At 38.6% G+C, this 59877-nt stretch overlaps 5 protein-coding genes across 8 annotated transcripts; 3 read left to right on the forward strand and 2 right to left on the reverse strand.

The window, feature by feature from the left end:
* Positions 1-2202: 2202 nt before the first annotated feature.
* LOC139133010 (matrix metalloproteinase-19-like) lies at positions 2203-11198 on the forward strand. 2 transcript variants are annotated; one of them, XM_070699382.1, is made up of 8 exons: positions 2203-2387; positions 4056-4169; positions 5193-5448; positions 6700-6921; positions 7090-7335; positions 8629-8721; positions 9170-9340; positions 9942-11198. In XM_070699382.1, exons 2-8 carry the CDS (start codon positions 4068-4070, stop codon positions 10343-10345), a joined length of 1494 nt encoding a protein of 497 aa, XP_070555483.1. In that variant the 5' UTR covers positions 2203-2387; positions 4056-4067; the 3' UTR covers positions 10346-11198. The 2 variants fall into 2 exon arrangements, with proteins under 2 accessions (XP_070555483.1, XP_070555472.1); XM_070699371.1 differs by lacking the exon at positions 2203-2387 and adding an exon at positions 3759-3892.
* A 7915-nt stretch (positions 11199-19113) lies between these two features.
* LOC139133014 (matrix metalloproteinase-19-like) lies at positions 19114-28661 on the forward strand. The gene is made up of 8 exons (XM_070699396.1): positions 19114-19230; positions 21078-21195; positions 21878-22136; positions 23770-23991; positions 24785-25030; positions 25745-25927; positions 26634-26801; positions 27661-28661. Exons 2-8 carry the CDS (start codon positions 21097-21099, stop codon positions 28029-28031), a joined length of 1548 nt encoding a protein of 515 aa, XP_070555497.1. The 5' UTR covers positions 19114-19230; positions 21078-21096; the 3' UTR covers positions 28032-28661.
* Positions 28662-28895: 234 nt separating this feature from the next.
* LOC139133022 (uncharacterized) lies at positions 28896-35795 on the reverse strand. Its single transcript, XM_070699408.1, has 2 exons — positions 35047-35795; positions 28896-29980 (listed from the first exon to the last, which is right to left on the reverse strand). Exons 1-2 carry the CDS (start codon positions 35206-35208, stop codon positions 29519-29521), a joined length of 624 nt encoding a protein of 207 aa, XP_070555509.1. The 5' UTR covers positions 35209-35795; the 3' UTR covers positions 28896-29518.
* A 5213-nt stretch (positions 35796-41008) lies between these two features.
* On the reverse strand, positions 41009-43267 carry LOC139132705 (NEDD8-conjugating enzyme Ubc12-like). The gene is made up of 2 exons (XM_070698975.1): positions 42657-43267; positions 41009-42149 (listed from the first exon to the last, which is right to left on the reverse strand). The coding sequence occupies exons 1-2, from the start codon at positions 42822-42824 to the stop codon at positions 41499-41501; spliced, it is 819 nt and encodes a 272-aa protein (XP_070555076.1). The 5' UTR covers positions 42825-43267; the 3' UTR covers positions 41009-41498.
* On the forward strand, positions 43000-49925 carry LOC139132716 (transcription initiation factor TFIID subunit 11-like). Of its 3 annotated transcripts, none has more exons than XM_070698999.1 (5): positions 43000-43070; positions 44320-44762; positions 47912-47999; positions 48189-48288; positions 49260-49588. In XM_070698999.1, exons 2-5 carry the CDS (start codon positions 44353-44355, stop codon positions 49388-49390), a joined length of 729 nt encoding a protein of 242 aa, XP_070555100.1. In that variant the 5' UTR covers positions 43000-43070; positions 44320-44352; the 3' UTR covers positions 49391-49588. The 3 variants fall into 3 exon arrangements, with proteins under 3 accessions (XP_070555100.1, XP_070555093.1, XP_070555086.1); XM_070698992.1 differs by lacking the exon at positions 43000-43070 and adding an exon at positions 43252-43376; XM_070698985.1 differs by lacking the exon at positions 43000-43070 and having other exon boundaries at positions 44268-44762; positions 49260-49925.
* The last annotated feature ends 9952 nt before the right edge of the window (positions 49926-59877 follow it).

Genomic DNA, 59877 nt, shown 5'->3' on the forward strand with positions numbered 1-59877 from the left:
TTACCCTCCCGCACTCAACCTTCATTATTTTTACCCACTCCCCACATATTTTTGCATGTTTCTCCTCCCCATTGTTAATCTTTGAAGCTCCCCTGCCCTGTGGCGAAACGACCTTGTCGATTTCCCCTGCGCTGGAAAAGATTTCGCCTTAAAATTGTGTCATTCCCCTGCAGATATGAAGCTCCCCTGTCTCGTGATGAAAAAGCGTGTTGATTTCCTCTCTCCTCGTTTTTTTTCCTATCCCGGTCCCCAGGCCAATCAATCGACATCTACCCTGCCCGACAAAAGCTAAAATCGGCTCCCTGCCAGCTAAAAATTTGACCCCAGTCGAAGCAAAATTAAAATTTCCCCTGCCCTCGAAAAATTGCTCCAGGGATAGCTTTTTCGATGAATAGCTCCGTTGGCTGCACGTGCACCTGCTGCGTGGCCCAACACTGCAGAGATCTAGGGAGCGACTGATCTGAATGTTTGCTCGGCCGCACAGTTCCTGGTTATGAACTGACACACTGCCCCTCCTGTCGCAGGGACAGTGTCTATGGACTGTTGCTGGACGGATTGTGACTATGATGATGTAATCGTCATGCCAAATTTTTGAGTAAATATTGCATCCAATGGGCACATGCAAGATGAAATTCAGACGGTGAGAAAATATTCGCATTTTGTTTCATGCTTTCTCCTAAATCACAGTCCCTCTATCCACAGAGGGACTGTGTCTAAATCAAAGCACGATTGAATCCCCGTGCCTTGATTTGGGAGAAAGCATCAAACAAAATGCGAATATCCATATTTTTCAGAATTTACCTCTATCTCTTATCAGCTAATGTAGAAACACTTATTCTATGCTTCGTCTATGCTAAATCATAAAGTAAACCATGTTGGAAATACTTGTAGTTCAGTCCACATCCTCACGGTCCCATGACTAGCTATACGTGTTAATGATTTGCTGTGACCTCCATCTACTTCAAGTTCCCTCTTTCTCTGTACGGTCTAATTTGCTGAGCTATGTTAAAACCGGTGTAGTTCTCAGAACGATACTATCTACAAATTTATCGCCGCGTGGGCCCGGAAATCTTACAGCTGTGTGAGAGCTCAATATTTTTAATAGACTTTCAATGAAGTTACAATCGTAATGCCCATGTGAAGGCAACTTTCAACTTTTCAACTTGTAATTGATATGTACAAAACTAAACAGAGGAGGGGGACTTCCCCGTTCAGAGTCAAACACACTGAACATACAGCTGTCTCCCTGTCAAATTACGAATTACGCGCATTCATCCTTTTTTCGTCCAGTGGTTTACCTGATAAGCGTCATAAGAGAGGCTGGCGGAACACAATCCAGTATTTGGTAAGCCATGAGACAGGCAGTATGAGGATTGTGTAAACGACAGCTACTGAAGACGAATATCCTTCTAAAAAAACGGTTTCAAAAAACACTCGGGCAAAGCCAATAAATTGTGACAGTGTGCAACGCCATGGTTTTGGTATCGTGTCAGCTTGTGAAAGCTCACATTGTGGTTTACTTAAAGACTTTTTATATCGATATATTGTCCCTACGTCAACAATGCAATAAACTTTACCAAGAGCCGGTATAGCTTTGGACCAGTTCATTGTATGTGCACAAGCGACAGCGAGTGCATATATGGAGTGAACTGGTCAGAAACGAGGGTATACCCGTTGCAGAGGTAGTTGATTGCTATTAAAAAGTGAAATTCTTAAACCTCCAGCTGAGAGCTCGTGCCTGCTCCAACTGTGCTACATTGCGAATACAGCACTGTTATTTTCATGTCTTGACCAATCAGATCACAGAATTGCGCGTTAAATATAATGGTATGTTATAATATCAATTATATTCACTAATTTCAATCTTGTAAACGATATAGAACTAAGTGTGTGCTGACTCAGCCTCCGAAAGTAGACTATGGAGGTAAAAACCTCCGTGAGTGGACGTAGCATTAAACGGTATACGCCTGGTTTTGTTTCCGACAAAGCACAGAGACGTGTAAAGTAATGGATTGACAGATTCAGTTGTGCATTGGTAATCCATGGACTCCAATTAAACCCCTACCGAACACAGCACACACTGCGGTCAATAACCGCGTTATCGGAACACATCCTTGTTTGTTTACAAAATTCTTGAAAGGCTTCTTCCGCAGAAATTCGTCGAACCGAGCGTCCTCATTTTCAGGACTCGTTCTATAAATCATTCTTGATACCAGATAAGATGAGTGTACAATGACAAGTGCACTGGTATTAGGATTGGGTATTGTTCTACTTCCGGGATGGACAGCAAATAAAAAGCTACCATTCAACCACTGAATGTCAGTGTATACGCGAACCGTGAACGTAACTTCATCCTTCGTTGTCCAACATTCTGAAGTCCTTCATAGGTGAGTAAAAACTCATGGAGTCGTGTCTTCAATTCTCCACCTTGCACGTACTTTGTTGTACTGAACTTGAGAGAGACAATGTCTCGACCTAGAAAATATCGTTATTGGGGCCAAACGCCTGATGTCCTCTTAGGCGACACGTGAAAATCTTAAATTACTTTCCTACTTGTGCGATGTTATGATAGTACATCTTTGCCCCATTGAACACAAGTAATTCGGCTTAGCCTCAAATTTCTTGAATATTCGCTTTTTGTTTTGACAGTTGTCAGATAATGATGAAGCTTCTCATGCCCTATCTGTTGGAACACAAAATCGAAATATTTGACATGTTTTCCATGGGGAACATCTATTAACAACTATAGTAAGGGATGATCGATGCGTTGCAAATGCATGTCAAGACAGCGTCAGTGAGTCTGTGTATGCACTATTGTGTGTTTGTCCGCTTTGCTCACTGACCCTGGAGCGAGACTCACAGTGGTAATGCAGACGGTGAATCGCCTCCGAGGCAATCGATTCTGGTTGCCAAATCGCCACCTCAGTGCTGGTTCTTTTTTCATCGGCTCCCTCACAGTCGCGCATATATATATATATATTATATATATATATATATATATATATATATATATATATATATATATATATATATATATATATATTATATATATATTCGATTTTATTATACGTTACATTGCTTTCACAATGTCGCCACCAAAACAAATATTATTTATCAAATTTTAACACCACCTACATTGCTCTGCTACTTATGCATTGAGTATAGTTTCTTGCCTGTGAAGACATTTCTCACGATTATATATATATATATATATATATATATATATATATATATATATATATATATATATATATATAATTATGTGTATATGTGTGATGTATGTGTGTGTATGTGTCTGTTTGTCGTGTCCATATATATATATATATATATATATATATATATATATATATAACGTCTATAGAAGATGTTTTCCTTTCCTTTTTAATCGAACTTAAACTAAAAGCGGATATTGCTCAGCTGTGCTAAGTAAGCAGCAAATTTACTGAATTGTCGTGCTCGTATTTAGGGGAATTACGAGTTGAGGTGCCAGTCTGGATCGTAATGCTTTCAGTAACTGAAGCTGACACACCAAGATGTAGATTGTAACACAACCTTGTACTTTATTGCAAGATGGCGACCGTGTCGTTCACCGTCAAAGTTCTGATGTTTAATCATCTACTCTAAGTTCTCTTCAAAGTTAAATACATCTCTAAATCTTACATAATTACAGTGGTTATCACGTGGTAATTTTCCCGCCAGTCTTTGATTGTTTCTTAAGAGTAAATAAGATCACACCATGGAATATCCCGTTCTCGATTGTTCTTATTCAACGTCTATAAATAATTAATTAAAAGTATCACACTATCTCCTATCTACTTATCGTACGGTCTGAGTTAATGACCTTCACATGCCTTGGCCATGTGTCGGACGCTTCGAGATAAAATCTCTACAGGTAGGGGCGTTACAGAAGCTATTTCCAGTAGTCACCGGTAAACTACCCTGGGGAATAACGTTTTTAATTGCCGGAGAATCCAGAGCTGGGACAAAACATATCATATTTCTCTTTACGGTGCAAGATTAAGATCTTCCTCTTTATCTCTCTCTTTTCATTTCAGTGAGATATTGAAATGCTCCTGCAGGCGAACATGATACGACCATGGTACATACTTTTGGTTTTCTCTGTTGTTTGTCTTCTCGAGGTTGGAGCAAGGCCTACGATGAACGCGACGGTAAGTTATCCCACGCAAATAGTAAGTCAAGCAATCCTGACTGTATTGGCTTTGGTTAACCATGCATGATGGTTTATAAGATGATCGCAGTGAGTTCTGGGTATTTGAAGAGATCTAAATATGTTAAAGAAATGGGGTGGCCGGTTTGGAGTTTTTTCAATTTTTGTAAGCGTGATTTTTTCTTGTCTCGACGACGCACAGCAAGGATTTAGACAAATTGCACAGACGTCGAACACCAGTGAGCGATTTAAGAATTGTAAATACGGACGAGGGTGGCTTTTGCTCGTCGTTCAGAAGTAGGCAGGGATGATTGTTAAAACGACACAATTTTCGAGCTTTGGCGAGAAAACAAACAAAAATTAATGCGCAGACTGAAACGCAAACATTTTTCAAACTTGGAGTCGACAACAGACTTAATGATTGACTGACCAAAAAGATTTACGTCAGCAAGACTAGGTTCAATTTATGTTTTCAAGTATACACCAAGTTCTTTATAGTGGATACTATATACTCTATGCTTCATAATGTCATTTGAATGGTGACGCTATTGTTCATCTTTCCATCGTTCACCTATCGAACGATTGTAAGTGTAATAGGCCTTGTGGTGAAAAGAGGAAATTTATCTTCGGCAAAATGATATCCTTGACATATATTTTAGAGACGCTTGAACCGGAGGTTGACACTCGACTCTTAGAAAGAACAAAGTTGTCTTCTTAAGTAATTTGTAACTTTTGAGTATTGATGTTGTTATGGGTTTGAACTCTGAACACAGTGTTATTGTGGAAATCTACAGTCTACTTTGAATGGCTTCGCACTTGTTGATGACATTTTGGATAATTGAATAATACAAATAAACTCTCTAAGTTGCTGTGAATTGTGACAATCGACCAATCAAATATAACCTTCCAAAAACACTGCAAGTCAGCAGCATTTTGTTGAAGGGTGTGTTGTCTTACAATACAAGTCATCTGTAATTTTGTAATAACCTGAGATGCTAATGATATTTCTTTCATCCCCGAACAGAATTACCTTATGTCGTTTGGTTACTTGCAACCAAGCGGCGAAAATGGTGATGGCGAAATGCGCGACGCCGTGATGAACTTCCAGCGAATGGCCAACCTAGAAATGACCGGTGACTTGAACGACGCCACTATGCAAATGATGGAGAAGCCTCGTTGTGGTGTAGAGGATATGATTGGTTCAGTGGTAATGGGAGCGAATACGAACGATACCGACAACACGAAGTTTATGCCCCGACTGAAAAGATACGCCCTAAGCAGTAAGGAATTTTTTCACCAATCATTTTGGGTAGTATGCGCCTCTGGAATAGCTATTCCAATTCTCAGATTTCTATATATTTGCCTTTCTACCTCTTGCATGGGTTTACTTTTAAAGTTCTTGCAGTAAATAAAGTTTTCACCGTTTTATTCTGTGAAGATTGAAATTTATCTGTTTCCATAGAGTTAACACAGGCATGACGGCTATTTTGAACATGAAATCTCCTTAAACCTTTGGTAATTGTTTCTATAGTACCAAAATTTGCGCCCCCCCCCCCCTTCGATTGTTATTCTTAATTGTGATAGAATGGTTGAAAGTTCCCCGTGGAAAGCTTGAGGAATAGTTTAAGTCTTTCAGTTCATTTGACGCACAGACTACTTTAAGGAGAGGATGAAAGTTTTGGCTCTTTTTTCACCATTTTTGTTCTCTTTGTCAACGTTAGTTTAGTGTTCCACACCATATACCCTTTCCAGCATTCAGCTTGTCCACATATCTCTGTGTGTGAATTCAACCAACAATAAAAATTACCATTGTTCAACACATAGACTGTAACGCTTTAAAGAGTCGAACAAACAATATAGTTTGTACGCAGAACCAAAAAAAATCTGAAAAAGCCAAAAAGTCATAATATGGGTATAGAATTTGTAAATGACTATGAAATTATCATAATGATAATGCAAGGTTTTGGGGCCCGGAGCATTCAAAATTTCAAGTCGTATGAGCAAGGCTGTATGATCAATAGTTATGTTGAACAAGACGTGTTTGACACCTGAGGTGCATCACTTTACCGTTCTATGGTGAAAGTTTTACAAATTCTTCATTATTGAGAGTAAGATGTAGAACAGAAAATGACGAAATTGAAATTTGGGACTGCAGATGCACAAGCGATTGTCATCTACTAATCCAATAACACACAAGTATTCCATGTGTAATCTATAGCAACATAGAAGGCGGTGGTTTAATAAGCTGTGTAAATTCGACCCAAACATGAACCTCTTGCAAAACAGACTTATGCCTGTATTTACCAAATCTAACAATTTTGTCGAGAGGTGACCGGTTTATCTCACCGCTATAATCAATATATGTTCTGTGTATAACAAAAGTGTGTCATAATGATAGGGACATTCAACAGTTTTCATTGCAATGTACAGAACGGGGTTAAGATAATGAAGTAATTTGCAGTAATTCTGCCAAAGAAGTTAAAGCTATTTTCTCGTTCTACCAACGTTTGTATGTGCTCCGTCTCTTGCAGGTGTGAAGTGGAGCAAAACAGATCTGACCTACAAATATGTGAGTTTCACGGAAGATCTGTCGATCGCTGATCAGAAAGCAGCCATTGAGAGGGCTTTTAAGCACTGGGCTGACGTCACACCATTGTCCTTTACCGAAGTAAACGGGGGTGAAGCCGACATTTTGATCGAATTCGCCGCAGGTGTACACAGCGATGGGTTCGCGGCAAAGTTTGATGGACCAGGTAAGAATAATTCATGAGTGTCGAACTGTAATTCCTTAAATGTTTCTCCTAATCCCATGATTTATTCCTTAAATGTTTCTCCTAACCCTGTGACAAATAAATCAAATAATCTACAAAGATTCAACAGTTAACCTTACATATCACACACTTTTTTCCTCTTTTTTGTAGGTGGCGTTCTTGCGCATGCGTACTTTCCAGAGTCAGGCGACGCTCACTTCGACGATGACGAAACATTTACCGTGAACTCTCACGAGGGCATCAATTTAGACTTTGTAGCCGCCCATGAGTTTGGCCATAGCCTGGGTCTTGCACACTCTTCCGTCCCTGGCGCCCTGATGGCGCCCTTCTATTCAGGATACGATCCAGATTTTTCTCTGCCGCAAGATGACATTTCAGGAATCCAAGCTCTGTATGGTGAGTTATCGCTGTAGATACTGCTTACCAGCCAAATGGTTTGACCTTCCCCGCGTAACTGTCAAGTTGTCTGATTGTTCCCCTCCTTTCATTATGGTAGTTCACACCTCGACATTGAGAAAATTAAATTTTTGTTCAAACTTTCCTCAAGAAACTTGAAACCATTTCGTCTCGAAATCAAGAATAAAAATCAACGGTCACCGTGCAAAAATTTGGAACGAGAGAAACAAATTACCCTAAGTAATTACCGAAATTCGACATAAGAAATAATTTTTTTATTTTCACAGAAATAAGATGATGAAAAGTTTGTCACTTGGTCTCCGAGAGCTTTAAAAATTGACCCCTAAGAGCGGTAAAACAGAAAATCATTTTGAAATTTTGAGAGAAGTTAATATGTGTCATGTCCCAGTGGCACATTTAACCTTAAGCCGTCTCCACATAGTACATACTTCTTTAGCTTCGAGTACCTGTTGTCATTTCTTTTACTGTTATATTTATTCTTCTATAAACGTATCTCTCCCTCATGTCAGGGTACGGTTTTGCCAGAATTGTTTTATGAAATCTTTTCAATTAACAACTCGATGAATACTCTAGACTTGGTTCAAGTCGGTGAATTTTTTTAAAATAAAATCATTTTATAATAGTTTCTCTTGTGTCTCTCCTACTTCGTACAAACCTATTCGGAATTTGGTAGCCCAGGTCAAGTTTTCCCAGTCATTGAATGCATTACATTTGAGTCTGCGCAGTATAGTGAGTTAGTTTCTGCTGGATTGATTACGGGTGAAACCGTAAGGCTCCCCTGTATAGCGTTCACCCCACTCATAGCGTCCACTCAAGTCACGCGCGCGTTTCACATGAAAGCGAAATACAAATTATTGCGTTTACACCACTCAAACATTCACAAATCGCAGACTTGAACCAAGTCTATGAATACTCCAAAGAGCGGCTTTCCTGCCTCCGCTAATGTGGTTGAGAGACAAGACGCGCTTTGATTTTTCGACATGCATTTATTCAAGCATATATGCATCAAATACTTTCATATTTACTGCAGGTGCACCTACGGATAAATTTTTGAAAGTAAATACTTGTACACGTCTCAAATTTTGCTTCGTTGCCAATGCATGAAAGAAAAAAATCACCATCATGTATACATTTTAGTCATCGTAGAATGAGAGTAACATGTCAATTTGAAAGTCACCTAGTGTCAAGACCACTTTACTTGCCACCGTTCGACATCTAGGTCATGAGGTATAGCATGCATGCGACTCACTCGCGTTTTCATTTGCGTTTCAGGTGAACCTGAAGCTGACGAAGATGATTCAACAGATGATATGGTGATGGAAACACCAGACGCTTGTAATACGACCTTTGACACAGTCTTCATGGGTGAGCATCTAATTATCACTTCAGATGTTTGAATTTGATTGAATACCACAGGGTTTTCGTTAGTTACGTTGATGAGAAATAAGACTTTTGATTTAACAGTGATAGATTTCAAGGTAGTGATAAGATAAAGATTTTGATGATTGTGGTCATGATGATGATGATAACGATGATGATGATGATGATGATGATGATGATGATGATGATGATGACGATAATGATTATGGTGGTGGTGGTGGTGGTGGTGGAGACAGTATAGTTGACAATCATTTCATGATGATCGTTGTCAATTCACACTCACCATAGTCAACATTTATGCATTCATTATCATAATTATCATTACTAAACGTTTCACAGATGATTGTCAAAATCCGCGACTCAACAAATCGAATCACAATATGTCTTACATGAACATTCTTCCTAAAAGAGATTTCTCACTCGTTCCTTTCAGATGGTCGAGAGAATACCTATGTAACTAAAGGCGGGTATATTTGGTTGGTGCTTTCAAACGGTGTTGCCGAAAATTATCCTAAGAAAATTGGTGAGGTTTATCCCGGTCTCCCAAACGACATTACGGCTGCATTCACGTCGCCATGGACACACAGAACATTTTTCTTTAAGGGTAATTATTCAGGAAATTTTTCCATGTTTTTATCGTGTATGACGCCCTTTATCATCCAGTGAGAGAATGAATTATTTTCCATCCCTGCTAATTGGCGAGGTCAAGGTTTTGCAGCGATAGTTATTTTTCATATTTCGACCTGAAACAAAAGGATATGGAGAGAAAAAAAATTGCAACGGGAAGCTAGAAGAAAGGCAGGTGTATATGGCTTGACCTTTGACTTTAAGTATTCCACCCATACTGTTTACCTGTGCAAGCATAGACAGTGGGAGTTTCTACTGTGTGTAATACAAGGAGACTGTTTTAGTCTGAACAATAAAAAAGACAGGGGCAGGAAATCGATTGCTTGTTTTCGGCCATGCAAGATACACTTTGCATGTGACTCGAAAGAATGCGATTCCAAATTAATTATAAGATTTCTAATCGCAGCATGGCCATTTCTAAAAATTATGCATTTTTATGTATGTGTATGTAGCATGTATCAATGAATTTATATATGTATTTAAATATTTACATACCTTCTTATTCGTATTTATTTATTTATCTATTATTTATTTATTTTTTTTTTTAATTATTCGGGGTTTTTTTTTGCTACAACAAGGTCGACGTATTTGGCGCTACACGGGTCAAACTTTAGACGAGGGTTACCCAAAAAGAACGGACAGCACAGGCCTACCACGTAGGCCTGACGGAGTATTTGTGTGGAGTGGTGACGGTAAAATATACGTCTTTAAGGGTTCTCGGTACTACATCTGGAATGAATTCACCGAAAAAGTCTATCCAGGTGCTGTCAGGAGAATTAGGAAACACTGGAGAGGTTTACCGAAAGGAATCGATGCTGCGTTCCAGTGGAAGAACCGACGTACTTATTTTTTCAAAGATGGCGAATATTGGCGTTACGACGATTTGGCCATGGAGGTTGAGGCTGGGTACCCAAAATCCACCGCGCGCTGGTGGATTGGTTGCGAGGAACCTGTTAGTGCGGAGAGACTAACCAAAAGTTAGAGCCATTTTGCCGGGGGTTGCGTGCGTAATACATAGCCAAGTATAATGTAAATAGCTGTCTTTCTAGCCTAGACCCTATTCGTCGCTTTCGGTCTTGGTCCTCACTCAGTGGGGACGAAGGCCGAAAGCGACTAATAGGGTCTAGGCTACTGTCTTTAATGAAGTGAGAACATTTAAACATTCAGTACTTATAAGCTCGTGAGCAAGCTACAACTGGCGATAAATGAACAAAAATCCGTTCAATTTCTTGCCTATTCTGCCACAAGCAATTTGTTGAGGCATAGTTAATGACTATATTGTTCAATTTGCAGATTGCAATTAATATCTGAGGTGTCTTGAGTTGGACAAATTTCGCGTAGTTGCAGCTCATGGGCCTTTAATGGTCTTGCTCCAAAGAATTTAGGTGAATTGCTCACAGTCCGTGACACTCAGAGCACACTTCGCCCACATTCTAGTGTTGTAAATTTATATCAGCCAATTGGAAATGCGTGTATTATGGTGATAGGGCTTTCTCAATTTGTGCACCTCGCTTATGGAATCCCCTGCCATTATATATTCGAGCGGTTCAAACGTTGTTTTTCACGTCTTTTTATTTGTGATTTTCGTAGTTTTTATGATGAGTTTTTATAACATGCTGCTTTTTTCCTTTGCAAATTTTACAATCAGTACTATTTTGAAGCAATTTTATGTTTCTTCCTCCTATTTGTTGATTTTTAGTGTAAAGTGCATTGAGATTATTTTAATGCAATGCGCTATATAAGAATCAAAACTTTTTCATGAGTATAGAGCGAATATTTGATTGTGTAATTGTAAAGATTTATAAGTCCGCATTAATAAATATTTTTTTATTTAATCGTTTAATAACTGATATGGCGAATGACGGGGTGATTTTCTCTTCACTAGCTTGTCACTCTACCTACTAAAAGCCAACGGCCCAAGCATTTGGAATGAGAAATGTCCCCGTCACGCCCAATCGTTCCCCTGTCATAAAGGCCACGTACTGTGAGTTACACAGTCCAAAAGGTGTGCTACTATTGAACTGGATTGGAACTGTAATATGTTTGTCCTGGTGGCAGCATTTTGAAACCAACTCAGAACGTTTGAGCCGCCACCAAAACGAATATTATTTATCAAATTTTAACACCGCCTAGATACTAGACGTAGAATGGTACGACCCAACATATAAATGAGAGTGTGGGGCTAAGAATCCGTTCACGTCCGTCTGAAGATTGCAGAATGCATGAAACTTAAGTTATGATTTGTTTATAACGATCTGCTTTTTGCATCGAGCACTGAAATTTCCGATATATATACATATATATATATATATATATATATATATATATATATATATATATATATATATATATATATACATACATGGCAGGTCTGGTAGTTCGATTCGGCTCATACCCTCTCACAGTCCTTCATTAGTTTCACATTTATGGCCCTTGTTGTAGGCGGGCTAACATACCAAAGCGGCGTTACCTCTCGGTCTGGCCAGGTAAGAGTGTTGACAACATGTCAGGATAAGGCAGAGTTAAAAAGCCACGGAGCCAGATAGGGGCTGCAAGATAAACTAGACTTGGCTTTACCTTTACATAACACAGATTCGGCTGAAATTTAATCCACTGCTTAAAAGTGTTTAATAAATGCTAATTGTTCTCATGCGGGGTCGGGTGAAAAACGGAATGCACTTTGAAAAGCTACCTGCCCGAATCTGCCCATTTTGATGATATATTTCAACACATCAAGTTGGGCGTTTTTAAACTTCAAATTTTTCTGACGCCCAGTTATTGCTAAATGTACAGATTATTGTAGTTGTGCGACACACATAGAATAAGATAAGATGGTCAAAATCATTATGCAAATTAGGCAAGTCACACCCTTCACAATCAAGTCACTTCTAACCCCTTGGCCTGACCTACTTATTGCCGAATTGAATGGCATATTGCATTATGTTTCAGCAATGCACTTTGTACTGATAAAGACTGACCAAATTCTCCTGAAACCCAGCGAAGACTCTACTCATCAGTTTATATCAAATGATACTTGAACTCTTAGCTGATGATGTATTTAAGCTTTCCAACTCCCTATGGGAGACATGTTATGATCCATACATAATTAGATGTTTATCTACTGTAGTGCCTTAGAAATGTTTATTATAATGGGATTGTCTATGGTTGTATAGTTCATAACTTTTACGATTATACAAGCTCTGTACTCCGTCAGTAAACTCTATACAAACAGTTGGTCTGCACTTAGAAAGGGAAAATGAATTCTCGTATGTGTATGTGTGTGTGTGTGTGTGTGTGTGTGTGTGAGAGAGAGAGAGAGAGAGAGAGAGAGAGAGAGAGAGAGAGAGAGAGAGAGGGGGGGGGCCTCGCCATGTGGTGTCCAAGAGGTCCTACACCATAATGTGCTATACAATCTTGGCAAGTAAGTCGGTTCAGGGTCCAAGTCGACATACCTGGGTTCTTTAGTTGGTTGGCTTGCTTCCACGCTGAATTAATTATCAGCGTCCTTGGAATAGTTGTGATGTGAAAGAAACCACGTTGGTCTGGGTTAACAGGTCGTACCAAAATCACGGCAACTACAGTTTGGGCTCCGCATCGCTAATCCTCTTTCTTAAAGCCACAATCGCTGCTAATTTTATGATTATTTTCATGGTTTTATATTAGCAAAGTTGGTTCATGCTAACTAAAGGACATGTATAGGTGTATCACTGCTCGGTGATTTTGACCATGCCCACATGTTTTAACATATTAAATAATAAACAGGTGCCGCACTCATAAAATGGCGCCCCCACGGAAAAGTACAAAAAATAGTATTTTCTGCATATACCCATCGTTATCATACCAGAAACAAGCATGATGCCATTTACTTGGATGCACAACACAAGATGGCCAACGTTTTGTTGTTGTAATCTTTATTTTCTCTGTCCAATGATTAGTTTTTGGAAAATGGCAGGAAATCTAAAATGATGTTAAAACGTTTGAATTTATACCACTTTCGACACTTATGACAGTGTTATAAACCTTTTCAGTCTTTCATGGGTCTTATTCAAAGAAAACTCTTGGAAAACTGAGGGTACTTTGAGATCGCAGCTATTGGGGCTTTAGGGGAGCTTTCAGTTATTTCATCCTCTGGGCCTAGCGAAATCAGGGGGTGGTCCATCTTGTAAAATGTGCCCTCTACTCCAATACGCCTATCTAATTTCTAACCCCCTTTTCTAATTTGCAAAACATGCCCCCCTCACCTGGTTCTTTCTCGAAATGCATCCTTTGACCGTACTAGAATAGCTGTCTTTGTTACAGGTCTAAGTAGCTGGAAATTCGTCACACATCACAGAGTGAAACAATTCCTTCTATTAGGCCTAAACTAAGCATGGACCGGAAAACAAAATTTGGGAGTAGTAGCGAAAAAGCCGTGTTTCAGAGGTCTTGATAGTCCCAACGAACAGTTAGGGGCTTCAAACGTTTTACTTCATGAAATCATGCACTGAAATGGTCAGAAAAAATCTTTTACAAGTGTTTTCAGGTTACTGGATGGAATGGTTGTATTTCAGTAAATGGCTATCATAATTTTGCAGCAGCGGAGCATTATCATCATTGTCTGCAGTCTGTGCTAGTGACGCGGCTCTAACACTGACAATCAATGTGCATGAAAAATGACAGCAAATGTCACTGTGGTACTGGAAAGGCAGACAATGGGCTGTTTAAAAAATACATCTCGGCTAATTAAATTCAACTCACACAGTATATAGTTTTAAATTTTTAAAAAATCCCACCAGCTTTCTCAATAGACTCCGTCTCACCCCTTTGTTTGTGCGTGGCCCTGTCGTTCGTTGTTTTGCATTTATGGGCATGACGTGACCGTTGTCGCCCACGCCATCTAAACCAACGGTAATTACGTCTGAAAGCTTAGAAGGTATTGCATGTTTCACTTACTATATGTAAGGATTGACTCATTAGAAAGAATAATGAGGATGTTGTCTCTTTGAAAGTGGCAAATTACTAAAAACTTCAGATAAACAAAGGATGTCATGATTTAGGCAGGCATATTTTGAACATTGTATTGCTTACTATAAGAACCGTAGCTCTCGGTGGAAACGAGATATTTGCAACTGAAATTCGTTACTTGTTAACTGCCATGACATCTTTTCAAGCCATTTGTGAGTTTTTGAAGGCTTAGTTTTTGCTCGTTTCCTATCCAAAACCAGCGAACAACTGTAGCGCAAATGTTTATACAAGTCGACGACGCTCAAAAAACTCTTAGACGAATCCATAAATATATTGTGACATAGCAACACCAAAATGCAGTGCGAGGGGTTGCCTGAACAGCTACTTGACTCACACACGGGAGTCACGCATACGAGTGGGACTATGTCACGCAGATTTTGCTAGTCCCCAAGTTTGTAAAATTCTCGTGCCACAGGGAACAGTGGACAGGTCCGTCCGTACATGACACAATGAAGGACCAACAGAAATCTTACACATCAACAAGTGCCAAGACCATGACACCAAGGATTGGTATGATAAATCTTTATCAGCAATATCATAGTCAAAATTGTTAAAATGAAATGAAACAATAGCAACAAGCACCCCGTGCAGAGATCAAGACACCACATCCCCATGCCTAGGGGACGAACCTGTTCGCTGTTCCATGTGTACATACGCCAGTTGTAATGTAGTTCACGATAATAGGAAACTGGTTAGGCGGAAAGAGACTTGAGTTACAGGCGATGACGACACCGGACGTACCGCAGCTGCGACGCTGTCCTTTCTCAGAAATGTACCCTCGTTCCTTTTACTCTAATGTTCTCGGACCGTATGAATGCAGCTCTTGGTGCACGTCTGTGTAATGTCTGTCAATGCGCATGTGCGTCTGTCTCCAGTCTATCCGTCCATTTCGTGCAGACGTGTATTTTTAATTTGGTGTTGACACGCAGTGATACAGAACAAAATACATATGGTTTCCTTTCACCTGGCACACGTGAAGAATCTGGGTCGTTTCCTGCGTATGGTGGAAATATGTACTTGTCTAAGGATGCTAAATGGTAGTACATGCGCCCCCAAATTAACAGACACAAACTTTTACTCAAACTTTCGCGAGGAAACTTTAAAACATTCGCTTTCGAAATCAAGAATGAAAATCAGGGGTCATCGTACAAATTTTGGTACCAGAGATACAAATTACCAAACTTTATTATTCAAAATGGTCGCCATCCCTGTGTTACACTCTGTGGGGAAAAATGAAATTTCCGATTTTCATAAAATAACTTGATTTTCTCCATGAGCTTCGAAATAAACCCTAACAAGTGGTAACCCAAAAGTGTGTTGTCAAAGTTTGAATGTCTATCCCTGGGGAGCATTCTACCCAATGGCATACAAAGGTGTCCAAATGATAATGTTGAATTTTACCACAGCTTAGCGTAGACTGGGTATGCTTAAGCAATGTCCGCTATCTGACGTGCCGTAACTTTCGCTGACAGGTCCAATGTTTTTTTTGGTTTTTTTTCAAACCAAAAGTAAATATATTCACGGAAGTGAACACTTAACTCGTCGTGTTGGTACAGAGACATGCCGGGCCAGCTTTGAGGAAAGTTGTTGTCTTTTCATGAAATTCCGACCTTAAAAAACATGGAGGGACTGTGATTAAAAGTTGTGGTCTCATCGCCGCCAAATGTTTACACAGATAAGTTTTTTCTCTCAAACTTTCTTTGTGTTAGAAACCGATTGCAGCAGCTTCTTTACCAGGTTCTGGTCCAGTTGTGTAAATGCACATTGAAATCACGCGGTGATACCCTTAAAGAAATCAGTCAGTCGCCGACATGTGTGGGATGGCATTTCAAATAGTATGTTTTTCTCATCATACAATAAGAAGTTAAGTGAACTCCAAACACCGTAAGTCGACAATTGGAATTTCAATGTCGAGCACCATGCCTTGTCCACTACAATTCCGCAAGGAAACAAGGACTGACACTTGTCGGCAACTGGGGCATTGCGTGGTATTGTTTATGGCCCTGCCATCTAACGCGATGGAGTCCGTTGAAAAACAAATTTCAAACTGTTCAAGTAGAGGTAGAAATGTTTTGGGACACTGTTGTTGAAAAGAAATCCCTTCCGTTGGCGAGAATGAAATAGAAAGTTTCTTGAACCTGACTATTCGATCATGATTACTGCACTTTATTAAACATTAAATGATATGAAAGTAGGGCATTTTTCCACTGTCGCTCACCGGAAGCGTATAATAAAATTTTAGAGATGTGATCCCGGATTTAGAAAATCATGCAACACACGATTCAGGATGGAGACTGAAGCAAAACAGACCAATATAATTCCTGAAACTTCAAGATAACTTGATGTAAATACACCCACTTTTTGCGGCGTATTATGAAATTGTAGAGATGAGATCACGAATTTAAATAACCCATAAAACACTGCGGATGGCAACTGGACGCTAAACAGGCAACTATTTTTGACATCGAAACTTCAGAGAATTTTGAAGGAGTGTGCATCCTTTTGTGGTGTGAAAAGTTGAAGCAGGATAAAGGACAACAGCAAATACTAATTTCATAAAGCAGAATAACCAGTAGTCAAGCCGACCCAATACCGAGCCAAAAGGAGGATAACTATGTTTTGAATTAACGATGTTCAAGTGCAGTATAACGCACCAAGACGCCAAGAACCTTATCTTTTTAAATTTGCCAGTGGCTAGAACTTTCGGTGATTTTTTTTCACCTGTTTTGTTTTTATTGTCAACTACTGTTTCTTCCTGTAGTCCCAAAGCATGATGGGATACACAGTGCATAAGTTGTCAACTCAGCCTGTACATGTGTAAAGTGCATTGTTGTTTGTTATTTCTTGTCTTTTCTTTTGTTTTTATAAATGAATCTTGGTTCCTACTAGAATTAAAACGCAACCACAATAACAGCAAATTTTACTCGTATGTGCAAGCTACATAGTTTGTGTTTCAACATGCTTTGAGGAGTAGAACAAAAATTTACAACCGACATACAAAACCAAAACACGGAAAGGCATCAAAACTTACAACGGGTCCTTAATGATTTTATGTGTTCTTGAACATGAATAACTACAAGTCTTGAAACAGTATTCTGTAGTATCTGGTCTTTGGGTTCATTGCCATACCTTACGTAATATCAAAATACAACTTTTATCAAATTTGTGTATTTGATCACAGATTACTGTCCAGTTCCTACTTGCTTAGCTTACACCATCTGAAAAACAACAGCAACAAGCGTACAGAAAAAAAAATCCAATTGTATTCCAGCGATGAGGATAGATATTGTAAATAGAAAAAAAACATAGTAGATGGACAAATTGACAGACAATTTCAATAAAGCTTAAACAGCCAAAATCACTTACTGTCGTCATCCATGCTTCAAAACTTGCTATTCTCATACAAACTACGTGTGCGACATATATACCAGTCTTCTTTTCAGGGGGACGGTGTCGTACCCTATGATACAGTCCTGTGTATACGTCTGTTACATTTGACGTCCTATAGTATTGTTCACTAACTTTACTCACCGGTGAATAACTTCCTGCCCACTGTTTTACTGGCAAGCAACTTATTAAGTGGAAAGGTACGCACCTTTCGTGTAATGTTACGTTCAGGATGTATAATAATAGTTCGAACAATGTGGAGAATTTGGAAAACTGTGATGTGTGGTGTATAAGGTGTATGTGATGGTAACCGTGGTGAATTTCAGGATGGTCTTTTCCCTTGTAATAGGAACTATGACGACAGAACAAGAGGTTCAATTACAATGTTGTCACTTTTGCGGCTAAAGGTGCACTTCCACTTAACTCCGTATCGACCTTGAACATAAAACAGAACATTGAGATCAATTCTCTTAAAATTATTTAAAAGTTTATCTTGATCGGATAATTATTGTACTCAGGGTGACTTTAAATTTTATGTTTTCCCATTTTGTACCACATATAGTTATACAGGTATTTTGAAAGTCGACAAAGTGAGTAAACATACCAAAGGGTGTATGCAATTAGCCTGTACTTAGTCCTACAGGAAACGGTGTGATTGATGAAGAAAGGTTTGGTGTGAAGCCAAGGTGCAAGAAAACGATGGCACGCTCCTACTCCTCCTCGCCGCAAAAACCGCGCCGTCCTGTTTTCACTGAACAAAGGTATCTCGGCCCGTATCGGGTAGCACATGGACAATGTGAAGAAATTATGATCGCGGTGACCCTGACAACCCGAAAATTTGTTAGACAAACACGTGCGGTGAATGACTCGGGGGGTCTAAGTACGGCTAAGTGACTCGAGGGGGTTGCGGCGTTTCTCTGAAGTGCCGATCTTTGACGGAAATACCCGAAATAGACACCGGTCGATGGACGCAAGCGATTGGTGGCAAGCAATACGCTAACAATTGCCATAGGGGCGAGGAACTTCCAAAAAACCGAACCGGCAGTACCGACTAATCTTTTTGTTTCTATATAATTAAATTCGTGTTTGGTGCATCAGTGAATTATTTCTCACTAACAGGAATTTTCCGAGCGGTGACGTTGATGATTTCATTATTCTTAAGAAGTGTACTTTGTGCGCTACCCAGGCCAACCTATGACGTCAGAGTCACCTAGTCGCCGTCAAGGTCACCAATTTCTTGAAGAAACGGGAAAAAAAAACTGAATGCTGGATGCGTGACAATTCACCTATATACGTGAAGACAAACGAAAACATGTAAGGTATGGCCGTAATGAAATACGATCTCTCAGAGGTTTTCACTGGGCATAACCGTGGCCTGACGTCCGGTCACAATAGACTATATAAAGGGCTGAGCTGAACGCAGAGCCGATAACAGCTTTCTCCTGATTCACTGGCGGACAACAACAAAGAACTGAGGTAAGCCATACGAGATTCGAAATAGAAGTAGGTCTGGTCGCGTGGACAAATGTGCTGCTGCTTAACGCTCTCTGTTGTAGTTCTTTTCAATCCCTGTCATCGTGGAGCAAGGCATGAGATGGAGAGCAAAGGGGGTAAAACTTCGCTGACGGCTCGGAAAGCAGCAAGGCGACGAAACTTCACCGACCTCCGCCGACTTTAATGAGCTTCATCTCCGCAAATGAAAAAAAGCAGAGCATTTTCGTAGCATTTGATGTCCCGATTATCGCAACGTCCATGCATAAAATCCGTCGCCCTCTTCTTAACTTATATTTTTATTGCAATCGTAGTTTGTAATTTAGTACTGTTCCTTCGACAACACTTCACAGAAATCTGCGTCACCTGATCGCATCGGTTTGGTTTCATCGTTGCACCGACAAACACGTACCGGTGGTACTGAATGATCGTTCGTGTCAACCCTATACTATTTCGATTTACCGCGAGAATGGATCGCTTCCAATTTTCATCTCTTCAGGCAGAAACAGCCGTACAAAAAGAGAATTGTTTGGACATCCCTATTTTCAAGTTGTGTCACCATGTCTTTCGTTTTATTACCACTGCTCTATTCTGATTGCCTGTCTCGTAGTGCGTATACTCACTTACCGTTAAACTTTGTCGTTTTCTTTCTATAAAATTGTCTTTCAACCTGCTCATCTCTCTCTCTCTCTCTCTCTCTCTCTCTCTCTCTCACTGATACTCGCTCACTCACTCTTTCTTTATCTCAGTTACTCCATTAGCTGTAACTTTTGGACTACCCAATACTCAAAGGGATCAGTTCTGTTTGCAAAATACAGTTATTTGTTTTCTCTAAAATCATGTCGAAACACCCATAGCTTTCCATCAACGTGTTCACACGGCCGCTGACATGTATGTGTGTGATGTTTGATTTATCAGTGGTAACAACTGAACTTTCAGTCCGACTTAAGAGAATTAATAGTAAACGGTAGCATTTCATATTCTACACTACTCTGAGGCATTCACTGTGTAATTGAACATACTGTAGCGAGAATAATTAGAAAACGCACCCACTGTCTTGTTTTACAAAAAAAAGATATTGAAAATATCATCAAAGGTACAAGCTATTGTCGTGTATATATATATATATATATATATATATATATATATATATTATATATATATATATACATATATATAGTGTTCAGTTGTAGTCAAGTAATACTGAGGTATGATGAACTCGTTCATTGTGACTCGGAGATAGATAGATAGATCGACGATCGATCGATCGATCGATCGATAGATAGATAGATAGATAGATAGACAGATAGATAGATAGATAGACAGATAGATAGATAGATAGATAGATAGATAGATAGATAGATAGATAGATAGACAGATAGACAGATAGACTAGATAGATAGATAGATAGATAGATAGATAGATAGATAGATAGATAGATAGATAGATAGATAGATAGATAGATAGATAGATAGATAGATAGATAGATAGATAGATAGATAGATAGATAGATAGATAGATAGATAGATAGATACGCAGAAACAGAATCCATCAGCATCACTCGCCCTTCTATCTCTCTTCATGGTTGTCCGTGTGATCTGAAGAGTAAACAATCCAAACATTCTTGCTCAATGACAGCGTTGTTCAGTCACGTTGCAAAGCTCATTTCCTCTGCAGTAACATTCCCTTAGCTTGAGAGTCGCATTTCTTTCAAAAACAGACCAATTCAGGCATTAGGAACTTCTTTGAACGATATCCAAAACAAACGCAGCTCTTGGAAGTCAGCCAGACTGTTTTCTGTAACCCTACTTGTGTCTTTCATTCCATAGCAGGAATCTTTTTGTCGCCACAATGACGACAACGTCGACGTACCAGAAATGTGCCTTGTTTGTTTGTTTGGGATACCTTTATGGTTTGTGTGGTGGCAGTCCGATGGACCCTAAAGCTATGGTAGGTGTGCTTTGACAGTCAGTAACACGATCCCTCGTGGTAGCCGAGGTTGCCTGAGTAAACGGAGTTTTTGCAAGCGGTCTCTCGGCTTCCGTGCCGCTGATTTTTCTTGTAACAGCGGGCGCGATTTTTTTATCATGAGCTGGCAGGCGAATTGTATGAATTGAAAGAAGCTCAACATGCATATGGAACTTCTTTTTATTTGTTTATTTGGTTTGTTTTATTTTTGTTTTGTTTCGAGTTTTTTGCATGGTTTGCTGTAGGGTAGTGTGAAGTCATATGGCGGGGAAAGGTCGGGTTTGATGATGTGCTTGGGAGAAGAGGGATGGCAGTGGGAAGCTGTTTGGCGGTGTAAGAACCAGTAAAGAGAGTGGAAACTAGTGGAGGGTCGATTTTTTTTTCAAATTGAAGGGTAACGCTGTATGCGAACAGTTTTCACTTGCCATTCAAACTCAATTTTTTTTCAAAATAATTTAGAATAGTATATTTGCGTGTAAATACCCCGGATTACAAGTTCTGGAAGTCGGCTGGCTGGCTACCGCTGATCTCTGTCTGAAAACTGGACGGCACATGTTTGCACTGTCATTTCGTTTTGAACATGTCTCCATCATTGTCCTCAGGCCCGTCATTTCAAATATTGCTTTCAACGCACGACTGAAATGTCTGTCACACTGTCTTTCAGAGCTATCTCTCAAAATACGGATATCTGAAGAACACAAGATCCCCTAGTTCACTGGAAATGAAAGAGAGCGTGATGAACTTTCAGCGGATGGCCAACCTGGAGATGACAGGCGAGCTGGACAGCGCCACCATGCGGCACATGCAGATGCCGCGCTGCGGAGTGGAAGACATGATCGGGTCCGCTGTTATGGGAACAAATCTCAATAACAGCAAAAGCCGCTTTATGCCTCATTCAAGGCAAAGGAGATATACATTAGCAGGTGAATATAAAAGACCCTTGAAAGAATTTTACTATCAAACTATTTGTTCTTGGTGGACATAAACAAATAACCTCTTTTCAACTATGTTAATGATTATGATACAATATGAGATAAAAATTTCAAATTTGGTGGATTTTCAATTGTATCAACACAAAAAACCGCCCATCCGCTAGAGACAACGCCGAAGGTGTTAAAACAATTATCTACTTTCGAGCCCGGTGTAGTCTTCGCCATGTCGTCAGGGAGAGCTTTGTTAATATTTCGTGTCGTCAGATTCTGGATGTGAAATGAACAGCTCCTGATTATGTAAAAATATCGTTTATTAATGAAACTGTAATCTCAATCGTCAGTAATGTACTAGTGTAAATCAATATTCCACTCTGAGCTTATATGTCGCAAATATTCCGAAGGGACTAAGCCCTTCTTCTTCACTGGGTCCACTGCAATCACTGTGTAATATACGGCTGTGTTTACATTGTAATTATGTAATAGTTTCAGTCAAACTATTTTCCATTCGTATTACCATTTGCAGAGCAAACGCCGGCCCCGAGTCCTTTCGACTACGGGAGATTTTTAAGTTCACACCAAGGTACACCCTATCGCCGTGTGTTGACGCCAACGACCGCTAGTGTATAGGATAGCTTACCAACATGCACAGCGCCCCCTGTGAAACAACATTCATGTCTTTGATCAGCAATTGAAAAAACTCACCTCAAATTTTGTAAGAACATTTTACAGTGTAATAGACAAGCTTGTAATGCCGCTGTGAGGGGTGAACTAGGACAATTCCCACTTCTACTTGAGATCAAACTTAATATTGTTAAACACTGGCTTCATATCGTACAACTGCCACATTGTAATCTTGCTAAAGAAGCTTTTCTGGAGCAAATGGTAAACAACACTAACAATAGATCCTGGTTTAACTGTTTAAGTGCTTTAATTAAAGACAATGGAATGGACTTTCTCCTTGATAAAGCTCCATCGCTTAAACACCACAAAATTATAACTAGATTAATGAAAACAAATTTAACAAACAATTATGAAGTCTTTTGGAAAAATTTGATCACTGATGAAAATAGTTTACTAAGAATGTATGCCAAAATAAAACGTAATTTTAGATTAGAACCCTACTTAACACAGTTACAAGGTGAGAAAAGAAAATTACTCACCAAACTTCGCATTAGCAATCATGATCTAGCAATTGAAAAAGGGCGACACACTGTTCCAAAAACCCAAATTACTGAAAGATACTGAAATTAGTGTAACACCAACAGTATTGAAGATGAAACACACTTTTTATTAGTCTGTCAGAGATACAAAGTCCAAAGAAAGAACTTTTTCAGTATAATCAATTTCCCAAACGACAATACTGAAATCAGCTTATTTCTCTACTAACAAAACAAGAGTTGTCTTTTAATGAACAACTTGCAGATTATATTTTTACTTTATATAAACAAAGAAATACCTAGTTATATTTATTATTAGCTACTATTACTATACTGCAATACTTTATCTTTATTGAAGAAAATTTGAACTTATTTTTGTATCACACTTTTATTGCCACAAATGTGATGTAAATCCTATATTTACAAGCAAGCAATAAAAATATTATTATTATTATGATTGCCCGCAGGATCAAAATGGAGCAAGAATGACCTCACATACCGTTACGTCAGCTATACATCAGATATGTCCAGATCAGAACAGAGAGCTGCCATTTCCCGAGCATTAGATCGCTGGAGTCACGTGACTCCTCTGACGTTCACCGAGGTGACGAGTGGACATGCCGATCTACTGATAGAGTTTGCAGAAGGTGTACATAGCGACGGGCCGTATGCTGCTTTTGATGGCCGAGGTAAGGATATTTCAGTGACGATATTGACTACGTGACGAAACTTTTTCCGACTGTTTGATATATCAGTTTACTGATCAATTGATTGATTGGTTTATTGATCGATAGTGATTGACAGGACGGTCTCTAATTTCAAGCTAAATGATGTCATTGCTTTTTTCAAATAACCGATTTGACCAATTTTCAGCGGAAAGACCGACACCTAACAGTCATGGTTTATTAAAATGCAGCTTTATATATATATATATATATATATATATATATATATATATATATATATATATATATATATATATATATATATATAAATGCAGCTTTATATATATATATATATGAATGATAAACGTGTCTGTAGGAGGCATATATCGATTTGGGACTGCTGTCTATATATATGCATACACATACATATGTATGCTCTACCATTAGCATCGATCACAGTAATTTCATACTAGGAAATCTGTATTCTTTCATAGATAGATAGATAGATAGATAGATAGATAGATAGATAGATAGATAGATAGATAGATAGATAGATAGATAGATAGATAGATAGATAGATAGATAGATAGATAGATAGATAGATAGATAGATAGATAGATAGATAGATAGATATATGGATAGATGGATGGATGGATGGATGGACTGATGGATACATACATACATACATACATACATACATACATACACACATACAAACACACATACATACATACATACATACATTCATACATACATACATACATATATATATATACATATACAATTGTATTTTTCCATCTATTTATTTCCATTTCAGGAGGTGTTTTGGCGCATGCGTACTTTCCAGAGGACGGAGATTTACATTTTGATGATGCCGAGCATTTCACCGTTTTTACAAGCAGGGGAACTGATCTGGACTTTGTGGCGTTACACGAACTCGGACACAGCTTGGGTCTCGTTCACTCCGACGTAAGGGGCGCTGTAATGCAACCAATATACCCCGGATATAACCCTGATCTGCAGCTCCACAACGACGACATCTCAGGAATTCAAAATTTGTATGGTAAATGACTAAATATTCATTTATATCAATAATATCACTTCTAAATTTCACCCTCTCTCTCTCTCTCTCTCTCTCTCTCTCTCTCTCTCTCTCTCTCTCTCTCTCTCTCATCTTTAATAGGTTTTTTTTTCGAAATAACATAAATAAAAAAGTGTACCGCTACAAAAAATGCTAAATGGACATTCTTTCACGTAAACGTTAAACACAGTGGTTGAAAGTAAGGCCATTACAAAATAATATTCTTCCTCGGATAATTTTTTTCTCCTGAAACATTGTTATTGAAGACTTGGAGCCAAGATTGTACAAAACTGTTCACAATGGAGGCATTACACATACAGGCATTGTTGACAGAGCAAATTCTCCTAGCGTTTCCACATGCTCCCAGAAGAAAGCAATAAAAAACTGTGAAAATATGCATAACCATGCCCCCCCCCCCCAAAAAAAAAAAATCGCAAGTTTTGCCTTTTAAACGACCTCAAGGCGGGTTCTAATATTTGAGCTTTTTTTTTTTAATATTACTTCGACCCCATCTTTTAGCCTCTTTATCACTAGTCCCGACACGTTTTAGATAATGGTTTTACATGTACACATTTGTTGCGATTTCAAAACAAAATTCCGCATTGGATAAAGTAGAAGCGGTTATTCCAAGGAACAATGAAATTATTCATATTTTTTATTTTTTTTATTTTTCTTACAAACCCATTTGACATCTAGGCAGGCCCACTGGTAATAACGACGAGAGCAGCGAGGAACAGGCAGAATTCCCGACAAGAAAGCCAGACAATGGTAACGACGAGAGCAGCGAAGAACAGGCAGAATTTCCGACAAGAAAGCCTGACAAGCCGGATGGTGAAATTCCTGATTCATGCACTACAAATTTTGATGCCGTATTTACAGGTGAGCCTTAGAAAAATAGAGGCGATATAATCATTACATTGTTGGGACGATGTCGATTACGCCCTCTATAATAAAACAATATTTCTACGCAAGAGCCTGGGCGGCCTTAATGTTTTAACAACTCTTGCCATGTATTTTTAATTCGTATAAAAACAATATATTTTAGGAAATATTACGGCGAATTTACACTATCACTGAAGCGTCTTCACGCAGTAGAGAGCCAAGACATCTTGTTTTACGTACAGATCGAGGGCAGCTTCGCTGGCGTTTATGGTTGAAATAATAACCTTGCTTTTCTTTGAAAAATAACATCACTGGTAAAGAACTCCACTTTTGTCATTTGAATAAACCGCAAAACAATTGACGGGATGACGTCACTTTTATCGATGGTATTACCTCACTGTAATAGGAGTCGAAGTCTACCCTGCAGAGTCCGAAGTATCTCGACACGACGTCGTGTAATATTTTATATTGGTCGAAACTTCAGAAGAAAGTCAAGCCCTTATGGGTCTGAGATAAAAATTAGTCTAACTGCAGACCATTGGATCTTTCATTATGAAACATTCTTCAATAGTGAAGTTAGAATTCACTAGACCCCCCCCCCCCGCCCCGATACAGTACCACACAGATCGGCAGCGAGGCATGATCGGTGGAGGAATGAAACTGTACAATGTAATATATTTTGGTCTTCTGTGATTTGCTTCAGATTCCAGTGGCGAAACGTTTGCGGTGAAAGGGAAGCATATTTGGAAACTAACGGATGACGGCATCGCCGACGGATATCCCGTCAAGCTGAATAAAGAATTTAGTGGTCTCCCTGGCAACATAAACACTGGTTTTACTGCTCCCAATGGAAGAACGTATTTCTTTAAAGGTAATCTAAATGAACTAGTCTTTGTAAAATGATTTCGAGGTAGACACTCATATATTGCATTATCGAAATCTCTTTGACAGAGAAAGCATAGATACATACATAGATACACCCAGACACAGACAGACAGACACACATATATGTATCTATCTATCTATATATAAAATACATTGACGAATGAAAAGTGACCCATGCGGGACTCGAACCCACACCCCCGAATACATTTCGGTTGCTCTACCAACTGAGCTAATGGATCAGTCGGCTCAATGTGGGCGGTCCTGTCTCTTAGATGGGGCAACTCTTCATTCTGTTGTGCGTGGATGGTGAGTAAGACGGCTAAACTCATCACCTAACCTTTCAGCCTAAGGATCCACTACTGGATTCAACAGGGTCTCGCGCACAAGTCACCAACTTAGGAATCGGTTTTTGGTAATGAGGATCAATCACATGAATGATGCAAAGCCAAAGAAGGTAGCATAAACTTATAGCACACACATATATATATATATATATATATATATATATATATATATATATATATATATATATATAATATATATATATATATATATATATATATATATATATATATATATATATATATATATATATATATATATATATATATATATATATATATATATATATATATATATATATATATATATATATATATATATATATATATAATGTATGGCTAAAAGTGATTCTTCTTTGCAATATCCTGGTTTTAGTGAGTAAAGAAGAGAAAAAATAGCCTTAAAAATTGTCATTGGTTTTATACTTGAAGAAAGCATAAGCACAAGTTTTTGTCAGAAAAGAATAAGAGTTTAAAAATATCTAACCTATTGTGTGTCTTCAGGGACTCGATATTGGCGTTTCTATGGACACCATTTGGAGCCAGGGTATCCCAGAAGTCTCAGAGGCACTGGTGTGCCGCGCAACCCGGATGCGGCGTTCGTCTGGAGTGGCGATGGGAAAATATACTTCTTTAAAGGTTCGAGGTACTACATATGGAGTGACTACACCGAGGCAGTCATACCGGGAGGAGTCAGGGATATCCGCCGACACTGGAGGGGAGTACCGACCAAAGTCGACGCGGCGTTCACGTGGATGGACGGCAAAACGTACTTCTTTAAAGGCGATAAATACTATCAGTACGACGACATGAAAATGAAAGTGGCACCCGGCTATCCCAAGTCGAAATCCACCGACTGGTTAGGCTGCATGTAGGGAAACTTTAGAAATACATATTTTACCCGGCCGAGGTGCCATGCCTTTGTCGGTGACCGCAAACTTAAGTTGCAATAGCTAGATTACTTTGTAAATGTGTAGCAGTTGATTGAGCACGATTAGTAACGTTTATTAATTCCAATATTCAATTAACTGTTTAAAAATGATATATACTATTCGTGATAGCCATAGACTATTTTTTTACATTTTTTACATTAAAGTAAACAATCATGTTGGTAGAGGACAGAGATTATCATGCATTTCCATATCGAATTATCACTCTTGCAAATGTTATAACTGTTAATTTATTATACTGGTTTTAATGTAAGATTTTGAATTATGGTTTTCATTTAAGTGTTTGAATTACATTTACATATATAAAAAGCGTGACATTCCTTCGAACTAACAGCATACAATCATTTTGGTAGGGTAAGCAGTAGCAAAATGACTTGCGCCCTCATCGGTGATGTTCGCTTCAGTCTGTCATAAACGTTTGGTGAGGGCGGATCGCTTTTTTGTTCAGTTTTCGTAAGAATAAATCTGAGTTTTAACATTGAATTTTAATGTAAGAATTGTTTTTGTTATCATTTTAAACTTGTTACTTACTTAATAAAATATGATCACAATCAATTAGTTTTTGACTTTGACGTGTTAATTCGCCATTTAAAAGTTGGTGAATTTCAGCGTGTGCGAAGAAGTTCGACCTTCATATCAATTTCCTTAAAGAGAACCACACTTTCACTCGAAAACGAATGGTGTTCTCTCTCTCTCTCTCTCTCTCTCTCTCTCTCTCTCTCTCTCTCTCTCTCTCTCATCACAGTTTCGCCATGCACAATGCCATTGAAGATGACAAGGACGGAACTCTTATCACAATAAAACGTCCATTCATTCCATGGATTATTTTAATAATCAATTCCGTATCAATAAATAACATGTAGTACACAAAATATTGAGGACTAAAATGCGCTCTCAACAAACGATGGCAGGTTACATATTGTTGAAAGTTTAACTTGGACCCAATATTCGGCTGCCAATAGTTTGATATTAAATTGACAAATGGTGTCGAGATGAGATCACCGAACTATAACGCATAATAGTGGATCAAACCGTAGAAAACACGACATTTGATTTTGCTCCTCATCCAATAAAAGTGATGCGATTTTCTTTCATTTATTATAAGTACTTCAGTATGAGATTACCACAGAAAAGTTTTTTCCACTGAATGAAAAAATCATTTTTCTTTCTTCTTGACCATCTTCATAATAATGAAGTGATATCAGTTTCACACATTGCATCTATTAATTTTACAGATACGATATTCATAGGTTGTGTGTCATCTGTGTTCCAAAATAAATATTGCCAGGAATTGTGGCACCCGACAAAAAAGGAAAGAGGACATTGCACTGCAGATTTCGATCTCAATCTTACTCTTCCTTTGTGTCTTTCTGCCGTAGCGTGATTTTGCCCAAACAATTGACGATCCTGTTTCACGTGACGAACACGCTTTTCCTGCTGTAAACACCCTCTGATTGGGGAATGTCGCCAGCTACCTTGCCATTTGCGAGAACTGCAACTGATTTGGTTTCCTGGAGAGGGCGTGTGACGTCATCTGCGCAACCTTCGCCCAGCAGATTTCTGGGAAACTTAATCCCTTCCACGGAGCCTCCCTCTAATGACTTCCGGACGTTTTCAGCGAATGCTATCTCATCCATCCTGGGTTCGAACATCGGACTCAAAGGGTCTTCCAAGTTGGGTTGAAAAAACAGGAAGAGAATGGCTTGTACGACGTGCTCCAGATTGTACGTGCTCTCCCAGTCATCAAGCAGATCTATGCATACATCGGCCTCCGTCTCTCCAAACGCTAGCACGTTCTCGATGTTTGGATGATAGATGGGCGTCAAGCAAGCAACATCCGGGGCATACAATGGATAACTCTTTGAAATTCGTATCTGTGGGCGAAAAGATCAGGGGTTAGTTGGCTAGATAACAAAGCTCCGCTGGCAGTTAAATTCGATGTTCTAATGTCATTTGTATTAAAAGGACAAAGTCGCCCATTTTTCATGAATTTTGTTTGATACGAGATACTATTTATATTGTTTGACATGTTGAAAGATACTGATGGGTGATCATGCATATATTCGACCCCGGTTTTACATGATACATGAAACCAATGCGAGAATGAATTAATGGTCATGACCATTAATTCATTCTCGTGGTTTCATTTAATTTGTCTAAAACTGGGGGTCGAACATACGCATGGTCACCCATTCATTAGTATCTTTCAACATGTCAAACAATATAAATAGTATCTCGTATCAAACAAAATTCATGAAAAATGGGTGACTTTCTCTCTTTAAAAAACGCAATTTGACTGTAATTCTACTGTAAAATAACTCCTCCAAATACTGAATGTAATGTGGAATGTTTTTTTTTCAATGGAATTATTTTCGCCATTTTCGATGGACACATGAGAGAAAATGCCGAGAGAGTTTGACCGGTTGACCTCGCTGTTAATTTTATGCAGGAAATTACAATAACAATGCTTGGTCGAATGACGCAGTGCCTTGAGGGTGGGATTACCAGTGGTATATGGGGAGGAGTACCTTCCCGATGGTGATAAGTGGTGCAGATTACCGTCGCCTAGGTGACTGGCGTATACGCGTGCCAAAAGACACCTATGGTTGATTTCCTGTTGACCAGTCGGATGGCAGAGTTGCAAATACTGGACTGAACCATTTGGTTTTTTGTGGGTGTCGGTGGTACTTTGACAATATAAGTAAAAATGCACATATATTGAGTTTATTGTCTTGTTTATGAGCGGCCAGTATTTCCAACAGCATAAATTATGTGCATTTGCCCTTGAAGGAATAAATAATTTTCGAATAAAACATCGCGAATGTAACTACATTCCTTAAGCTCGACGTACACTTAAGTGCCCAAAGAACCATGAAATCGCCCGACTTTCGATTGAAGAGATGAGTTTTGCCAAACCGCGTATACAGAAAAAGTGGCAGATGACTTTATTTTTAGAATTTAAAGAACTGAATTTAAAGTCAACTGATTTACAGACAGCCATTTTTAGCCAGAATTCCTATCTGAAAGAGCTCCTAGATAAACATGCACCGTCTAAAACTCGAACCGTAATCATTCGCCCCGATACCAAATGGTACACTCGTGACATTGACGTAGCAAAGAAGAAACGGAGATCAGCTGAACATACATGGCGCAAGACAAAACTGGAGGTTCATCGTCAAATATTCAAAGAGCACTGCAGGAAAGTTAGTCAGCTTATTCGACAATCAAAGATAACGTACTACACTGATCTGGTCAAAGAAAATGCCAACGATCAACGATCATTGTTCAAGATTTTCTCTTCACTGTCTGGTACCTCAAAAAAGAAAGTTCTACCACCCCACGACACATCCGAAGACCTAGCTGAACAGTTTAGTAGTTACTTCATCAATAAGATCAAAGGCATACGCTCCACTCTGAATCTCTCTGGACAATCATATAATTTGCCTGACATTAACATAGTAGCCGGCAAAACATTAGATGAATTTCAAGACATCGATCAAGAACAGGTACAACACATTATTGCCACTTCTCCACCTAAATCTTGCATGCTGGACCCGATTCCAACTTCACTTGTGAGACAATGCGCGCATAAACTCGCAAAGAACCTGTCCGGCATTATAAATGCATCACTTAAGCAGGGTCTTGTCCCACATTTGTTCAAATCGGCTATGGTAACGCCAATACTAAAGAAAGCGTCGCTTGACTGTAATAATTTCAAAAACTACCGGCCGGTCTCCAACCTGCCATTTTTCTCTAAAATCCTGGAGAAAGTGGTTGCGTTACAATTGAGTTCGTATCTATCGGAGCACGGGTTATTGGAACCGCTACAATCTGCCTATAGGAAATTCCACAGTACGGAAACGGCTCTTCTCAAAGTCCATGATGACATTTGCATTTCACTCGACACAGGCAAGCATGTTCTTCTTGTGCTTCTGGACCTCTCAGCAGCCTTTGATACGATTGATCACGCCATTCTCATTTCCAGGCTCTCTGACCTTGGTATTTCAGGCATACCATTGAAATGGTTCACCTCATACATCACAAATCGATATCAATGCGTGAACATAGAGGGCACACTATCAGCATCACAGCGACTGGAGTCTGGTGTCCCACAAGGATCTGTGCTTGGTCCTCTCCTTTTCTGTATTTACATCATCCCACTTGGTCAGCTTATCAGACGACACAACCTTAAATTCCATCTCTACGCAGATGACAATCAATTGTACTTATCTTTTGCACCATCTGATACCCAGTCTTCAGTCAATATTATGGAAAAGGCAGTACATGACATCAAGCTCTGGATGACTCACAACAAGTTAAAACTAAATGATGAAAAAACAGAAGTGCTACTTATTCGTTCCAAATTTAGCCGTGCGCCATGCCAAATTGCTGACATCATCATTGGTTCAAGTCCTGTTTCACTCACAGATTCAGCACGGAATATTGGCGTCGAATTTGATAGTCACCTCTCCTACCGGAAACATATATCCACTACATGCCGTTCTATTTACTTTCACCTTCGAAAAATCGGCCATATCCGTAATTATCTCACCACCAACACTTGTCAACAGCTTGTCCAAGCTATACTTTCATCAAAACTGGACTACGGTAATGCACTTTTATATGGCTTAGCTTACGACCACATCAAACCACTTCAACATGCACAGAATTCCGCTGCAAGAGTCGTCACCCGTACCAAGAAACGTCAACACATTACACCTATTCTCAAGAAGCTTCATTGGTTACCAGTGCAGTCAAGGATACAATTCAAAGTTCTCTATACTACCTATAAAGCACTCAACGGATTGGCGCCAACCTACATAACCGACCTCATCCAGGAAAAGCAATGTACAAGGATTCTCCGTTCATCTGCTAAATGTCTTTTGAAGGAACCAAGCTACAATCTTGACTCTTACGGTGGACGATCATTTTCGCGCGCCGCGCCTAGACTGTGGAATAAACTTCCTCTTGAAATTAGACAGAAGCCATCAGCCACCAGCTTCAGAAAGAACCTGAAAACTTACTTATTCACTAAAGCTTTTGCTTAATTCTGTCCAGCGCCTTTGAACTATTGATTTATAGGATACAGGCGCTTTATAAATAGATTGATTGATTGATTGATTGATTGAACGCTCGTAGACAGTATAGCGAGATGTAAAAAATGTGAAACAGGCTCCCCACCTACTATCCTAAATGTTTTTGTGTCGAGTTTGTGTTTGATTCGTTTCGAAAATGTGTTCCTACACTCTTATCCGATTGTTTGTGTTAATGAAATGTTTGTTTCGCTTTGGATATCTGTAGAGAAGTTTGGATTAGTGTGTACGGTAATGTTTTGTTTGTGTGGGGAAAGCTTATGGCGAGACGCAGCCGGACCTATGTTGTTACAAAAGTTGATAGAGTCGCCCTTTGACGCTTGCGTTTCGAAACCCGAGTGTGTGGTTTCTCATCAGTCGCAGTGTAGATTCTTTCCTTAGTTTGTGTTTGTGAAAATTTATTTTAATGCATTTTAGTGGTCTTGCTTTCCGATTAGCGAGGCAAGTATATTAATTTGGTCACGTTGTGAGTCCGTTTGGTGGTTCGGTTTGTTTGTTCTATATTTCTTTACTTCGGTAAATTTTGTTTTGACTGGTGTGTCTTTTAGATTTTTGCGGAGGTTTGTGAATTTTTAGGCAATAAGTACCACTGCGGGGTACGGATTTATGTTTATTGGATCAAGATACTTACAAGTATCCTGGTTGATGTGCTTGTTCTCGTACATTTTAATAATAGTTCATTTACTTTGTTTACTCTTTGTTCTGGCTTGTTGTGTATAATACTGAGTGTTACGTAATTGCCTTTCGCATTCGAGTACGTAATCGTTTGTGTTGACAATAACGAAAAACCGACCCTTGTCGAAGGGTTATTTTCCCAAAATTTGTCCAATGTTTGCAAGCTGGTTTATCGCGATTCTTTGGCACGCGACATGTTTTGTTTCCTTGTTTGAAAGGGTATCTCTAGAAGTGCGAGTTTAGCAGCTTCAGATAGCTTTCAAGTTTTTGTTTTTTTTGTTGTTCGTGGAGTCCAATTTGACTTTTCTTTGAATTGGTGTTGTTGCGATTGTTTGTGTCTCACGATGTAGCGTAGTCACATTATACGACTTTATTGTTGAAATCCTGAGGTGGTTTTATTCTGTTTGGTTTTGTTGGTGTCCGAATGAATTTTAAGGCTTTTGCCTAGTACTATTTTTCGGAGTTTCATAGTTTGAGCGATGATAGGTTGTTGTTGAATTTCATGTTGTTGTCGGCTTTTCTTTGGAAATAGCTGATTTATTTCCACGGCCATGTTTTCTGTTACGTTACTGTGATTGTTTATTTTGTATTTAATGTTGTGTTTCAGTTGTTTGTTATGTGTACGATTTTGTTATTTCTTTTAAGTGTTTGTGTGTTCTATGTCATCTTATCGTATTTTTTGGTAGTTCCCTTTTTGGAGTATTTGGCCTATAAGCTTTTGTATATGTATCTGCATGTTCTTGCTCATGCACGAGCAAGATGAACGGTAAATGAGTTTCCACATTTATAAGGGATCATTTGCATAGCAATTTAATGCTGAAACGATGCTCATAAATATAGTTTGCGTAAATACATACTAATCAATCTCGTATCTTGCACAAAGAGTTGCTCACCATTGAATTTTAGCCAAGGTAATATAGAACATCGTATTTGAAATGCATCGGGGGGAGAAAACATACATTTGTTTGCTCAAGAATATTTTGATGAATACAACCAAATTAATGTTACTGCTATTTTACCCAAAAGAAGACGGTAAAAATATCAAACATTGTTTTGATGAAGACTGAACGAACGAATCTCCAAACCATTCCCAAGTTGTTATTTCTGGAAAGAAAGGAAATAGAGTAAGTAGTGGTTGACTTTTAATATTATTGAGTTCCTGCTAAACTTACCCGAAAAATGAACTGGCCACCTTTGTATAACCCATCGTCGGGAGCTATGGCAACAAGAATGGTGCTGTCTTCGCCAAAATCAAGTACCTTGGCTTGACCGACAGATAGGTCACCAATCGTCTGCATGAGATAGTATATCTCCTTAGTGACACTTCTGAGCATTTGAGCGTTTTTAATATTTCTTTCGTCAAAGAAAGGAATCTAATTTAGAATCTGGAATGAAGTAAATCCCGTGATCCCGTTTTATATCATAAACCGTTTTTCCCCTTCAATACAGTCCACGGTCCCTCGTTATGATGCTGCGTCAACGAGCCACCTTGTTGTTAGAGGGCGCGCTACAACAACCAGTTGCACTCTCGTTGTGACGTCACAGCAACACCTGTTGCTATAGAGCTTTTTACGTCACAATGTCACTATGTACTTTGTACCCGTATAGGGGCGAAATATGAACCTTCTCTGACGCACTCACTCAGTTTTTGTAGGGCACATTCCAATGGCCTGATTCTCACATACTGAAACGTGATGTCTTCAAATACCCCAGTTCGTCAAAAGCGCTTATGGTACACGCTGTTCACGTGCCTATATTGTTCCTTCGAATGTCCATTTGGCTGGAATCTCCGGCCACGGTGACCCAGGACTAACATCTGAATCACCTACATGGCGTGTACAGTGGCTGTCATCACATTCACAAGACGGGTCTATAGTATAATCTCACATTCTGTCGTCTCAGCTGGCTTTCCAAATGACTCATTGAAACATTCTCGCGTCAGCCCATTTATAGTACCGAGGCTGGGATTGATATAGCTGGTGAAATGTTGTGAAATCAGTGTCGAAACGATATTGAAAATGCTGAAGCACTACACTTGGATGGTGAAATCGTCTGCAACGCAGATAAAAAACCCCAAAACATGCATGAATGTGGCTTCCTCGTTTTGAATTTTTGCGTGATGCAATAGTTTGTAAGGGACCTTCGGACTCCGTCAAGGGAGACTTCATTTAGGACATGAGGGGGGGGGAGAGAGAATGTGTTGCTCTGTGATCATCAAACGACTGAAATCCAAAGGATATCGTTGAAACATGATGTATGACGTACACGGTATGTATGTACCGTATGTATGTATGTATGTATGTATGTATGTATGTATGTATGTATGTATGTATGTATGTATGTATGTATGTATGTATGTATGTATGTATGTATGTATGTATGTATGTATGTATGTTTGTATGTATGTATGTATGTATGTAGGTAGGTAGGTAGGTATGTAGGTAGGTATGTATATATGTACACATGTACGCATGCACGAACATATGTATTTAGGTATATGTGATTGTTTATTAGCGCGCATTTTGTGTTTTGATAAGCTTATTGTTGCCACAAAACGGTGACATGCGAATTGATGATCGTATCACAAAGCCTACTACGAAAAAGAATACCTACCATCAAACCGTAATAAACTTTGATTAGTCACAAAATTGCCGCTGTAAATAACGATACCGTGTAACACAAACTCTCTTCAGCCCCGCCGCAAAATGAAATGGTTCGGCCCTTATGATCACCGACAGTACATAGATGAATGAATCTTTCTTGGATGGGCTGATGGAATCACCAAAGTAGGTCGTTCCGCTGTTGCTACTGTTTGACCCATACGTATATTTTACCCAACAACGGTTTAAACGTTACCTTTGGCGCAATCGAAGAACGTGAAGAATGTCGGTAGCATAACTTTTGCACGATGCCATGGCAACGCGAGGTTGAGAACAGAAGTACAGATGTTTGTAAACAGGTCAGGTGAGCAATTTCTTTCTTTAATTTTAGTGAAGAAGACAGGAAAGCGGCGGGTTAGCATATTTCATCGTCACGGTAATTACCAGTCGGGGAACTTTATCAAGAATCGCTGACGGGGGTTTTCCTCGTGAAAAAAAAGAGGGACAGGCGGACCGGAAGGACAATTTATTGAAATCGTAACGGAGGGATAGTTGCGATGGGGATGTTACCGTCGACGAAACTTTTTAATTCTCTTCAAATTTCTCAGGTTATATGTAAAAAGCGCCTCTGGTTACGTTTCTCAAAATTGACTCAGTAGTCAGCCGTCCCAAAGAAGGGGTCTGTATGGCATTTATTTGACGAGTGCTTTGCCAATTACGCTCTGCATCATGGCGAGCATCGTATGAAGGATCGTTGATATTCTGTGACGTCATACATTTCATTTCTCCAATACTTGAATACTACTGTATACGCTACAAAAGAGTGTGTATATCATTAACATATTGTTTGGAACAGAAGTAGTCAATAATCCTTCGTGAGTAAGGCGTGTTCCGCGTACGTAGACGACGACTTGCCGGGCTGGCGGACAATGGTGGGGGAACTTCAGTGACGCGGAAAGGTAATGATTATTTTTGGAGGATTTACCAACGTTACGGGAGGCGCAAAAATATTGGAGGGCAGTTTGGGGCATTGTAGCGGGTTGGGGTTGTAAATTTGGAAAGAGGAAACTGGGGAGTTTCCAGGCGGGGATTGCGTGGGGAGAAGCGAAAATACGAGGGCGGGGGATTTTTTTTTAATTGTAGGGTCATCATGCATGGTTGCAGTTGCTCACAGCTTTCTCACTTTCCCTTCAAAAATGAAATACGCTGACATAGCAAATGTTGAAACGATACTTCCGGAAACAGTTTCTCAAATAGGGCTATTGTCCTGATAAAATGCAAAATATATAGCTCCTGGATAACCCCGAAAAAAGATCACAAATGAAAAAAATTTCTTTTTTCAGGAAGGACTCAGAAATACCAAGAACCAAGTTAGTAGCAAGTCGATACTATCGTCCCAGTAATCTGTTAAGTGCCGAGGCTCATACATTACAAATCATATCTGACACCATCTTTATAACGATGCTATCGTTTCGGTCGCCGTGGCACCATGTTAACATTTCGTCGGAAGGTGTATTGGTACAAAATCAAATATAAGAGAGAGGCAGACAGACAGACAGACAAACAGACAGACAGACAGACAGACAGACAGACAGGTAGGCAGGCAGGCAGACAGACAGACAGACAGACAGACAGACAGACAGATAGACAGGCTTATTCCAAAAGTTGTGTATTGCAGATAGACAGACAGACAGACAGACAGACAGACAGGCTTATTCCAAAAGTTTTGTATTACTTGCGTAGTTCCTGGTCGTAACACATGTACAGCGTTCAACTCACAGTCGCTTGTGAGCCGGGACACTCCGGTCCGCTAGCGACTGTGGTTCAACCTGTTTAACTCATAATCAGTCTGTTTCTAGGCCCTACATGTAATGACTGAGATAACGCTGCTATGGATGAATCAGCCCCATACACTTTGTGCTCGGCAATGTGCATATAAAGCCGCTTCCTCTTTTTCGGGGTTATCGTGAACCGGTTTGTAAAAGATTGGTGTGGAGATGTTCCGCCTTGACGTTCTTCACATGATGTTTATTTAGTGTCTTTGACAAAACACGAAAGCTAAATAGGGTGACGCATTATCGTCGGTGGTTGGAGCGATAAATAGTTATGAAGTACGTTGTATGACATTTACAACTAATTTACGGTGTGACAATCGGTACTTTGGTTTCTTTACTTCCCGTTTACTTCTTGTGGGTCATGTGAGAGATTATAGTTCCCTAAAATTAGCCCTCCCACCGTTGTCTTCAGCACATATCTATTCCAAGAATGTCCACATGCCCAAAACGATGATAAATTCACGGCGCATGCGCACTAGAAAAATGGGGGCTTTACGCTATATCTCTGATTCACATCTGACGATATAATAGCGTCATCACTATTAACAATTATTGTACACATATTACTAGCAAGGAATGTCGAACTGAAAGTTTAAGTTAAAAAGTAACCGGACTTATTATAACTTGTGAATGTGAAGAGGCGTAGCTATTCGATGCTACGTGAACCTGGTACCGCAAATTAGCCATGAATTCGGGAAGGCGATAAAAATTGCTTTTTAGTAATTTGGCCGCTCAATAAAAAGAGTAAATAAAGTATAAAATAACACATTTACGCATGGGAGAATTAGTTTTGTGCGTGGTGGCAAAATTTTGTGACGTAATGAAATAAGAGCGTCGTCTGCGGAAGAAAAAATCTCAATAACGACGAATTTAAAAGTTTAATGATAAGTTCGGCTCTCCCTCTGTTTGAAAATTGAGGTGACGTAATCTGAACTGTCAGCTTGAAGTTCTTTTATAGTAAAAAAATTGAAAACATTTCGCTACCGTGTTACTGGGACTCCCAGCCCTGTCAATGAACTTATCTTTCGGTTTCTAGGAATTAAGAGTAGACAAAGCGATAATTGCATACCCAATTTTATATGAACTAAGCGACGGCGGTCGATGACTTTTATTTTCCTTTGTCGAGCATTAAGGTTGTACGCGCTTGAAAGTCAAAAGACTTAAACTGTTGCTCAAACTTTCCTCAGTGAAACTTTTTATCATTATCTTAATACCAAGTAAAAATCAGGGGTCACTGTGTAAATTTTGAAGGTAACCCCTTCCTACCGATATTTGAATTCAAAATGGCTGCTATTCCCGTGTTAATCAATGGGGAAAAATATACTTTTCAATAACATGAACCAGGTCAGATCAGAAAGGAGTTGTGCAAAATTTGAGAGTCCGAATATCTAGTCTGTCCCCGGGCCCGAGGCCGGCGCGTCAGTTCTATCTCACAGCGTTACAACAAATACCCCAAAGCGTACGTCGCCTCGCCTGGCAGAAATTAGAACGCATTGCGGGTTGTGCTGTTCAGTCATCTTGCACATGTGCTTAATTTGCCTTTTTTGATTAAAAACTTGAAGAGATTACTAAAAAAGAAAGGCAGATATATCATCAGAATTCTAGATATAGCTGCGATTATTGGCCGAGTATAGGTAAATGATTATATTAGGCACAAAGTACAATCAATATCATATGACTTGCGTGGCGCCCGCGGCTTCCGGGTTTGTGACCCTTAGTCCCTGACACGACATGTTTCCGTCTAAAAAAGTTGAAGTAACAAAATGGGCTTGACCTAATACCCGTAATGGCACACGTAAAACTTGGTATAAGGTCACAGACCATTTTAGGGCAAATCTGTTGTACAAATACAAAACTGGTAGTTAGCAACTTCGGGAAAATGGAAGCATATTTCTAAAAATTTGATATTCTGTCTACACTCATTCACTTGATCAATAAAACGTGTAACTAACAATCTATATTAGACCATAGTTTCTCTACTGTCTGTGATTGGGCAAAGCGGCTCACTAGCTTTGAGTTCATGTGTCTTTCAAAAGGTGATTGCTTGTATTAGACGCAACGTACATTCAATATATGACTACTTCAAGAGGCTAAGAGGGCATTTGTAGACGCTGTGTGTGTGTGTGTAGTATTGTGGGCTATGGGCTACGTTCGCGCCATACGCGTTGCTTGCCCTAATCCAAGAGATATTTCAAGCAATCAAGCAAATGCTTTATGTGCAAACTACCGCATGCAGTTCGTATCAAGCCTAGAGAAGTAGACTTGTAGGAAATCAGTCGCATAGCCTTAAAGCATAAATACAACAACTTCATTGCATTCAATCGACTTATGAACAATATTGGTATAAAGACTATACTTTTGCAGTTTCAAAATTAATTTATTATAGTTTCGTAGTAGCCTAAAATTACAATGACAGTAGCAATTACATTACACTTCAAAAGAAACAAAAGGACATACCAGCATCCAAAAACTAGATATGATCTAGTTTTTTGGATAAAAGCAGTCTTTACTTATTAAGCTTAAGTAAAGACTGCGGTAGACGCAACAACATTTCCTCATTTTACTGAAGATTTGTTCTGCGCTCCCTGTACTGCTTGATGTAAATAATGTAAAACACGTGACAATCTGTGTGAAATTAACCCATATCAGTCTTGTGCCCTTTTATGGCTTACAAAATAAACCGTATTATTATTTCTCTCTCTCTCTCTGAAAGTTCAATACAATACTTTTTGTTCAAATTCTGATCCTGAGGATGTTTGTGACCGTGGCTTACAACTGATTTTGAATTTTTTTCAACTCAACTCAGTCTCGTAAATATCAAAGTATCGACGACTCTAATCACGCCACCACCTATACGGCGGTGATTACGATTACAGACTCGGAGAGTCTGTATCATGATTTTGCCAAATTACTTCACACTCGATGTTGAAGGCTCTACTCTGCTATCTTGAAGGCCATTCTTCAATAGCTACCCTAGGCCCTGGGCTTGTCCTGGTACAGGACCATGGCTAATGTCGTCTTCAGGATTGTGACAACATTATAAGCTTGCACAGAAATAATAGAATACTTCCGATGGCATAGAATTTACACGTGAAAGTGTGTTGTAAATGAAAGCAAAGTTCGTTACACTTTTCTGTGAACCATGACTCCGCTACTGTAGTAGTGCTAAATCTCGCTGAGAGGGCTGGTTCAGACACTGGCCTTTGTAAAGTTTTTAATTGCAAGTACAACATTGACGAATCTTTTCAGTGAAGCTCGTCGTCTCGTTCGCCCACGGCAACTATTCTCTCTATTCAACCTGGTGACTGAGCTTTCACCATTTTGGCGCGACTCAACTGATTGAACCTGTGTGCTACTTTGCTCGCAGGCGCTTTCCTCTGCAGCTACAAGTCCCCGACAGTCTGATGCTCCAGTGCGTTTGGTCTGGTCATCACCATGACAACAATTCACTGTCACTGTGCATCCTTTGCGCTCTCTTGTGGACTTGTCCCCGCACACTGTTTTCCAGCACCGCTTCTCGTCATGGACATTCCTCTCGAACAGAAACCCGTCGACTATACCGCCTTCTAGCGACCTCTTAACGTTGTCCTCGTATTCTTTCACCGTCCTGGTGGCCGTGAACATCACGGAGAGTGGATCATCCAAGTTCGGCTGGTAGAAAAGGAACAGCACCGCTTGGACGACGCCCTCCAAGTCCACATCTGGGGACCAGTCTGTTAGGATATTGACGCAGACGTTGTCGTACAGATTCCCTTCGTACGCATCAATGTTAGGGTGGTATATGGGTGTCTCGCAGGACACCGTGGGTGCAAGTGTTGGATATCTCTCATCAAGTTCGACCTATAAAGAAAGGAAAATATATTAAAGGTAAACAGAACCGATAATTTTCTTGAAACCGTATGTAACTTGAAAAGAGGTCTTTAGATATTTTGATGCGGTATTACATGGAATTTCAACTTTGATCATGGCGTTTTGTGAACTTCTCAAATTTGTTTTACGCATGTACATCATAACAAAATGGAGCAAAGCGTACTATGCCAAATATATTTGATATATAAGCTGCCTCTCTACTATATATAGGCCTCTCTTCTAGTAGAGCTAGACCCGGCTTTAATTTAAAATCCCAATGTGCTATAAAAAACAAAAGTATACTGGGCAAATTGAAGAGACAAAAAAGGGCGGCTATATGAAATTCACGTTGTAAATTATCCGTCTTTCAACTTTAAGCAAGTACGATGAAGTTCAAAATTAATATTAACAGTCTTGACATTAGTCCCTAGCAAAAGAGTTTGACACAAAGACGATGTGAAATTAAAGTATGAATATTGCTTGCAAGTCAGTACGTACCTTAAATATGAATTCAGCATTCTTGTATAGGCCACCGCTTGGACATATCCGAACAGTAAAATCTTCCAGCGAGTCCGAAAAATCTATTACTTCTGCTTGCCCGTCGCTGAAACTGTCGATATTTTTCAGCAAGCGATGAAACTGTTTGGCGAGTCGTTTGTGAGACATTGCGTACTTCTGCAGTCTGTCAAAATGACGTGTTGCACAACCACACAACGCTATTTATATACCAGGCTGTACTGCCATTGTCTGTGGCTTTATACGGTCACTTTCTAAAAATAGTATGTATGGGTACGCCCCCGTGATGTGGAATATCCCATGTTACGGTTCGGCGGACATGTCTCAACATGACCACAGGCGACGTTTCCAAGTCAAACCGACTCCGATAAGCTCCATGATGATTTCTGGCAAACTGTGAGTGAAACATAAAATTTATTTCATACAAAATTTAAGTTTCCCGTGATACCAAGTATACACGTACACATGTAAGCTTATGACGTTGCTGCACCTGATGGAAGTAATGATTTCTACCCCTACGGGTAAAATGGTTGTTCCTATATATGGCGGCGTATCATCCAACCATGCCATGCGTGGTACGTTGCAATCTATATAGAAACACTGAATGGACTGAACTGGAACCGGCCCATGTAGACACCGCCTACGTGTACGCTCGAACCAGGCTGAGACCTCAACCAGGATGAATCATACTGATTGTCTAATGTAGAGTAACGTATAAAAAGATGTGCAATTTCAAGTCACACGTATTGTGTGTCAAAAGTATTGCGTGCAATTTCAAGTCAAACGCATTGTATGTTGTGAAGGGACCGCGACCGTGGTGTCCACAGGCGTGCTGTTTTCTGGGTAGTTTCTATAAGTGTAGTTTATTCTACGTTTCGACGTACTCTTCCGTAGCCTAATCACCAAGGTAATAATTCTTACCTTGGTGATCTGGCTACGGAAGAGTACGTCGAAACGTAGAATAAACTACACTTATAGAAACTACCCAGAAAACAGCACGCCTGTGGTGGTGTCACACAGGTGCTCGCGGCGCGCTACCGTTTCAGAGTCGATCGAAGGCCGAAAGCCTATATTAAAACCTAGGTAGTCATTTAAAAGAATGGGATATCGTAGCAACGCTGCAGTATGGGGATTGGTTTGTCACAGGTACACTGTTTGAGTTTGCCCGCGAAATATTTAAAGTGATAATGTGATATAGTGTCTGGGGAGGACCAAAATGGGGCATAATGAATGGGGCAGAAGAGGAAATTTTAAACTGCATCACATTATCTGCGATATTATTTCTTCACGTTCCTAATAATTGTTAGAAAACATCACGGTCCCTCCACAAAATGATACCGTCTGAGTCTAGCCTATGCCCCGGAAATGTACTACGGTTCATTTTTACTTTTCCCATAAATGTTTACATTTTATTTTACATGCAGATGTAAACTTAGGAAGTAGTATTATGTTTTGGACAATATCTACCAGGTAATACAGACGTTGAAGCCCAATTATTATGGTGCCCATTTGCAAGCATTTTAAACGATATCAAAGTGATTGAAACAACATACAGCTTACTGTGGAGGTAATAAGGTAGGAGCAAACGAACAGCTAGTCTGTGTCTGTGTGTCGTATCGACTTTGTTTTCTTCTGCTTTTCGCAGTACAAAATCACACAGCACAGTCGTCAGGCGAAGATGGACCTCACGAAAGGCATAAGTACTAGCACATCGAGTGAGCCGATAATCGACAAGGAATCATCAACGGTAGCATTAGAAGAAGTGTCGAAGCCGGTCGCCCCAGATAAACCCTCAGAGTCAAACAACACGGACTCCGTTGCTGACAGCGTGAAGGAGCATGTTGTTGGAAAACAGTCGGAAGCCGACGATCACATCGACACGGGTGACGATAGTACGAAAAAGCGCAAGCGGGAGTCCGAAGCCGATCAGTCCGAGGGGAAGGATGTCGCGACGCAGGGTAAGGGGGGAGAAAGTCCGACAAAGAAAAGGAGAGAAGGGGCTGAAAGACGTGACAGTGCCATGGAAGAGAAAGAACGAGAATGGAGACATAAACAGGAAATGGCGGCGGAAGAACGACAGAAAATGCAGTAAGTTAGATACAGTATATTCAAGTCCATCAGTTCATCCACGGAACTATGGACTTGATGTAACCACAAACAGTAGAAAGAAACTGTCTATGGTGCAACCTATCATAGACCTGGAAGGATAACACTTTTTATTTTAAAACAAACTTGTTCGGTTTATTCTATTGAAGTCCATCTTGGACTGGATCCGTTGTAACTTGCTCTGCATTCACATTTGGACGCTCGATGCACAACTCATCATCGTAGAACCCTGTGAATCAGAGGTTGGATCAAAAAAAATTCCCATGATTTTTTTTAATCTATTTGTATGTCATCTATTCGACGTAAAGGAACCATAGTCAGTCGAATTTAACCCAACTATTACTGATAGAAAAAATGTTGATTCAAGTGAATATCGATAATCCCACCATTTCTCCTTGATTTGAATTTGGTAATGTGGTTTTTGTGAAATCACCATATATGCACACAATCCCTCTCCAAGACCTACAATTTTTATTTTGAAAGATGTTGTAATGGTACCGTAAACCTTTATCATCGGTTTTGACCATATTCTGTCATTGTTTAATCCATTTTGCGTGTCAGGCTAGATTAACACATCGTTTCCAGGAAGTTCGCGAGTCGAAATTAAAATTAGTGTCCAGAAATGGCATGTACAGGATGTCAATTCTCTATTCTTGTGAGGAACGCTGTCCATCAAAGTACTAAGTAACTTATTGCTGTTCCAAAATAATGCTGTATTAAATTTTGGTTTCTAACCCCGGTTTCACAGTTTACGTCAGTGATAGTCCAATCATTGGGTGCTACCGGAAACATCTGTGTTACACTGGATGTGGAAGGTTTGTTGAGCCAAGATCATGCAAAAAAACAAAAAAACAGAGGTTCTCAAGAACTCACTCAAGATTTATATTTGAGAACTTGACAAGTATTTCCGATCAGATTAGCATTTCAAAAATAAATAGGCAAGAAAGGAAAATTCTTCTGTTCTGTTTCTTTAAATTATAACGATGGTCAAACAAAAACACAAAAGTGAGGGAAACATTCTATAAAAAATAGTACAACTGAAAAGTATAGGAGTAACTGGCATACTCTGGTAACGCACTTTGAATCATAGATTCAGAATGTCTTTTTTATAGTACTGTCCTTCTTTGTCTTGTGTCTGTGTTTTGTTTTCGTTGTCTTTTCTGCTGTACCTTTTTCTCTTGTTTGTAAATAAAAAAATTAATAATAAAAATTCAAAATAAAACAACTTTTGATCTAATTTGTTAACAAAAGAGAGCTTAACAGTTTCTTTAATTTTTGCTGTCTTTGTTATACATATTTGGTTCTGATTGGCTTACTGTGGATTGACTCTTGTCTCTACCAAAAATTAAATGACACCCATATTTTCAGCCCCATGGGTACTCCCCCCCCCCCCCCCCCCACCTTTTTTTTTCACTTCCTCAGAAGAAGACTGACCCACTTAGGCTGGATTGTAGCTTCATTTTGTAAACTGGAGAGGTTAAAATGATTGCTTCAGGTGTGAAAATAATGCTAAGTAAGAAAACTCAGTGTTTCCTACATAAAGATATCATCACTCTTGAGCATAAGTGTCATGCTGTTTTAGAAAATGATGTTGTCCAAAAACGGGTCATTGAAAACCCACAATGTACCTTTACTTTGGAGGAATTACACGTAATTACACGTAATATGTGAAAAGAGGAAGTTCTGCTAAACAAGCCACTTCTAATTTTTACCCATGCAGTTTCACTATGCGTTGGGGTCTTTACATTCATCTACATGTTATTATGTATGTCCGTTGTAGCTCTTACTAACAGCTGTTTGACAGCATGTTATCAAATGATCACTGCCATGTCATCCGAAACCACATTATATCATTTCTTTCCTTACCACCTGTGACCTCATCCCAAAATCCAAAAGCTCTTCATCCAAGCACATTTTAATCTCATGCATTTATCGTTTTACCTCTTATTCTGCCAAGTTCATATGTCACCATCAGTTAAGCTGGTTAAATCTACCAAAGCACAGGATGTACATATGTTGTATTGTAACATTCTAAGGCCCCATAAAATAAATGCTGTACAAGAACATGATTTGTATAGACTTTTAAGCTGGTATAACACACCAAGCCAAGTGGGTTAAAATATGTATGGTTTCAACTCAATACAGATGTTTACTGACTTGGTAGATCAGAAAGTGATACTGTCTAACTTTTGCAGGAAATTGGTTTAAACTTTTCATCACCGTAAAGGTTTTTCTCTGAGTTAATAATAATGTTGATGATGAATTTGTCTTCACGGACATATTGAAATACAGAAATTGTAATGTATACATGTATATTATGTATCTTAATTTAATTATTCTATACTTCATAAGTTTTGACTACTGTCTTTCAACTGTTGAGGAGAGGAAAGCAGTTATAAAAACAGCTGTTTGTATGACAGGGGGAACATCATTACATCAGCGTCAAGTAGAATTTGATCACAAATACTAGTATTGTATTCCTGAGCAAGAGTGAATATGTGACCCACAAACAGGATTAATTTAATAAAAATAGTATTTTTACCTAGCCTGCCTTGCCGTGATAAGTTAGGCTACCACTAAAGATGATACTTTCTCTTGTTTTAAAAGCAATATTATTTATTGAATAGTAACAACACCTAAGATTGCAATAAAATAGTACATCCCAACCATGTTAATGAGAGAAAGGACAGGAAGATATACCACACACACACATGTATGTATGTATGTATGTATGTATGTATGTATGTATGTATGTATGTATGTATGTATGTATGTATATGTATATATATATATATTTTTGTCATATAATATATGTTTGGTATGGATATATATATATATATATATATATATATATATATATATATATATATATATATAATATATATAGACCATACATATATGACAAATACAAAAATATGTGAGATATATATTAAAATGTATATAACATATTTCTGTACTTTACAAATTATTACAAATTTTTTAGTAGTCTTATTTTTTATTAGAAACATTCAAATAAAGATTTGTTGATAGCATCATAAAGTAGAAGGACATCTTTGACCATGACTTTGAAATCAACTATATTGAAGGGCACTGTATTGACTCTTCAAATTATCTTTTTCTTCCGTCCACAGAATTCTTGTGTCTGCGTTTTCTGAGGAACAGCTGAACAGGTATGAGATGTATAGAAGGGCATCCTTTCCAAAGGCAGCTATAAAACGAGTGAGTAAAAAACTTTTCCTCTTCACAGTAAATTAGAAGTAAAACTCATTTCCTTTCACATCATGGGCTAAATAGCGGCAAGTTGTCAAAGACCAATGTCACTGCTGCCTGTAGTACATAAAATTAAACAGTTCACACACCTAATATGTATATTAACATTGTCCCACATTCTATTTTGTTTGGTGTCAGCTTATGCAGTCTCTAATTGGCTCCTCCTCGGTGTCACACAATGTTGTCATAGCAATGGCAGGAATCGCCAAAGTGTATGTTGGGGAGATAGTAGAAGAAGGTGAGTCTTCATGTTTTGTTTGGTCTGAACTAAACACAATGAGAGGACAGAGGAAATATCTGTCAGCAGTGAGCATATCATTTCCAGATCCATTAACTTATGGGTCAGTCGTCTAGAAACATCAACCACAGTTTCCTGTACTTGTCTAGAAATTATATTGTCACTGTTTGGCATGTGTTAGCCTGAATATTTTAGAAAAACACTTCCAAGTATTGATCAAGGACAAAAGTGAAAATGCCATGATTTTATTTTGTCTGAAGTTTCTTGTAAAAAAAACAGCGTGTGATGCCCTTTACAGCGAATTTCAAATACATGTATCTGTTATTCAATGTTCAGCTGCATGAAAGAAATCAAAATCAAAGTTGACTCTGGAGCGCCTAAGTCAATTTTTGTCGCCTGTGAAAATATACTGCAGTCAATTTTTTCAAATTTTTTGCAAAAATTTTGATAAAAAACTGTAGCTAATGGAATGTTATGTCCATTTGGTTCAAAATTGTAAAAAAATTACAGAAAAATTCATAAAAAATTGGAGAATGTGGCACTAAAATTTTGGTGGGAAAAATTACAGCACTTAAAGGGTTAAAGTCCTTGAAAGTCCTTGGAAATGAATTTGAGTCCTGGAAAGTCCTAGAAAATTGATACAATCTACTGACAGTTTTCAATAATGACAAGATTATCAGTCATGATATTGTATAAGTTATCTGTAAATGATATAAAAAACTGGTATCATATAAAAATGACATCTGGAAAATGGTATTTTGTACCTCAAAAAGTCCTTTAGAATTGCAGAAAAGTCCTTGACTTTTAAATGACTTTAAGTGTATGGACCCTTAAACTTGACCTTCCTTTGCTAATGACGGACAATGGCGAACAAGCCCAGTACATGAGTATTCTGAATTCATGATGTGATCAAGATGCATCTTTTACATTCATAATGGCCGGCTTCATTCTTCATCTTCCTGTTTCCATAGCGCTGGATGTGAAGGAGTGCTGGGAGGAGAGTGGGCCCCTGCAACCAAAACACATCAGAGAGGCAGTCCGAAGACTGAAGAACAAAAACAAAGTTCCCAACACAAAGTACAAGAAGAGTTTCTTCAGGTAGCACATTGTGCTACGTGTACCTTGTGTCTTCATTGTGCGTTGTTTCCGATGCCTTGGCAGTTGTCATGTCTCTCCAGCGAGTTTTTGTCAGGGCTGTTGCTGTCACGTGCCATGATGGAGTCAGACATGCTGATCAGAACTGGTTGATGGATGCAAATTTACTGTGCGCCATCAAAGTTCATTCAACTCGTCATTTAAATTGGAGTGCTCTCTTTGACAAGAGAAAATCGTACCAAGTACATATCCTGCTTGGAGAAGGCCGGTTGACAGAAATTTTAATCCCTTGACTAAATGTACCACCTTGAATGCTACATATTGAGCACCAGTTAATTCCAGTGATATCCCATACATTATCAGGATATGATATACCATAGGATAACATTGACAGTTAAAGGGTCAAGGTAGAATGGGCCCCAGTGACAGATGTTCAGACTCTCAAACTTTTACAATATTCTTTTGACCTACCACTTGTAGGCACTTATTTTGAAGCTTGTGGAGTAAATAAAGTTTTGACTGGCTTAGTTTTGTGAAAATTATGAATTTTATTTTTCTCCATAGAGTTAACACAGGGATGGCAGCATTTTGAATTTAAAATATCGGTAAATATTCATTAATTTGTTTCTCTGGTACCAAATTTTGCACTGTGACCCCTGATTTTTAATCTCGGTTCTGAAAGAGGATGGTTGAAAGTTTGCTTGATGAAAGTTCAAGCTAAAGTTTAAGTCTTTCCTCTTGAGGCACATACTACCTTAAAAAGAGGCATTGTTTTAGGGGTAGTTAGGGTACCAGATCTACTATTGAAGGATGGTGAGTTTGTGGTGAGTCTAAAGTTACAGACTCACTATCAGGGGACGGTGAGCTTGACACTCCAGGCTAGCGTTGTGCCATTGGACAAGACACTTTACTCCTCACTGCTTCATTGGGTAACGGGGTATGGGTAGCTCATCCCATTGCTTGATGGTTTTTCAGCTGTAATCAAGGCGTTCAGAATTGTTGTTAGTTGGAATGCACACTGATCATTTGCACTTGTAACCCCCTCCCCCCACCGGAATGTGAACTTGTAGAGGTCCAAATTTGCAGAGTGGAGTAATTTGTTTGTATGGTGGAAGGGTTACACCATTTTATAAAAGGTACTGTCACTGCCTGTAGTGCTAGAACATGACATTGAAACTCCGTTTTTGTCTGAACTATTCACAGCTGTTTTGAAAGTGAATATGTCGATGTTAGAAAGAACGGTGCGGTCATGAATGTACACAATAGGGACATTATTGGTACCAGGAAATGCTGAGCAAACTTTTCATTTATTTTCTCCCGTGGAGTGTAAATCACGAGATACAGAGGAAATTCAGAAACACAGCTGTTATGAGAGTTTGAGATGAACTTGCAAGCTTGGAGTAATGTGATGTAATGACAATGACCACTTGCCCATGAGAATGAACTGGTACCAGAGTTACTCTTTCGCCCCCACATCCTGTGTTACATCCTGCTGTCCAGGGTGATATAGCAACACTGTGATAACACAATTTAAGTGGGCGATAGGAAGGCCCTCGAGTTCTTACAAACAACAGCAATGCAGTGGGTGTCAAGAGAAACTGTGTAAGGCCTAGGAAAATAAAAAGTTTGTTTTTTCATCCTCACTTACGTAAACTCAGGTCTAGTGCGTCAACCTTTCGTTTCTACTCATGAGGAAATTAAATGAAAAATACCCGCAAAAAGACGCGACGATTGTGCATAACACAGTGCTGTATAAAACAGAACTGTGAACAAAATAACTGACTCTAACATTCCATTCAGAACCATACACATATGTCATTGTTATATTAAGCTGTCAAAACTGTGCATTGCTGCACTAAAAGTCAAAGTTGCTATAGTGTATACAAAAATACTAAGGCAACACTCCGGTGCATTTATCTCTGCGTGCATTGTATGTTGTTTTCTTTTTCTTGCGCGTTCTTGTTGGTTAGAGAATAAAAACAAAATTGATAAGAAAAAAACATGCATCGCCGCATCATTTTGGCAATATGTCTAGGGTGAGAAACAAACTTTTTATTTTTCTTGGCCTAACAGTAAAATTTTAAATGTGTGGGTGTGACTGAAATTTTGTCTCTCGCTGGCCGTCTGATTACTTCAGTTCTGAATTAATCAACAAATGCCAACAGGAGAAAAAAATTTTACCTGTCAAATTTCCAATGACCCTGTGTGTCTGTAATTACGTTCACTGATTTATGATTTGGTCTCCCAAGGGCATCATTTCAGTGTTTCGACTTTGAGATCCCAACAAGAATTTCAAAATTAAAAAACAATGCTACATAGTCGTGACTGTCTATATTCTGTGAAATGTTCAGGTGTGTATCGCTGATCAAATGATACAGTTTTTGTACTCTTGGAGAAAATAAGTCGAGTGATTGGACATTTTATTGTACAGCAAGGTGTAATAATCATGTACAGTAACTAATAACAGTAACTAATAAAAATTCACAGCAAAAGAACATTCTGTAGTGTGGAAAATAGTATGGTATTTCAAATATAAGCTTATCATCTTCCATTATTATCCACAATTTTACAGTAGTGCTAGTTATGTTGCCAATTTATGAAAAATGACAGGCAAGCACCACCATAATTGTGGATATTTGTCCCTTATATGTAAGAAAAAGACACCTGTAACAACACTTCCTGAACTCTTCTCAGACAAACTGCATTTTCATATTCCAGACCTATATATTTTTTTGTCTGAGAAGCATGTAACACTGCATTTTTCCCTATGTAGCGCCCTCTATAGTCAAAATGAGTGTGAGGACATTTATTCATGTTTGGAAGTTCAGTGGGCCATTGAACTACAAAACCTCTGTGATTTTGACAATTACAACATACCATACAAAGCCGAGTTGGTGAAAGTACGTGTGGTTTTGGCTGAATATCATCTTTTTCTAACTTTACCAATGTGAAAGTGATACTATCTGGCAGGTAAAGGGTTAACTCTTTGAGTGCCAAAGTCAATTTTTGTCACCTGTATAAAATATATTCTAGCAAATTTTTTTCAGATTTTTGCCAAAATTTTGATATAAAGCTGTAGCAAGTAAAATATGATGTCTATTTGATCCAAATTATCCAAAAATTTACAGAAAAATGCAAAAACGGGTAAAATGTTTACCCATACGGCACTCAAAGGGTTAATATAAGAATAAACCTACCTGTACCTATTGTCAAAACATACAGTACTGCAGATTTGAGACGATAGGATGTTTCAGAACCAGAACCTACATGAAATGGGATGACAACAGTTGTACCTTTATGTATATTTTTGTTATTTTGTTAGCAAAATCTAGATTCTTGTTCTCTCATCTCACTGACATGGCTTCTCTGTTTAACTTTTCATACACAGCCTTTACATCTGTAATGTATGAGGTCATTTTGGCAAATGAAAGGTTTGTCATGGTCTGTGGAAAAGCAAATGTCATGCATGGACTGAATGCTATAAATATGTGATACAATTGCCGTACATAAGATGAGAACCAACAAAACCATGGCACTTGGGGTCGCGTTGCACAATGTCATACGAGTTCAACAAACTAAATTTTGTTTTGTCCAGATCAAAGCCACCTCACCCCTCGGTCCTCCAGACAAAACCTCAAAAAGTGCAAAATATTTGTGTTGCCCACAGTGTAAAAAATTACAGTTTGGGGCTAATGTGCAAGCTGTACATCAGCAGGTATTTTGCTATGGCATTCAATAATGCGCACAAGGCAATATGACTCTCTTTCAAGCTTTATAATCGTAACCAATGAGCTTTTTTTTTAGCTCCATGGCGTAATTGATAAACATCAAAACACTATTGAAAGTGGAAAAAATGCAGCCGCCGAAATAAGTGCAATATTGAACTTGGGTCAAATTTCTCCTACATGAAAAAATTTTCACAGTTTAAAACCCATGTTACAATCTGAGACGGTCTCTCAGCCTCTTGGCAAGTTGTCAAGGGGATGGTGCGCCAGTGACTCTATGTGATAGATGTCATGATTCTTTCATGAGTGTACAACTGGGTTACAACACGAACGCTAACATACATTCAAAAATAAACTTACAGATTACACCATGGAATGAATTAACACTCACAATTGCAACCTCCCAGAGCATCAGACAAAAGTCTGACAGATTCATAAGACAGCACACATCAATGTAATATTCACATTACTTTTATTTACTCAACTCACCAGTAATGTTTACAGTGAAGACAAACTTTACATACTTTTAATCTGTCTTCTTCCATATATATATATATACTTATATATACATCTGATAATTTGATACAGAGGGAAAGAAAACAACATCTCGTTCAGCATATAACAGTGAACAGCTGTTTATTACAGGCTATGGCTACAGACAGCTGAACATATTCCGCTGATACGGCAATGCAATGTAGTGAAGTGATGCAGTGCTTATGTGGAGAATAACTGGCCATCTAAAGGATGGCGCCATGACCCTCCTTGGTGCTGATTTCACCCCTTGATTCTCCCTGAATCATGGAACATTCCAGTTTTCCTTGGTGAAAATGGATTGTTCCATTCATATTAAAGGAACACATGAGGGGAGTGGGGAGACAGCGTAGGGTTGTGCTGCTGAGAAGTTATGGAATGTTTGTACTGATTCAAGTGGTAATTTGAGACAAAAAATTGAAGACCCGTCTTTTGGGGCTGAAGATGTCCATAGCATCTCACCACTGCATTGCACTGGCCAGCAACAGCTAAAATGTCACACCAACGGGGTATAGATTCAGTTTCGGACCATAGACACAAACCAGATTATATCCTTTCTACTTTGGACACAACCTAGTGTAAGCTGACCAGCACTCACTGCATTACTCTCATAATGCATACTGACAGACAAACTCATGGAATGCACATGATGGCCAGTGAAAAATCAGACAAAATTTCAGCTTATTTTTGACACTACTTACATCTACCATAGCTTCATTTGAAATATTCTGTCTTTTGAACAGTGTTAAACTGTCAATAGGCCGCCCTCTATCAGCAACCTGTCTCAACTCCGTCAGAGCCAAGACAACATAAACTAGGATACATGACATGAATGCAGCTCACACATTCACTTGGTTGTAACTATGGCAACTGGCATGCTGATAGAGGGCGCACTAACTCATAACTGTTGTTAAATCAACAGGTCCAGGCTGGAAGGAGGCAACAAAAATTTCTCAAATGTTTGAGACAATGCAATTTGTCCCACGCACATTAGGTTTTGGTGAAAATTTTAAGGCTTTATATTTAAATTCACTGCGTCCAATCTGACTTATTATGCTGACCTACCCTATGGCAAGTTTGTATCATGATTCACGAACATTCGGTCTCCAATATACAACGACAGTGTTAAGAGCTTTCAACAGCTCCAACTTTTGTGAAACCATCCAGATCCCTTGATGACAACTGCACTGTCTGTTAAAGTCTACACGAAAACCAACAGGGTTGGACTAAAAACTATCCACCCTGCCCTTCCCTCGTTCCCCCCCCCCCTGTGTGAATGGTGATGACATTGCCTAGGACAAAGTTTTAAATTTTGAATCAAATATGAATGCACTACCATGTCAGAGAAACAAAATTTGCATTGTAGTTATTGGTCCCATATCTGCTCACAGTATCATGTCTCCCTGCCTCCCCTACCACACAGTGAGAAATGGTTCAACCCTTCACCAAAACCAATTGGGCTGAGTCGGACCAAATCTCAAGGAAGCAGGTTTGAGAGGGATAACAATATTTGCAAACACGAAAAGAAAAGAAATCTCACTCTATTCTTGATGAAAAAAAATTGATTCCCGTGTTTTTTACATGGAACTATTTATTCAAATTTTGATTGTAAATATAGACAAACATGATAGTCCACTACTGTACATATATTCAAGAACAAATATGGTTCAACTACTTATCTAATTTACTTCAACACTTGAACACAAGACTCATTTGTTCATTTGTCCCTGACTTCATATGCAAAGAACAGTGTCTTGTAAAAGCAAGCTAATTTGGTTTTTTTATTTCTACACTTCCAGCACTGATACTATAAATATTTCAGAAAGCAGCGCAGCGACATCAAGCAGATTCGGCTCAGCTGCAGAAGGACAAATAAATTTTGTGAAGAAAAACCAGTCACGGAGGTGCTCTATGCTGTGCATGCAGTGTCAGATCAAAATGTTGAACTGAAATTATTATACTGGTTATAATTTTTCTGCGATGGTACAAGTTGTTTTTGGACCACAACACAGACATCAACTGCTCAATATCTTTCATTGAACACGCATCTCATCCGAGCACAAACTATTTGAGAATAACTGAAAAATATGCAACTTAATACATCACCTAACGAAATAGTTACTCTTTTTGTCTTTTGAGAAAATTATAACTTTTCTCCTCCAAGTCATCACCATTCCACGTTTCTGATGAATTCAAAAACTTTGAACATAAAATTAACATGAATACTGTACACGCAACATAAGTAAATTTTAGCTGCATCATGTCAGAGGTCGTGACACTTGAGCCCAAACTCGTAACGGTGCAGCCAAATTTTACCTGATAGAGAAATTAAATCTGAATAGAATTGACAAGAATATATATATTTATCTTTTGTAAATCTACAAAAATATCACACAATTTACAATTTTATTTTTTTTTGTTTCAATTTTACATATTTTCATGTTTTGAACCTTTGACAGTCTCCGACTTTCCCGCTACATTTTGAGAAACTGCCGATTATTATGTGACTACATATGAATTGCACATTCCTCTCTCATAAACAGTAAAGCTAAAACCTGAAACTATATAGAGCAGTCTTGGGTAATGGTACACCCCTTCAAAATGATATCGTCCTATTCTGCATTTAGAACACAGAAGAATGGGGGGTTGAAGCAAATTACTAAATATGATTTCGTTGCTCGGGATGAGCATGTAAAACTTTTGTCAGACATTCTTCATGAAAGGCTATGTTTGGGTATCATCTTAAAAGATTTGAGCAAAATTTTAGTTTTTCGCTTTTGAGATTCATACTACCAAATATCATTTATCTGTGCCTGTTCTAGCAATACAGGGTACCTCTTGCATATATAGAAAGCTTAAACCCTTACCTACAATTGCCCTAATAAAAAAAAAATAATTAAAGAATTAGGTAAATTTCTTGCCTTTGGCCAAGAACAGCATTATTTTTACCGACATCTGACTTTTAAATTTGCTTGTTTGAGAATTAGAAATTTTCATAAACTTGTTTCAAAATGAGTGGACGAAAAATGTCATACTACAATAATAGTGACATGTGGACAAAAAATTTTAAAGACTATTTCCACGACAGGTTTATAAAACCTTGACACGGTACTTCATAACAGAGTTCAAAGAGTAAGCTAACCCCCCTTTTTTCCAAGCAATCTATTCATATGTTAATGACTATACAAAAGAATAGCTTAACAACAGAATATGCAAATTAACTATTGTTATGTAAATTTCAACCCCTCCAGCTTCAGAGCACATTTCCTACTGCAAGGGCTGTAACTGTGGGTCTCTCATGAAGAATGTCTGCTCTTAGCTAGTGTATATTCTACAATGCCATACTTTTTACCAAACAACTTATCTTTTAATCTTCAATTTTCGCATTTACTTTTCCCCATTTGTTTCAAACTCTGCAGTTTGACCTTTGTACAACTAAATGGCATAAAACAGACAAAATAAACGTTTCAGGGGCGTATACTTCATATATATTAAAGACGTACATCTGTTGAACTGACAGCAATGTACAAATTCTATATTTTTACTATGGAGGGTTATACCTTTGACTTGAACCACATGTTTCCCCTAGGTAAATATTGTCAATGATGATGGCATGCAATGGCCACTTGCTGAGACATAATGGGGCTGATGTGCAGCGTCTCGGAAGCTGTTATCCAATTGGGTAGCTGAATCTTACCGTTATGATTAAATAAAACACATACACTCCCTAAGTTGCTGTGAATGGTGACAATCGACCAATTAGATAAAACCTTCCGAGCACGCTGCACATCAGCAGACATAAAGGGCTGTTTACAGAACATTTACTGAACTGAGGGTTTCTGGACACTGACTGAAATGATGGGGTTAGACTGTTCAGTGAAATAGAGAAATGTTTCTCAAAAAGCTGAAAATTATGGCAGTTCAAAGTCAACCGGCAGCGATTTGTGGTAAATTCAACATTGTTGAAAGGAAAATAAAGGTATTTCTGCTGTCTCCTCTGTAGAAAAGCTCCTCAGCTTGCAAAGCAAAGCAGCAATTCAACACTAAGGAGCTCTCTGATTCGCTAGTTCAAATCCATTAGGTCACCAATGGCCAATCATAACATTCATAAGTACTGCAGGTCACCTGCATAGATTTTGTTTGAGCTTCTGATTATCTGTAATTTGTCAAGAAAGCAGGTTGCTTTGGTGCATGCTGGGAAGTCAAGTCAAAGGTCACTCCTTGTTCTACCTTCTTAAATCATGGAAAATTTCTTTTATACAGTTATACACAGTGCATAATTAATTATAAATAACATTTCAGATCACACAGCTATCGAGGTAAACTCTAGCCAGAAGAAAAATAATACAACTGTAAGTGCTATATTTTACACATAAACTTTCACCATAAATATTTCATTTTTTTCTTGTTTCAAATAAATTTGTAATGACTCTGAAAGAAATTTTAAAATATTCATTTCAGGTCACTGCCACAAATAGACCAAAAAATGTTTCTTTGAATGAGCTTTTGTATTCCAACCAATAACAATCAAGCTTTCGTAGGTAGCTCATTCCTGATTGGCTGATGTTGTACTCCCAAATGTGTTGAAGGAACTCATCAACTACTTTTATCATTTCAGATTATGATTATTAAGTACTGGTAAAGAAATTTTCATTGCATTTTGAATATAAATAAACACACACCTGTTAAACGCATACCTCTGGACCAATTAAAAGACATGTTACACAGTCCAGCCGTAAAAATATTTTATATGCTTGACAGATTTGCTAGCTTCCTTGTAAATCATGAAAAAATTTGAACTGAACTTTGAAATTTCTGAGATGAAAACAGAACTTTCCCTCCCTCCATGCAACAGTCCACATTCCAAAGATTCCATCATGTCTCCTGATGGGACTGACAACGCCATTTCATCCTGAATATGAGGAAAATGTATTCCAAGTATCCATGCTAGATTTTGTCCTGGTTTCTAGATTTTTCCTTTACTACATACAAAGGACAAACAACATAACATATTCAGTTACATGCACATTGCTTTGAAAGAGCTTGAACATGATCTAAAGTACCACTGGAAAAAACTTAAATTATTTCAATACATTGATAAAACTTAGTATAGAATCTGAATTGAGTATGCTTCAAATGTAGACTGTTTTCACATAATTATCAAACTCATACTACGATAGAATCAAAAGTTTGAGTTTACTTTGGAAATGGGCAACTGGTTTATCGATCTTTTCAGATTTCATGATGACTGCTCTACACCAAAGACGCACACCTGTCAGCTGAGGGGAATGAATGCATTGACCTCCATCAGATTGTCCCGAGGAAAACCTTAAGAATGTTGGACTATTGCATTGTGGGATTGGAACATCTGAAATCTCAGAATTCTATAAGAAACAAAATGTTTTTTTTCCAAAAAAAGCTTCAAAACAGAACCAGATCCTTGAACCAAAATTATACACAATAGTACTGTAAATACATGATGACAGGTATGGTCATTATAACATACAATACAACATAAACAGCGTCCCCAAACACTCTTTATCCAAAATCTTTCATTTTTACCCAATAATACAATTTGCATAAGATCTAGTGTATGACTAAAAGAATCACTGGCATAGATTTTGTTTCACGAAAAAGGAATCGAACAAACTTTTCTGCCATATTTAAAGTAGAATGCACCTCAGGGACAGATGTTCCGACTCTGAAACTTTTACAATTCTTTTCTGATCTACCATTTGTGGGGGCACATTTTAAAGTTCTTGGAGCAAGAAAAATTTTCACTGTCTTAATTTTTTTGAAATTCAAAAACTATATTTTTCTCCATAGAGTTAACACAGGGATGGCAGCCATTTTGAGGCCATTTTGAATTTCAAATATAAGTAAATGTCGAATAATTTGTTTCTCTAATATCAACCTTTGCACAGTGATTCCTGATTTTTATATTTTTATTCTTGATTTGATAAGAGAATGGTTGAAAGTTCATTGAGAAATTTTGAGCATAAGTTTAAGTCTCCAAAGTTCGAGGAGCATGCTACCTTAAATGACAGTGAAACAAAACAGCTACATGCAGCTGTACACTTTCCTTGTAAACTAGGTTCTCTGATATGCATAGGATGCGTTTTTAGCGGTGACACTGTTCACAAAATTAATGTCACGGAAGAAGCGGATCTCATTTGTTACTATGGAAACAGACAGAAGCAGAAGAGGGCCAAACAGTACTCTACTGATAAACCATAGC

This window comes from Ptychodera flava, chromosome 1, assembly GCF_041260155.1.
Source record: "Ptychodera flava strain L36383 chromosome 1, AS_Pfla_20210202, whole genome shotgun sequence".
Lineage (NCBI taxonomy): Eukaryota > Metazoa > Hemichordata > Enteropneusta > Ptychoderidae > Ptychodera > Ptychodera flava.

What these genes read in the sequence shown, in the direction of transcription:
- LOC139133010 (XM_070699382.1), top strand. Translation starts at nt 4,068, where the DNA reads ATGCTCCTGCAGGCGAACATGATACGACCATGGTACATACTTTTGGTT. An exon ending in AGGAATCCAAGCTCTGTATG is followed by an intron (nt 7,336 to 8,628) that starts GTGAGTTATCGC and finishes TTTGCGTTTCAG; the next exon opens with GTGAACCTGAAGCTGACGAA. An exon ending in CTTTGACACAGTCTTCATGG is followed by an intron (nt 8,722 to 9,169) that starts GTGAGCATCTAA and finishes CGTTCCTTTCAG; the next exon opens with ATGGTCGAGAGAATACCTAT.
- LOC139133014 (XM_070699396.1), top strand. Translation starts at nt 21,097, where the DNA reads ATGACGACAACGTCGACGTACCAGAAATGTGCCTTGTTTGTTTGTTTG. An exon ending in AGGAATTCAAAATTTGTATG is followed by an intron (nt 25,031 to 25,744) that starts GTAAATGACTAA and finishes TTTGACATCTAG; the next exon opens with GCAGGCCCACTGGTAATAAC. An exon ending in TTTTGATGCCGTATTTACAG is followed by an intron (nt 25,928 to 26,633) that starts GTGAGCCTTAGA and finishes GATTTGCTTCAG; the next exon opens with ATTCCAGTGGCGAAACGTTT.
- LOC139133022 (XM_070699408.1), bottom strand. Translation starts at nt 35,208, where the DNA reads ATGCTCAGAAGTGTCACTAAGGAGATATACTATCTCATGCAGACGATT. An exon ending in GTGGCCAGTTCATTTTTCGG is followed by an intron (nt 29,981 to 35,046) that starts GTAAGTTTAGCA and finishes TTTCGCCCACAG; the next exon opens with ATACGAATTTCAAAGAGTTA.
- LOC139132705 (XM_070698975.1), bottom strand. Translation starts at nt 42,824, where the DNA reads ATGTCTCACAAACGACTCGCCAAACAGTTTCATCGCTTGCTGAAAAAT. An exon ending in ATGCTGAATTCATATTTAAG is followed by an intron (nt 42,150 to 42,656) that starts GTACGTACTGAC and finishes CTTTCTTTATAG; the next exon opens with GTCGAACTTGATGAGAGATA.
- LOC139132716 (XM_070698999.1), top strand. Translation starts at nt 44,353, where the DNA reads ATGGACCTCACGAAAGGCATAAGTACTAGCACATCGAGTGAGCCGATA. An exon ending in GAAGAACGACAGAAAATGCA is followed by an intron (nt 44,763 to 47,911) that starts GTAAGTTAGATA and finishes TTCCGTCCACAG; the next exon opens with AATTCTTGTGTCTGCGTTTT. An exon ending in TGGGGAGATAGTAGAAGAAG is followed by an intron (nt 48,289 to 49,259) that starts GTGAGTCTTCAT and finishes CTGTTTCCATAG; the next exon opens with CGCTGGATGTGAAGGAGTGC.